At 36.7% G+C, this 60,948-nt stretch overlaps 2 protein-coding genes across 3 annotated transcripts; one reads left to right on the top strand and one right to left on the bottom strand.

Annotated features, from left to right (window-relative positions):
* The first annotated feature begins 6,591 nt into the window (after nt 1–6,591).
* trpa1a (transient receptor potential cation channel, subfamily A, member 1a) lies at nt 6,592–20,987 on the top strand. The gene is made up of 27 exons (XM_051700906.1): nt 6,592–6,693; nt 6,805–6,955; nt 7,104–7,279; nt 7,368–7,475; nt 7,853–7,961; nt 9,841–9,986; nt 10,097–10,233; nt 10,329–10,377; nt 10,466–10,565; nt 10,689–10,789; nt 11,833–12,002; nt 12,154–12,318; nt 13,454–13,568; nt 13,777–13,943; nt 14,040–14,130; nt 14,385–14,444; nt 15,427–15,525; nt 15,603–15,673; nt 15,744–15,897; nt 16,018–16,107; nt 16,802–16,971; nt 17,111–17,240; nt 18,191–18,373; nt 18,472–18,540; nt 19,160–19,264; nt 20,309–20,418; nt 20,591–20,987. The coding sequence occupies exons 1-27, from the start codon at nt 6,592–6,594 to the stop codon at nt 20,778–20,780; spliced, it is 3,318 nt and encodes a 1,105-aa protein (XP_051556866.1). The 3' UTR covers nt 20,781–20,987.
* Nucleotides 20,988–21,128: 141 nt separating this feature from the next.
* LOC127442419 (dnaJ homolog subfamily B member 6-like) lies at nt 21,129–33,465 on the bottom strand. 2 transcript variants are annotated; one of them, XM_051700438.1, is made up of 10 exons: nt 33,326–33,465; nt 26,797–26,897; nt 26,516–26,625; nt 25,801–25,857; nt 25,474–25,587; nt 25,207–25,350; nt 24,720–24,876; nt 24,522–24,592; nt 21,515–21,643; nt 21,129–21,428 (listed from the first exon to the last, which is right to left on the bottom strand). In XM_051700438.1, the coding sequence occupies exons 2-10, from the start codon at nt 26,859–26,861 to the stop codon at nt 21,361–21,363; spliced, it is 915 nt and encodes a 304-aa protein (XP_051556398.1). In that variant the 5' UTR covers nt 26,862–26,897; nt 33,326–33,465; the 3' UTR covers nt 21,129–21,360. The 2 variants fall into 2 exon arrangements, with proteins under 2 accessions (XP_051556398.1, XP_051556399.1); XM_051700439.1 differs by lacking the exons at nt 21,129–21,428; nt 21,515–21,643 and having other exon boundaries at nt 23,797–24,592.
* Nucleotides 33,466–60,948: the final 27,483 nt, after the last annotated feature.

Here is a 60,948-nt window from a genome sequence, read left to right as displayed (position 1 = left end):
TCTAAAATCATGACCACTCACATTAAAATGAAGACTCTGGTCAAATCAGTAACCTTATAAAAGCTGTTTTATTCTACATGGAGAGGGTCCGCACATGGGGGCTGCTATGTTAGAATCACATGACCAGCCAAATACTACTCGCTTAATCTCAGTAACCGTCCTGTTATTTGACACTGTCACTCAGGGATTTAATTAAATCTGGCTGGCTGTGAATAGTGAATTTCTATAATGGCATCAAAAACTGAAAACTATTGAGTTTGAATGATGCTGCATCCAAGCCGCTAGGTGTCAGTGTAAGTCTAAGACAATGTGAACAAAAACTTACTAACTGCACCTTTCATTACCACCCTTTATTTTGATTAAGTCTTATTCATTATGGTGGTCCTTTTCAGTCACTTGTTTCCCTGCAAGGCACAATGTACACTATGCTGTTATGTACTGACTAACTGTACAGTTCTTTGCAGATATTTTATTATACATTTGTATTTATTTTTCCATGTTAATGTCATATTCTTATTTTAAATTTATTTTGGGTATATGTTAATTGAACAAATGAGCAAATATGTGAGAAGGCTCTTTCTTTAGTCAGTGTGTGAATATTACTAGCGCGGGAGGGAGGAAAACAGGGTGGTGGGCCGATAGCACTTATATACACAACACACACTGATTAAAGATAAAATTATTGATTTTATTTGTTCATCCGCGGGGTTTTATTTTAATTAATTTTCACCAGAATGTTATAGTTTGTGCAGGAATTCCTGCATTATGAAGGCCAAACTTTCAGCAATACAATCCAGCACCAAATTCAGAACCTGTTTAAAATACATAACAATATAACTGTTAGTATGTGCCTTACTTTGAACCTTATAACAATGATGATAATTCTCTTCAATTGCCTGGTCCAGTTCTTAATGGCAAAACAGGCCCAACCAAGTAATCAGTAAAGGAAGATGAATGAATTGAAGCTGCTATAGCGAGCAGCCCCCTCTGTTGGTCAAAATAAACAGCACATGGTAGGGTTTGCTGCTCAGGCTTTCTTGCAATGTAATATTTCACTATGAACGCTGTCTTGAATGCTCGGAAAAAATGGGGACATTTCCGGGGAGAGCTCCAGTCGGGGACAGGCCACCAAAAACCGGGACTGTCCCCGGAAAACGGGGACGTCTGGTTACCCTAGTAGTTGTCAACAGAGAGCTGTGCCCCCCCCCCCTCTTTCTCTCTCTCTCTCTCTCTCTTTTTTTCTCTGATACTGGATCTATTAAAACTCGTAAATGTGACAAATTCATTACAAATACAGGATGGCAAATCAAATACTCACAGCAAAGTCAGTTGCAAAATTTTGAGGAGTCATGCTCAGACAGAAGCAGACAGTCATTCAACTCCCCTTCTATTCGTGCATTTATTGTTCTCAATGTCTGATAAAAAATAATATAGGAGAGGCTTGACTAGTCGTCACTTTTTACTCTCAGGGTGGTTTACCTTTGAACGTCAATTTCTGTATAGGCACATACACTATTTTGGGGCATATTGTCACATTGTATGGAATAAGTTGTCACTATGGGAACATGCCATTAAGGGGGCAGTTCACCAAAAATTGAAAATTCTCTCATCATTTACTAACCCTCATGCCATCCCAGATGTTCATGACTTTCTTTCTTCTGCTGAACACAAACAAAGATTTTTAGATGAATATGTCAGTTATGTAGGTCCTCACAATGCAAGTGAATGGGTACCAACATTCAGAAGTTCCAAACACACATAAAGGCAGTATAAAAGTAATCCATACAACTCCAGTGGTTAAATCCATATCTTCAGAAGCACTATGATAAGTGTGGGTGAGAAACAGATCAGTATTTAAGACCTTTTTTACTATAAATTCTCCTCCCTGCCCAGCAGGTGGTGATATGCACAAAGAATGTGAATCAACAAAAACAAAAGAAGAATGTGAAAGTGAAAGTGGAGATTGATAGTAAAAAAGGACTTAAATATTGATCTGTTTCTCACCCACACTTATATTGCTTCTGAAGATATGGATTTCACCACTGAAACCTTATAGAGTTTTATGCTGCATTTATCTGCTTTTAGGATCTCCAAAGTTCTGACCACCATTCACTTGCATTGTATGGACCTACAGAGCTGAAATATTCTTTTAAAAATCTTTGGTTGTGTTCAGCAGAAGAAAGAAACTCATGCACATCTTGAATGGCATGAGGGTGAGTAAATGATGGGAACATTTTCATTTTTGGGTGAAATATCCCATTATGGGTTTTCCAGCACAATTTAAAAAGTAAAAAATAAAATAACAGGAAAGGTAGTATACAAAACATGAAACTTTTGTTTTTGGCAGGCATACATTGTAATTCATAAATTGCATACAATTCCAACATATAAAACACGTGACAACTCCCCCTACCTGACTTTAATTGAAAAAAAATAAAAAAATAAAAAAAAACTTGTCCTATGAACAGGGTTAAACTTAGTTAAAATAAACCTTTATAATACAGTTGACCCATTGCTTGCCCTGAGCCCTGACAACTTCCTTGTGAGAAAAAGTAGTCCCGGTCTCTCCTAACTGAAGAACTGAAATTACTCTTTCTATGAGCCCATGGAAGGAAGAAGTCCATTTGATTTTGTCCTTTCTTCTGTTTAAAGAAAACACCACTGTCACTGAATGTGCAATTAAGGTCATTGTTTCAACTAACTGGGTCACTTTTTGTCCGAAATATTGAATATTGGATTAAACATGGCCAGTCATCTCAGACTTCAAAGTTGTTAGTGACAGGTTGGCACTTGGTACTACTCTAAATTTTACCACAAATGGCACTGGAACAAAATCTTCAGACAGATGATAACTGTTTGTCTGGTCTCAGTGGTCTCAGTCACTCCCTCTTATGAGTGCTCCACTCTCAAACTGTACATCAGGGATGCACCAATTCATTAAAAAAAATATACAAGGACAGCATAATGTCTTGGGTGTTGATTCTGATAAAATATACAGACAAGCTTAATGTAATTGCAACTATGAACCCCCCTGAGGTTGTGAGATTTCACTCAAAGCTCTCACACAAACGAGACTGTGAAAGAATACCAGAGATTAGGCGGAGTAAGTCAACACCATCCAGTCTCTGAAGAGAGAGGAGGAGAGTGTTGTTGGTTAGAGCAAGATGAGTCAGCACTCGATATTATCATTGAAACATATGATGGAAACATCAACTAAATATATGGTACATAAATGCAGCACTGTATATTCACCATGTAAATATGTATGTGCAAAATGTTTTGAAATTTGTTTGTTTGTCTGTCATACAACTATTTATAAAGTTAGGTATGTCATATAGGCTTATATGTACTGCCATAAATCAATATATAAATATTTGTCATTATCTAGATCTGAATAGGCCTATCTGGTTCTTTTGGATCTGGAAATTTTAAGCCCATACTTAGCGCAGATGTTTCCATGTAAAATCCCAATGACACTGTTGTGCTGGTCATGGTAGACTGTTTTTGCCAGCATCGTGCTATTAGATTCTGCATTTTCTCCAGAGCTTTCTTGCGCAGTTTGTTGCTTGGGATTTTCTGTCCTCCTTGGATCTCTATTGATCAAGAACTGATTGCTTGATTACTGGGTGGAGGGTGAGATATTTTTAAATAAAGACATTTTCTGATTCATCAATGTGTTAAAAATATCTAAAATCTGCAATATTTTTTTATTTTTATTTTATTTTTTTTAATTTGTAGGTGTAACAGAAAAAAATACAATAATTTGATATAAATCTCCACTTTTGACCAGCCCCGACCAGTAGGTGGCGATATGCATGAAGAATGCAGATCGCCAAAAGCAAAAGAAGAATTTGAAAGTGGAGATTGATAGTAAAAAAAAGACTTAAATATTGATCTGTTTTTCACTCACACCTATCATGTCACTTCTGAAGATATAGATATAACCACTAGAGTTATATGGATTACTTTTATTCTGACTTTATATGCTTTGTGGAGATTCAAAGCTTTGGTCACCATTCACTTGCATTGCATGGACCTACAGAGCTGAGATATTCTTCTAAAAATATTTGTTTGTGTTCTGCAGAAGAAATAAAGTCACACATCTAGGATAGCATGAGGGTTTGTAAATAATGAAATAATTTTCATTTTTGGGTGAACTATACCTTTAATTTAGTTAAACATTACACAATCAATTTGATGGAATTTTGTTATGAAAATAAAATGAATCTCAAAAATAGACTTTATAACAATATATATATATATATATATATACACTGTATATATCGCAAGCTGCGATGCACTGTGTGTTCTGACACATTTCTATCATGGCCAGCATTACGTTTTTCAGCAGTTTGTGCTACAGTAGCTCTTCTGTGGGATCGGACCAGACAGGCTTGCCTTTGCTCCCCACGCGCATCAATGAGCCTTGGGCGCCCATGACCCTGTCGCCGGTTCACCGGTTGTCCTTCCTTGGACCACTTTTGGTAGGTACTAACCACTGCATACCGGGAACACCCCACAAGACCTGCCGTTTTGGAGATGCTCTGACCCAGTCGTCTAGCCATCACAATTTGTCCCTTGTCAAATTCGCTCAGATCCATACGCTTGGCCATTTTTCCTTCTTCCAACACATGAAATTCAAGAACTGACTGTATATATATATATATATATATATATACAGTCAGTTCTTGAATTTCATATATATTTCAATATATATTGTAACAATATATAACATAACACTCCAAAGCGTCAAGTAACCAGCTATTGAAAAGCTTTATAATGTTTTGTTTTTTTTATCTTCAGCATAATGAAGCATCTAAACTATATTTGTAATGCAAATACAATTACAAATACAAACTGTATTTGTAATGTCTTCAAAAAATGGCTAAAAACACATCTTTTCCATGAGCACTTAACCAGTCACTAAAAAAATAAAAAGGATTCTTGTTGCACTTTAATCTGTTTTGAATGCTATTCTGATGCTAGTGAAACCTTGTAATACGGCACTTTTCACACCACTGTCTCCTTAAGATGATTTGCTTATGTTTTCCTCTTATGTAAGTCGCTTTGGATAAAAGCATCTGCCAAATGAATAAATGTAAATGTAAATGTAAATTTGTATTTGAACTGTGTGTATCATGAGAGGGAAATTGCATCATATGCAATCTGTCTGTTGCTATGTGAGCAACTCTATCAATCCTTTCATTGTGTCTATAATTTATTTTATCTTTGGCAGAATCTTTGGTACTTCTGTTAGACATCCAATATGTGCTTTAAAAATAAAAAGTGTTTTATGGCTTAGTGTACCTAAGTAATGCAAACATATTTATGCAACTAAATATCAAAGGCTCGAATTAGATTAGCCCTGTTATGAACTGTTTGCCTGATCAAACAGTTATAAACCTCATATGATTAGTTAGTTCTGCTCCAAACTAATGATCATGATGATTGTATGTCTAGTCTGAAATTTAACAATACTTTGTAGCAAAAACAAGCACTTCTTAAATTGTACGTAAAACAGATCACACAACATAAGAATATAACAGTGACTATAGGTTTTGTAGTATTAAGCATGCAGGCACTACTATATTGTAAAGCCAGGGATGCTTTAGTCAGTCCCATTGGTTGTAAATAATTCTCTTTATGAGTACATGAGCGGACATGACTCATAAACAAAACTAGGGGATTGCGCTGTATAGTACCCACAGGAAATGATCTTAGACCCAGTATGACCACTCTGATAGTAACATGTAGCCTTTTAACAGTTAAATTCTCGACTGATACTCTCACTTCTCGCAAGTAATGCTGCATTTGTATTGAATTAACTGAAAGTAAGACGGATAAAATAAATGAAATATAATTATTGTAAATTATACAATAGCACAATTATGTAATTTCATACATAAAACATCATAAAGTGACAGCTAGCGAAACGTGATTCTCTGCATCCATAACCCCATATTTTTGCTCATTTCTAAGTGGACTGTAAGTCTCATTAGGTAATGAGGAGCTGGCTGGTTGCTCTCTCTCTCTCTCTCTCTCTCTCTCTCTCTCTCTCTAAGTGAAACATTGTAATCTGATAGCCTGGACACATCTCAAGACACTATAAAAACCCCCTCACTAATAGCAAAAACCCACACACAAGCCAATATTGAGGAGATTCCAAATGGGTAAGAATGGACTTCACTAAAAGCCTAGCCAAGTTCTTTCACTGATCTTTTTATGATGTTGTTGTGTCTTTAAATTACTGTTTTCTTGTTTGCAGCTCTGATGTTCAGTTGTATTTGAGAAAGGCTAATAGGTAACACTTTACAAAAAGATTGTATATGCTAACATTAGTTAACGCAATAGTTACCATGAACTAACAATGAACAATATATTTTTATAGCAGTTATTAATCTTTGAGAATGTTAGTTTAAAAAACTACAATTGTTCATTGTTACTTTAAAGTCCATAAACTAATGTTAATGAACATAACCTTAATTCAAAGTGTTTACAACTAATATATGAAATAACAGATACATGAAATATAATTTTCTGATGTTTTTCTTGGTAATCTAGCAGGATGAATTAAATAAAAAAAGTGCAGAAATGGCGTGCATGACCAAGTGTCAGTCAAAATCCAGACAACAGTCCTATGACAGCGGGATAGATGGAGATGAGAGCAAACAAGTATCCACAAATGTTTTTGAGGTACTCTTTAAATTATGTTTACTGTGTTTACTCATTGGTATTGTAAGATGACAGCTTGTGCAGGTGGACTAATGTTCCTAATAACTGAATTTGAAATTCTCTTGGTTTCAGTGGGCAATGCAAGGAAATACAGTTGCTCTGGAGAAACACTTCAGGCATCTGGACATACGCGACCACATCGGTGCCAGCCCACTGCACTATGCCTCATCCAAAGGACATGTTTGCACCATCAGACTTATCGTGCAGCTCAGTGGACAACAAGGTGATACCAAAAAAGCAGCCAAACTGTTAGCTCTGTTAGCTCAACTAAAGTAGGCTAGAAAAAAAAATCTGAATGTCAACGAATAGGGTTAGGACATTACAGAAAAGAAAGACAGACAGACAAATTTCAAAAAATTTTGTCACTGCAGAGCTCAATGTCAGGGATGAAGATGGGAATACTCCTCTTCATTGGGCTGTACAGTGGGACCAGCCACAGAGCTGCTCTATGTTGCTGACCCTAGGAGCAGATCCTAACATCCTCAACAATAGTCACCAATCACCACTGCATCTTGCAGTAAGCCTGAGCAATAATGTCTTGGTAGAGGTAGGTCAGCCTGCTCACATCTGCTATTCAACTTTCAGCACAAATTTCCAAAGTTGTGTTCAATGTAGATAACGTAATACTCTTACAGCTACTTGTCTCACATAAACAAACTGATGTGAACCTGGAAGGGGACTTGGGGAACACCGCTATTATTTCAGCTGCTTCTTTGGATAACTATGATGCTCTGGACATATTGGTAAGTTAATGTTGGATTCTTAGACAATTCCAAAACTAGAGTCCTTGCATTTTTTAAGGGTTTTGAAACATTAGAGGAACTTGATACATTAAATGTTTGTGTTACAAAGGACAGAACACAATAATAATAAGTTATTTTAATTGTGGAATATTTGGACTATTTTTTCTTCTTCCATATTTGAAATCAATGAGTAAATGAATTTGACAGATTTGTACATTTCTAAGTTTTAATTTAATTTAATTTAACTTAATTATTCTATTTTCTCCATTGTAATATGCGTAGTTATGAAAAATACATTATAAATTAATAAAAGTTATGAAATATATATATAAAAAAATATGACCACACATTTATTGTAACCTCTATTCTCCATGCAGTTTAAGCATGGTGCAAAACTCTGTCGTCAGAACAAGCTTGGACATTTTGCCATTCATGCTGCTGCTTTTTTTGGAGCTAAGAAATCCATGGAGGTAATTCTTCAGAGAGGTGAGACATTGTATCAGTAACCCTACTGTATATTTTCAGGCTTAAACATCACGCTTGAGGCAAGTGCAATCTTATCTGCCTTAGGGTACAATGGTGCCAAAGGCCCCACGGGGCTAAAGGAATATTTCATTTGATTTTCTCCCAAAACATGAAATAGCAACAACAACTACTGCAGAACTTCCCTAAACACCTGTTTTGCCACTATACATGGCAAAATATTCCTGATCAGTGAGATCATTGCATGCAGTATTTAAACTTTGATTTTGAGGTCATTAGATCTAATATTTGATATTTTTAAAAATCTTTCAAATTTATGAAAATCCCTGAAATTGACATTTAATTTGAGACAAAATACTTATTTATCATTTCCAATTTTGTTCAAGGTCAAAAATATTTAATTGTATTTGGGGTAAAAAGTCCCCCGGTTGCACATTGTTTTTCTTAAGTGGGGCAAATAGATTTGTCAGAGTGGGCTCACATTGACTAATCCAATCACAATGGAGATTAATTTGTTTATAGAATACTTGAGATGTTATGAAATGCCAAATATGATTGAAATGAACAGAAAATGGTAAGCCCTTTTCTGTACTGGAATCTGAATGAGCATTATCCAGGGTTGGGAGGGTTACTTTTGAAATGTATTCCACTACAGAATACAGAATACATGCTGTAAAATGTAATTTGTAACATATTCCTTTAGATTACTCAAGGTCAGTAACATATTCTAAATACTTTGGATTACTTCTTCAGCACTGGTAGATTTTTTCACTTGTTTTAACTATAAAAACTCTGCCAGTACAGTAAGACAAAATGCACATGTTAAAAATACATTCTCTGAAAAACATAAATATCTTATGCAGTGTTGTTTCTAAAACAAGATCAATCAAACTGATCTTGTTTTAAGGATTTTTAGATATTTTTACAGGAAAACAATACAAAAATTATTATCAAGAATATGATTTTTGTCCTAATATCAAAGGTCTGACTAGAAAAATAAATTATGATCCAACGTGAATTTTCTTGATAAAAAAATATGTTCGTGCCTGGTAACATGTGCATGTAAAATGACTAGAAATAGCATTTTATCTTAGCGTAAAGCTGACAATTTACACAAGGTTTCTTTCTATTTCTTCTGCTCCAAACTTACTTCAAACTTAATTCTCTGTCTGCTTATATGAATGTAACACATCATAAGAAAGTGTTTCACCGCTGTTCAAATGCACTTTCGATCGCATCATTTATATGTAGAAATGTTTTCCATCTGAAAGGACTAAATATTAAATGAAACAAATGACAATAAAATGCAAAGTAATCTCTTCAGTAATCAAAATACTTTTTGAATGTAACTGTATTCTAATTACCAATGATTTAAATTGTAACTGTAGTGGAATGCAGTTACTTATTTTAGTATTTTAAATATGTAATCCCATTACATGTATTCCGTTACTCCCCAACCCTGCATTATCTCAATATGTTACTCAAAAAAGCAACCTGCTGTCTCAAAAGTATTTGCCAAAGTTGACAAATTTTGCCCTATAACTATTGTCCCTATATTTACACTATATCACTTTAACCCACCTGGCGGCCTTTTACCCCAAGTGACACCTTACCACCTTTAAAAAAAAATTGTTTTAATCAAAACAACCTTACGATATTATTTCTAATCAAACAAAATATGTTTGTCCAATATTAATTAATAAATATATATATATATATATATATATATATATATATATATATATATATATATATATATATATATATATTTTTTTTTTTTTTTTTTTTTCAAATCATGATACACTTTGTGACCAGAAAATGTACATTTTCATTAAGGTGTGCCTTTAGCCCCATTGTACCCTATATTTCTCATGTTCCACAGGGGAAGAATTTGGTCTGTCCATTAAGACCCATATAAACTATGTAGATAAGTCTTGCAGTAGTCCACTTCACCTGGCTGTACGTGGAGGAAACCTTGAAGTCATTAAGCTCTGCATTGCATATGGAGCAAAAATTGATCAGAAACAGGTAATGCAAGATCCTGTCATAGAAATGAATATCAACAGACAATAACTGCTCAATGTTTGTTCCAATCAAGTTATCAGTGTCTAACTGCAGCACATTTTTCCTCTTCACAGTGCGATCGGTCTAATGCTCTCCATTTTGCATGTAGTCAAGGTGCCACTGAAGCTGTTAAAGTAATGATGTCAGCTTACCATAAAGTCTCTGACCTTATCAACATCACTGATGGGGCCAACCAGACACCTCTACACAAGTAAATTAGCTTTACATGTGCTGATTGAACCAAGAGATCAAAACTTCAAACAATCCAACTGTTCTGACCACGCTTTATTTCCTTACCATATTCAGAGCTGCGATATTTGATCATTTTGAACTCTCCGAGTACCTTATATCACAGGTACGACAATTTCAATAGTTTATAAGGGAATATACTGCCTATCTCAACATCGTGGCAGTTATTGTAAACTTCTATATTATTCTTCCAGGGTGCTAACATTGACTTTGTTGACTGCAAAGGCCATTCTCCACTCCTTCTGGCAACAAGTTGTGGAGCATGGAGAACCGTCAATCTACTCCTGTCTCATGGTGATCTTCATAAATGTCCTAGACATAAATCTTATAGTAATGTCAAATTTTATAAACATATTCAACAAGATTGATAACACTTAATAACACAAATAAATCAGTTTGTTGTTTGTTTGTTTTTAGGGGCTGATCTGAAGAAAAAAGATAAATGTGGATGCAACTTCTTGCATCTGGCCATCTTGCAGCCCAGGGGTCTAAAAAACCTACCCACAGAGGTACTGCAGGTAAAATTTACAGGGTTTCAAGATATTGGGCCCATCTTTCAGTGTACTGTATGTGGCTAAAATTTTGTGGGGCCCTTCTTATTAACGTTTTGGCTAGCTTTCTTAAATCCAGTGAAGTCAAATCTTAACTATACGGCATTCAGTGCTTGGGAATTGTGTGCTTTCAACTAAGCAACTAACTCTTCAGGAGTTTAGACTCATAAAGATGTCTTTATATTCCTTCAGATTCGAGTTATACAAATGTAGGTATCTCCAGACCTCCTCACACACGCACTCTTGACTTGCACATCCACTGTTGTTGTTTTTACCTTCATCTCCTGATTTTTACTGGCTATTACATCTTCTTCTAGCACTTCTTCTTGACAGTAATGGCTCAAATGTGAGTGTTGCCACCTTGTGGACCCACTAATTAGTGCAAAAATCTACATGTGCATGCGCGCATTCTGTGCGTTCAAAGATGCGTGGTTAGAAAAATCGGGCTGCGTGCATTCAGTGCTCGAGCACTCTGCTGATGATGAGATTTGCATCACGTGTCCTGTACCAACAGTTTGGGAGGGCCCTCTGCCCCTGTGCACAAAGCGAAGTCCATGAGAGTCTGGTGTGGAAGAACTTGACTGATCTCCACAAAACTGATAATAAATTCAAATGAACACCTCTGGAATGAATTGGATCATTAACTTTGAGACAGGCCCCATAACCCAACAACTGTGCCTGACCTAACTGATGCTCCTTTGTCTGAAATGGAAGATAATCCCCACAGCCATGTAGCAACATCTAGTGGAAAGTCTTCCCAGAAGAGTGAAATCTGTTAGGGTGGACAGACTCCCTATCAATTCACATAGTTTTAAAATGAAGTGCTCAACAAGTACATACTGTATGTGGTGATTGGGTGTCCACAAACTTTTGGCCACATCATGTTTTTCTCACTCCCATGGCTTCTTCTGAGTGATCCTAAAATTAAGTCATTGCTGCCATCTACTGTTAGTGCCATTAAAAAGATTGAACTATTAACTGAGACTGAGGCTGCTTTGGTTTATCTACAGCACCAGAGTGTGAGAGAGCTCCTCAATGATGAGGACATTGAGGGCTGTACTCCCCTTCATTATGCCTGTAGACTGGGAATACCAGAGTCTGTGAAGAACATGCTGGGATTAGAGGTCTCGCTCAACCAGAAGTCCAAACAGAAGAAATCTGCTCTGCATTTTGCAGCTGAGTAAGTCAATTGTTACTGTGTGACGATTAAGAAATGCCAATATGAAAACAGTATTGAACATTCTTAGGTGTGTAAATGTGTTTTCAACAAACTGAATGCAAGTGACTGATATCACATACATTCAAGTGCATCAGTTTCTGTTTCTGCGAAGATATGGGAGGATCAATACCTGCCACAAGCTTTTGGAGATGATAACAGACACCAGACTGTTGAATGAGGGGGATGAGAATGGAATGACCCCGCTGCACCTGGCTTCTCGTGGCGGTCATGTTAAAGTAGTTGAGCTTCTACTCCGCAAAGGGGCTTTGTTTCACAGGTACAAGTGATCAAACACTTCACATAGTCTGTTTTATTATTATTAATATTGGGATACAATGGGCTAAAGGCCCCCCAGGGTAAAAGACAATTTTGATTTAATTTTCTCCCAAACCACTAAACAGCATCAAAAATTACTAGAATACTGTCCTTAACACCTGTTTGTCACATACAATGCAAAATATTCCTGATCCATAAGATCATTGCGTGCAATGTCTAAAGTTAAATTTTGAGGTCATTTGATCTAATATTGAATCATTTTAAAAATGTTGCAAATGTATGTAGCTAATGAAAATCCCTGAGATTTAATTTTAGAAAAAATGCTTATTTATTGTTTTCAGTTTTGTTCAAGGTCATTAAATCAAAAGTTTTTTAATAACTGTCCAATAAGTTAAAGGATAATATTTGGGGTAAAAAAAAAAAAACAAAAAAAACAACAACAACCCTGTTGCAGGGGCTAAAGGCCCACATGAAACATAATGTTTTTGTTAAGTGGGGCAAATAGATTTGTTATGAAAACTGTTCAGAGTGGGCTCACATTGACTGATCCAATCACAATGGAGATTAATTTGTTTATAGAATACTTGAGATGTTATGAAAGCCAAATGTGATTGAAATAATAGAAAATGGTCAACCCTTTTCTGAAGTAGTTATTTTGAATAAGTATTATCTTAATTTGTTACTCAAAAAAGCATCTTGCTGTCTCAAAAGTGTTTGCCTAAGTTGAAAAATGTTGCCCTATAACTTGTCCCTATATTTACAAGATATCACTTTTAACCCCGTCTTTTTAAAAAAGGTGGTGAGGAAGCCTTTTATGAATTTTTATCAAAACAACCATCAATTATTATTTATTTTCATACAAATTATGTCGCTCCACTTTTTGACCAGGAAAAAAAAGCTAAATGTTCTTAAGGTGTACCTTTAGTCCCGTTGTACCCTATTGGAAAGTATATTGGAAAGTAAAAAAGAAAAAAAAAAGTTATAGACCATTACACAGCCATTGTTCACTTTACACACTTCCAACATGATCCTCAAATAAGCAATGTAAAACTTCAAAACCATTGTTACCATGTAATTCATAAGAGACCACATCAAGTAATCAAATCTGGACTGTTTTATTTGTATACTTTGTTTAGTGACTACAAAGGATGGTCTTGTCTGCATCATGCTGCATCTGAAGGATACACACAGACTATGGATACTTTGCTGACATCTAATATCAAATTTCTGGACAAAATGGATGGAGATGGGGTAGAATTGATTCACTAATTTGCTAAAATACTGTTATTACAATTTAGTTATCATTGGTTCAACAGCTGAGTTTGTTTGAAGTTATATGCCAGTTTTTTGGAAATAATTAATAAAAACATGAAAAATTTAATTTTGTACCGATCATCTTGAGATCACTTACAGGGAATACATTATTTATTGCGTTGATATGCATATTGAAATCTGTCAGAACACAGCTTTGCATCTAGCTGCCAGGGCGGGGCATGTGGCAGCAGTTAGACTGCTGTTATACAGAGGGGCCAAGTTCATTCTCAACAAGAGCGATGCCTCATTCTTGCATGAGGCTGTGCATAATGGGAGGAAAGAGGTCGCCAGTGCTGTGATCGAGAGTGATAGGTCAGCATTTCTTTTACATTTTTAATATCTGAAACTCCATATGTTCAATGTTTGTTTCCCCCAGCGTTTTATTTATATCAGCTTTGTTTAACACAGGTGTGAAGAGGCAATGACAACATATAAACCAAATTCAGCAAAACGCTGCATTGTAATGGACATGATAGAGTTCCTTCCAGAGTCCTTTAAAGTGAGATTTGTTTTCTGTTGCTTTAGTACAATAAATAATCTTGTTTCAAACCCATATGTTTTTCTTCTGTGGTACACAAAAAGGAGATGTAGGGCAGAATGTTAGTTTAAACCCCCCAAAAAGACACCCTCAGTCATTATTCACTTTCATTGTTTGTTTGTTTTTTTCGTTCAGTGAAAGTGAATGGTGACTGAGGGTGTCTTTTTGTTTCTCTTTAAGGCTATAACCAACAGAGCATTGTATATTTTCCACAGCATCTTCTGGACACTTGTATAACGGAGTCAGATGAAGATGTAAACAGCTGCAATTACTGTGTAAGTTTTCTTATGTACACTGAAAAAAAAATTGTGGTGAAGTAAATATAGCAGAAAAGATTAAGTACTTTCTACATTAAATAAGTTAAAGCGTGAACTTGAAAATATTATGTAAATTCTACATTTTTACTCAAATATTATTAAATATTATTTATTATTGTTTGTTATCTTTACAATGCGTCATCATGTATCCATCCTAAAGTAGAAAACATGTCATATTTATTCGCTAATTTGAGTAAATGTAACCGGTAAATAAAATAAGTACATTTTACTTAACTTTTCAAAGCTGTTGTTCCCAGCATGCACCAGGCTTGAATAATGTGCTTGCATGGTTTCGCTGATTGCAAGTTTATTTACACCATTTGTATTGTTGTTTTTGTTGTCACGTTTGGTTTTCTTCTTGTTTTGTGAAGACTTTAGTTCATTTTCTACTCAAAATTGCCCATTCATGTTAAAAAAAAAAAAAAAAACATATCTGGTAATTGTTACCATCATCGTGTTTTGTGCACCAAGTGTTGAGCTCTGTGTGTGCAGCTCAAGTTTGTATTCCTTTTGCCAGTAATGCAAGGTGATGTTGTCTAATTAACTATATAGCATGCATGGAACTTTCCTGTGGAATGATTTCATATGTTATGTGGTACATTAACATGTTACTAGTGAAAGTTCAAAGTTCTAGTAAATTGTTCATTAAAATTTTACTACACTTGTTTAAATACCATGCACATCAGATTTGTAAGTAAAAGTTACTAGAATGGTTAAGGTGGTTAATTTACTCTCTTACTGTAATCAATGTTATGTCATGAAATTAAGTATATTTTACTTAATTTTATTTCAATAAAATCTACTTAGAAAAACTGTGTGCAAAAACTTGCAACATTTTTTTTTTTTCAGTGTAATATAGAAGCCTACAGTAACAACTTCTGTTGTATTTGCCAGTGAATTGCCTCCAACATTTAAACCTTGTATGTTCTCCTTAACACAGATCGAGTACAATTTCAGATGGCTTCAGCATCCACTGCAAAACCTTAAAAAAGCAACCACAGAAAGAGACAGTAGCTACAAACCTCTCAGTGCACTAAATGTTGGTAATTTTTTAAAGATATGTTGTGATTGTGTCCATTGTGAATGGCCAAGTTCAAAAAATTTGTTTCATCACAGGCTATGGTACATTTTAATCGTATGAGCTTGCTGACCCATCCAGTCTGCAAGAAATATTTGGAGATGAAATGGTAAATTTTCTATTTCATATCTTTTTGATATGTCTCAAAATCCTGAACTAAAAAAACAGTTGTTTTACAGGAATGCCTATGGCATCAAGGCACATTTGCTTAATATGATGGTGTATGCACTGGGGGTGTTTCCCTTAACTTTCCTTATTGTGAATCTGAAGCCCACACTGAACAATGAAAGAAATGTGACATCAGTCCAAATGGTCTGCACATCCCTGCACAAGGTACTGTGTCAAGACAATAATGAAATTCATAGAAAACTGAGGTTTTATGTATATTGTCGTACTGTATACCTAAAGAAGAAAAAGATGCCACTCCTGATGATTTTCTTTTGATTTACACAGCAATCGTATTTTATCACAACATGCATATTCCTGGTTCTTGCTATGAATATGTATGCAGTTGGCAAAGAAATTCTGCAAATAGTTCAACAGGTTTGTTTACATTGCACTTTAAGGTGCCACCTAATTCTTAAACTCTTAAAATCTCAACAGCCATTAAGGAATATTCCAGGTTTTATGCAGGTTAAGCTCTATCAACAGCATTTGATTACCAAAAGAAAAATCAAATCATTCCTCATTTATTAAAAAATTATAAAATACAATTCACGGTTACAGAAGGCACTTACAATGGAAGTAAATGGGACCAGTTCATAAACATTAAAATACTTTCCCTGTTAACATAATTACAGTGTGATAAAATCAAGAATTTACTGCATTTATCAGATTACAGGTTTTACCAGTTTTACATTGTCATGACAACAAAGTTGTAATATTGACTTTACATAGATACGGTTAGTAAGCAATTTTATCACACTAAAAGCATGCTAACACATCTTCTGGCTATACTTTTGAAACAGTGGGTAATTTAGTGTTTATAGACCGGCCCCTTTCACTCCCGTTGTAAGTGCTTCATTGTAAGCATGATTTTTTTCTTTCTTTTTTAAATAAACGAGGGACGGGTCTAAATTATTTTTCGTGATAATCAACAGTATGCAAAAACAAAACAATGCTGTCAAAAGAGCTTAATTTAACATGGAACTGGGTTTTTTTTTATTTTTATAAAATGAAAGATTTGCATACTTGTGCATGAACCAAATCATTTAAAAATGTGTCTTTCATTTGGAAGAGGATGAATTATTTGCGAGATTTGTCTAACTACATGGACTGGGCTGCTGCCATCTGTGCTCTACTGTTTGTGGTGCCACTGCTGCTGAATCTGAAAAGTACCTGGCACTGGCAGGCTGGAGCACTGGCAGCTCTGGCCTCATGGATGAATCTCCTTCTCTATCTCCAGCGGTATGGAACACATCAATGAGGTTTAATCAATCCACAACAAAAACAGAATTATGTAATAGAAGCATTTCATAACATTTAGGACTTATCATTTGTAAACTGTGGGCTGTCAGAGATTTAACAAATTCTCTCATGTCTTCAGGTTTGAACGGATTGGTATTTACGTGGTCATGTTTCGAGAGATCTCACGGACACTGCTGAGCATCATTGTGTTGTTCTTCTACTTGATATTGGCATTTGCTTTGTCCTTCTATGCCTTGATGATCGAACAGGTGGGTAAATGAGAGTTCAAAAACAATTAATATGAAGATGCGTACAAACAATATATGTGGCCTGCTCCATCACTTTGAGTAACTTTGACCAAGAAACTTATTTTGATCTTTATGCACTAAAGTAAAAGGAAAGTTTCAGCCAATATTTACCAGTAAATAATTTAAATAAAGTGAATGAACTATGGGAAAAATTATAACTATATCTTTAGAAAGCTGAGACTTTCCTTTTTTCTTTAGTGCATAACATTCAAAAATGTGCTTCTGAGTCAAAGTGACTCAAAATGTTGGAGCAGGTCACATATATCATATAATATATAAAATACACTCACTGAGCACTTTATTAAGAACACTATGGTCCTAATAAAGTGCCCGACGTGGTCTCCTGCTGTTGTAGCTCATCCGGTTTTATGTGTTGTGCATTCTGAGATGCTATTCTGCTCACTACAATTGTACAGAATGGTTATCTGAGTTACTGTAGTCTTTCTCTCAGCTCGAACCAGTCTGGCCATTCTCTGTTGACCTCTCTCATCAACAAGGCGTTTCCATCCGCAGAACTGCCACTCACTGGATGTTTTTTTGTTTTTGGCACCATTCTGAGTACTCTAGAGACTGTTGTGCGTGAAAATCCCAGGAAATCAGCAGTTACAGAAATACTCAAACCAGCCTGTCTGGCACCAACAATCATGCCATGATCAAAATCACTGAGATCGAATTTTTTACACATTCTAATGGTTGATGTGAACAATAACTGAAGCTCCTGACCTGTATCTGAATGATTTTATGCACTGCATTGCTGCCATACGATTGGCTGATTAAATAATCACATCAATAAGTAAGTGTACAGGTGTTCATAATAAAGTGCTCAGTGAGTGTAGATTGATGGATTTTTGAATAGACCTACTACCTTGTATAGCCCCAATAAAAGTGGAAAATATGGATGTATTTTACAGCGACATTTTGGAAGGATGTTCCTTTCACTGATGCAGACCTTTGTCATGATGGTAGGAGAAATCAACTACCAAGACAATTTCCTGAAACCCTTTCTGCAAGGAAACCTTCCGTTCCCTTTCTTGACAATGGCAATGTTTGTTTGGTTTGTCTTACTTGTACCTATTCTTCTCATGAACCTACTGGTAAGTCCTACAGAAAACCGGGTCTGAATTAGACATACAAGAACACTCCATATTGCCAGGTTACATACTAAACTCACTTATTTAATTTTTGACTTTAGATTGGTTTGGCTGTTGGTGACATAGCAGAGGTCCAGACAAATGCATGCTTAAAGCGTATTGCAATGCAGGTAATTCCAAAATCTGATACTCTGTCATGATAAGAATAAACTACAGTACTGTGCAAAAGTCTTAGGCACATAAGATGTTTCACAAAAGCATTGGTCTAAGATGGTTATTTATATCTTCAGCTTTAATGTGTCAATAGGGAATATAAATGTTAGACTCCCAAACATTACTTTTGCAAATAGAAAAGATTAGAACAGAAGAACAGGGAGCCCTGCAACAGATGTCATGGTCCCCACAAAGCCCCCCAATGAACATCGTGTCAGTCTGAGATTACATAAAGAGACAGAAGCAACTGAAACAGCCTAAATAGATAGAAGAACTGTGGTGAATTCTCCAAGAAGCTTGGAACATCCTGTCTGCCAACAACCAAGAAAAACTGTGTGCAGGTGTACCTAGGAGAATTGGTGCTGTTTTGAAGGCAAAGGTGGTCACACCAAATATTGATTTAGCTTTTTGTTTACTGGACTTTGTATGACATTAAGTGATAAATGAAAACTATTTATGTCATTATTTTTGAAGACATCCTCAATATGCAACATTTTTCACAAGTGCCTAAAACTTTTGCACAGTACTGTACCTCTCTGTAAAAACAGTGGTGTGCTGAGCTCTGTCACTCCACAGATTGATCTTCACACAAATCTGGAAGAGAGACTTCCCTACTGGTTTATGAAGAGGGTGGACCAGGTCTCCATTAAAGAATACCCAAACAGATGCTTCAGAGGAAAGGTTGACAACCCAACACCATAAATGCTTACAGATTATGTATCAAAGGGCAAGCCAACTCTGATGGGTGATATACTGTAAATCGATAAATGCTTTACACTCACAGTATACTCCGACATTGCCATGCTGTCTTTACCAGAACAAAATAGTTATTATGGACTGTAACAAAAACGGGAGCTCTGTAAAGCATTTTCTGTCAAAGTAAAGCTTATTTTTTCCAACTTGATGAGGACATTTTACAATGCGATACACACATAAATAATTATCTTCTATCACTTCATTATTGAGGAAGGCCCAAGTCCCAAAACGTCTGTGGTTTCCCCAGTGTAAAAAGTATCATTTGTGTGCAGATCGTCGTCTTATTGTAACATACGCTACATCTTTTGATTTACACAGCAATCCTATTTTATCACAACATGCATATTCCTGGTTCTTGCTATGAATATGTATGCAGTTGGCAAAGAGAATCTGCAAATAGTTCAACAGGTTTGTTTACATTGCACTTTAAGGTGCCACCTAATTCTTAAACTTTTAAAATCTCAACAGCCCATTAAGGAATATTCCAGATTTTATGCAGGTTAAGCTCTATCAACAGCATTTGTGGCATAATGTTGATTACCAAAAGAAAAAAGAAAAATCAAATCATCCCTCATTTATTAAAAATAATAAAATTCACAGTTACAGTAAGGCACTTACAATGGCAGTGAATGGGACCAGTTCATAAACATTAAAATACTTTTTCAAAACTGTAGCCACTTTACCTGCTAACATGATTACAGTGTGATAAAATCAGGAATTTACTTATTTGCAGCATTTATCAGATTAAAGGTCTTACCAGTATTACAACTTTGTTGCTATAACTTTACACAGATAAGGTTAGTATTTGTGTGCGGATCATCATCTTTTTGTAACGTACGCTAACTGGATCTATGCACCAACTAAATGTAAAGTAGCAAAAAAGTCGAGAGATCGCAGTGTAAAAATAACTGTTGACACTGACATTTTCCATCAGATCTAAATGTGCAGATTTAATGTGCTTGCGAACAGAAATGGTGGTTTTTCATTGGGAATGATGTGCGAAGGGTCAGGACCCGTCTCAGCCCCACCACCCACCAGTCAACTCCACTGGAACGGGAGCTAACCAAACAGAAATACAGGTAACACCAACCTGTGAAATTGCTTTACAACTTCACAAGAACTGCTTAACTACATTAGCCAAACTTGATTTGTAGTTATGATGGTATGCATTTAAGTTTGAATTCATACAATTTAAGTCCAGCATGAATCCCAAAGGTTCTTCATGTCAGACCATGTGATGTGATTTAACAGGCTGAAGGAGATGTCAGAGGCTATGGAAAAGCAACACAACCTGCTGAAGCTCATAGTGCAGAAGATGGAGATCAGCTCGGAGGCTGAAGACCATGACGGCCCCCCAATCTTTCAGGAGCTGAAGGAGAAACTTCTCACCAGGAGCAAATGGGGTCCACTGCTCAGGGCAGTTACCACCAGAAAGAAATGAGCTTGCAGTCTAAGTGTCATATACATGTGGAAAAGGTTGGCAAGTTTTCAAGATGTCACTTGAAACACTTCTATGAACAACACACCATTACATGATATGGCAAAAATTTCGCAGTATAAACTTGATTCTGTACAACATCAAGGCTACAACCAAATTCCAGGCAACTAATATCCCTTGCTACGTGTTAAACTCTTAAATGTTACCAGTGACATACAGTTTGGTCCTTCTAAACTCTAAACTGCACCAAAGGCAAGAGCTGCTTCGTTACAGAAAAAACACTGTACACTCCGATTCTGTGTTAATGTATTAATAAAATCAGTTTTGATCATGCAAATGACAAATGCTCAGTTCATTAACACTACTCATTGCCTTTTTTATTTAGGTTTGTCACAGTTCAGACAGTAATCATTTATTTGCAATCATTACTGATTAGTAGTGCCAAGGAAATATCGGATACATTTCAGTCAACTCTGCATCCAAATAAAAACAACATAAAAATGCTCGAATGTTTATCCAACCTCAACACCGAAAAACTACAGCTACAATATATCAGCATATCAGTACGAATACAGAGTTAATTTTAGGATTCTTTGGCCTTTTTGGTCTCTTCATTCACAGTCATTCTCTTCCTCTTGATTCCAGCTTGCTCTGTTGGGATACATAACTTTTAAATATCACAAGGGTCATTCTAGAGCTGTTGGAATCTCACACAAAATATGAAACGGGCTCCTGACCTTTGCCTGTGGTTTTATTTTGCTCCTCTCTCTGAGCTGACTGCCTTGCAGAATGTGAGGATGTGGAGGAGTCAGGGAGCTCTCTCCTTTGTCTGTGACCCTCTGGCATGCCTATCTCCTGGGCTCTTCCTAGAGAGAGGGGTGTGGTTTAGTAAGACTGGGAAGAGCACCATTTAAATAAGTGTATTATTATCTGCCTTTAATTTAAAACGGTTTTTCACCCCAATTAAAACGTCTATTATCAGTCAGTTTGATCGTAAATACTCTGCATTATGCATACTATACCTCTGACATCAAGAGATATGCATTTAGAGAGCACTAACAAAATCACAGAGCTTGTTAGTTTGCATTCAGGTAGTACTGCAGCCAACTACGTTTTGCATTGTTGAAGGTACTGATCGAAACATTAGGGCAATGGCTAAGAATTGTTGCTCTACATAATGGAGAGATAAGTCAAGGTACCTGGACTTGATAACAATCTGTGCATAATTAATTATTTATTAAATACTTTGAGACACATTTCTGACATCTAAAACACTGTATCTTCCTTCTCTCTTCAACATTTCAATTTCTATTCATTGGTTTAAGAACCCAGTAACACTTTATAAGACCTTTCATTAATAACATTAGTGAATAACAATATTAATAACATTCATTAACAAACATTACTGCATTCCATATTACTATGTGCATTAAAACTACAGTAGTTAGCAATGTAATATATATTTTTTTATGTACATTACTAATTCTGCAAAGCATTACACAATGTCTGTGTCAAAATGACAACAATGTCATAATGATGACTTAATGAAAGTTGCTATGAAGTGTTACCCACTTGCTGATATCACAGATTAACAGAATTTACTCAATTTGAGAAAAAGATTACTGAAATGCCATGTAAATGCTGATTCACATGCTCTCGGTTTGACATCGAGTCATAGGGGTACACTTCTGTTACAATGTAATTTTTGCTTACATATAAATGAAATTCTCTCTCAGCTCATACTCTTAATTATAAAGGAACCTTCTAGGCAATCCTTCTAGGTACACTTCGAAAATATTAATTTTACCACTAGTTTTTCATCAAAATGGTCACATTTTTGCTTTTGAAAAGAATTCAGTCTATTCCATCAAGTAATGTCTTGAAATTGCATATATTATGTTGCATATATATTTTTGTTACATTTTTGTTTATTTGCATAATTTATACTATTTACAAGTATTTATTTACATTGGTATGTAGAACACGGTACTGTCTATTTAAGAATGGTGGCATCAGCCAGTGAGCGCATATATATAACGAGAGAAGACGTGTGTGGTTTCTTAAGCACATCCATGTGTGATTAGAATTAAATGTTTCTTTTGTTGTTTTTAAATCAACAACTGACTGTAAACGAGACATTATTAAACGACAAATGGATCCATTGATCTCGACTTTGGACACAGAATGAGTTAAACCAAACTATAACTCTCAAGATGCAGTGAAAGGACCTCTGTGCTAATAACTTCTCCACTATACTACTCAATCACTGGTGAGCAAAATCTGAACATTTACTAGCCAGTTGCTAATCATTAGATATTTTTAGTCACACACCGTGAGATTTGTTTGCACATGCAAGTGATTTACTTTCATTATAGAGGGTTGCCACAGAGTAAAAGATCGATCTTGAGATTTGAGAATCGATATCGTTCAAACCAAATCATGATGCATCGGAAAATCTATATTTTTACCCAGCCCTAGTAGGTAACACATTACAATTAGGTTCCACTTGTTAACAACATTAGTTATCAGGAAATAACAATGAACAATACTTTTAAAACATTTATTAATTTTCATTAATGTTAAATTTAACATATACAAATAAATGTTTTAAATCAAAAGTTGTTTTTGTTAACATTAGTTAATGTTCTAACGATGAACAATTGTATTTTAATTAATTAACAATAACAAAGATTAATAAATGCTGTAAACAATATATTGTTTATTGTTTGTTCATGATACCTAATGCATTAACTAATGTTAACGAATGGAACTTTATTGTAAAGTGTTACCATAAAGTAGTTCCTTGTCTTAACCAAACACATTATTTTGTTATTTTTTCCTACACAACTACAAAAATGCCTGCATTATTTATTAGGCCAATGTTTTCTACAAAGGTAAGAGCATTGTTAGTTTAAGCAAACATGCAGCAGCGCACTCACTAATGAATGGATTTGGAAAAAACAACAAAAGAAAAACAAAGTCACACACTGTAAAAGCAAAACTACACAGACTGTAAAGCTGCCACATCCCCAAAAAGGATGAAACTCTTTTATTTAGGTTCATTTTTTTTTTTTTTTTTTTACAAAGTACACAAAGTTCCTTGAATGTTCATATATCAGTTGTATGATCAACTCTGATTCTCATCAGGTTATTTAGTAATAACATTACGACTATAAACAACATTTGTTGTCTTGCATGCAACAATGAGGGGAAAAAAAGTTAATACAAATTGCATATCAGTACAATGGATCACTCTACCAGCATTTACAAAGATTATGTTTAACAAACAAATTAGACAAGTTGCCATTAGATTTGAACAGTAAGTTATGTATTCCAATTCCACACTCAGTAATGAAAGTCATGCACAAAGCACAATTCTCTTATTCCTTTAAGCCCAAAAGCACTATTCAAAAGGCAATGTGCATTCATGAGGACACTGCAACACAGCAAAGTGCTTGCGGAAAGAAAAACTCATCTAACATTATGGTCCCAAATAAAAGTAAACATTCACGCACACTGCGCAAAATACTGACAGTCCCGTTTATAAATATATTAGCAAAAACTGTTCTTGACGATCTACAAATAATAAAAAAGGAAAACAAACAAACCAACAAACAAGCAGAAAAACTAAATGTACAGACATCTGAACAACAGTACTAACATTGTTTTGTTTTTTAGCTCAAATTTGTGCTGAAAGGGCTCCATTATCTTACTTGTGTTCCAATCGCAGGAGCTGTTCCTTACCATTTATGGTTAGAGATTTTAACTGTCCATCTTCTTCCACTTCTACTCGTTCCTGTCCATTCTCTATGATTCTACAGAAACAAAAAAATAGCACATTCATGAATTACAGGAGGGATTAACCAGGAATTTTAAATTTGTCTTTTATGCTGCACATATATCTCAAATCTAAAAAATGTGGACTTTGTAGAAGGTGTCTACCTTTTTGTAGTGATTTTCCTGCCATTGATGAATTTAGTGGAGGATGACACAGAGCGAAAGTTGCCCATGCCTCCTCCGCCGCCTCCCCCTCCACCTATTGAGGTTGATGAGAACGAGGTAAAGCCACCTCCTCCCATATGCCCAAAGGGGCTGAAACCTATAGTAAAAAAAAACACCGATGATGAAACACTTTAGTCATTATATCCAAAGGGTACTAGCCATTCGTATTGGTGAACAGAAGTCTGCACAAAATATAATGGAAATGTGTTTAATACTATCAAAAAACAAAAAGTGCAATTTCAGGCACCAGTCAAAGCTAGGCTAATCCATGAGCTATCCTGATGCATTTACAGCAATGGCTGTAAATATATGTGGCCTGATGCCTAGAATATACACTCTTATGGTTTTGGTCTTAATTTGAAGTGGTTACTTTTGCATATGCACTTTTAAGTTTCAAAGATAATCAAACATGTTTGTAGCATCTGACCTGCATCAAAAGATGAAAATCCCGCCCCAAAAGGTGGGAAGCCACCAAAGCCCCCGAAAAACGACCCGCCTGTCCGGCTCCTGCTCATGCCCCGCTGATGCCTCCGACCACCACCAAAGAAGTCATCACCAAATGGATCTCCCCCTAAAAGTCCAAGGAGGACTTTTTAGAGCTGTTTGCATGCATGCTTTATTCAGTAATGTATTGAAACTATAACCAGATAAATTCTAAAGCCATGAATAAAAATGGACACACATTCACACTCACCAAAGAATTCTGCAAATGGATCATGTCCACCAAAGAATTCCCTGAAGACATCATCTGGATTGCGGAATGTGAATCCTCCAAAGTGGTCACCATTATAATGACCACCTCCTCCTCCTGCCCAAATGGAGATGAAAGGTGTCAACTTTGAGCGTAGTGGACAAGGGACCAACATAAAACGGTCGCTTTGTAATCCTCACAACTGACAAAATTGTTAATGTTCAGTATTGTAATATTAAATAATAGCAATGAGGAAAGTATACATATAAAATTCTAATTTAAATTTAACCGAACACCATGATTTTAAAATACACTGAAGCATGCAACTACCTCCACCTCCTGCTAAGCCTTCTTTGCCATATCGATCATATATGTTCCTTTTGTTTGCTGAAAAGATGAAATAGAAAAGAAAAAAAGAAATGAGCAACTACATTTACTCCATAAAAGTAAATCAGAAAACAAAAATACAGTTGAAGTTATTAGTTTACATACAACTTAGCCAAATACATTTAAACTCAGTTTTCACAATTCCTGACATTTAATCGTAGAAAACATTCCCTGTCTTAGGTCAGTTAGGATCACTACTTTATTTTAAGAATGTAAAATGTCAGAATAATAGTAGAAAGAATGATTTATTTCAGCTTTTATTTCTTTCATCACATTCCCAGTGGGTCAGAAGTTTACATACACTTAGTATTTGGTATCATTGCCTTTAAATTGTTTAACTTGGGTCAAACGTTTTGGGTAGCCTTCCACAAGCTTTTCAAAATAAATTGCTGGAATTTTGGCCCATTCCTCCAGACTGAACCGAGTCAGGTTTGTAGGCCTCCTTCGTACATTTGTGATCCGATCACAAAACGTTTTGGACCCCATTTATACTGTACGTAGCGCTGACTACTTGTGATCGGATCACCCGAAATGCACCTTAATACCAGGTCTAAACAGGGTCATTGTAACCACAGGCAGAGTAGTAATGATATTAAAAGAGTGAAGTTGCTGAGTTCATAGTTAAATAAGTTTTAATCTTGTGAATGTTAAGACATACCATCTGAAAGGACTTCATAAGCCTCTGAAAGTTCTTTAAACTTATGTTCTGCCGCCTCCTTATTATCTGGGTTCTTATCTGGATGCCACCTGAGAGCTAGTTTCCTGTAACTACAGGAGACAGGCACCATGGTGCATTGAGATATTAATGAGTCTAGAAAAACAGAATAACAATTAAAATAACTGAAAAAGACATTAATTACAGTGCTACTGTTTATTGGAACTGTTGATTTGCATATGTTACAGAGGTATAAAGAGAAGAATTTTATTTATAGAGTTTACGCTTTTTTTATGTCATCTGGAGATGCTGTTTTCTGCACTCCTAGAATTTGATAATAGTCCACCATGACTTCAGAGGACCACCAACTTCAATCACAGGCAAGCTAAAGGGAGAAAAATAAAACAAGAAATCAGCGCATATCAGCAAGGAATTAAAGCCAAAATGAAACCACATTGGCAACAAATTTTACTTCCATAATGTGACGTAATATTCAACGTTTAAAAAAAATGCAAGGCAAGACTTGATTTTATCCCTCAGGCATTAACTGAATTGTGAAAGGTGGACTCTATATGACAGGTGATTGGAGGGTAGGGGTTGAAAAATGTGGCCTTTCTTATGTCAGCAAAAAAGGAATGAAATTTCAGAGGTGGAGCAAGACTTTGGAATGACATTGAATTGCTCACAATAAGACCAGAAACATGAATTAAGAAAATAGTGCCACCTGTCTATTTACTGTACATTGACAGAGATCACATGTGTGACATGGTGACATTAGAAAGAGAAAGGGTAACTGCAATACAGGTGAGGGTAACCAATCCACTCTGCAAATTCTGACAATCCCCATTCGCACTGTCCATTATAGTAAACGTTAGAAACTTGTCTCACACTACTACCAGTCAAATGTTTAGACACACTTGACTGATTTTGTTTTTAATTATTTAAAGGCTTATGCATATATGCTATCAAAGCATTGCATTTATATGTACACTTTATCTACATGTAAATAACATCTAAACACATTAGCAATAATAATCAGGACTCGACACGAGGGCAGTCAACTGGGCAGATAAACTAAGTTTGAATTTTTACCTTAAATATTTTCAAACTTCGAATAATATTCAAATTTCAAAGTCAGCTAATTTTTTTTAATTGACATTGTTTCCTTAGTTCACAAGAGGGCGCATTAAATACATAAACCATACAGCGCCGTTATATTACTGTAAATATCACATTATAACTAATGTGCATAAAATAAATAAATATGTTTTATTCGGTCCATATTTTCAAATGTTACGGGGGGGCCGACACACACTTCAATAGTTACACTTACTGATGCCACAGTATACTACCCCCGACTCAAACTTCAAAATATCAAATCAAATCACTTTGTCACACAGCCATATACACAAGTGCAATGGTGTGTGAAATTCTTGGGTGCAGTTCCGATCAACACAGCAGTCGTGACAGTGATGAGACATACACCAATTTACAATAACATCAAATTAACACAACACAATTTAAACATCTGATATACACATAATTACACTCAACAATATACAAATAATAACATACACTGTACAGTATACAATACGCATTATATAGATACACATTATTCAATAAAAATAAAAAATAAAATATAAAAAAGTATATATAGTATATTTAGAATGTACAGTATTGTACTGTATTGACATTCAGCTGTCGGTTGATAGTCAGTTATTAAGAGAGACATAATATAATAATAATATAATTTATGACAGTCCGGTGTGAGATATAAGAGTAAGGGTAATAAAGTGCAGTGCTGATGTATTTGATCGTGGGAGATCAAGAGTTCAGAAGTCTGATTGCTTGGGGGAAGAAGCTATCATGAAGTCGGCTGGTGCGGGTCCTGATGCTGCGATACCGCCTACCTGATGGTAGCAGTGAGAACAGCCCATGGCTTGGGTGGCTGGAGTCTCTGATGATCCTCCGAGCTTTTTTCACACACCACCTTGTATATATTTCCTGGAGGGAGAGAAGCTCACCTCCGATGATGTGTCTGGCAGTTCGCACCACCCTTTGCAGTGCTTTGCGGTTGTGGGCGGTGCTATTGCCGTACCAGGCGGAGATGCAGCCAGTCAGGATGCTCTCTACAGTGCAGGTGTAGAACCGTGTGAGGATGTGGCGGTTCATTCCAAACTTCCTCAGCCGTCTCAGGAAGAAGAGGTGCTGATGAGCCTTCTTCACAACGACTTCAGTGTGGATGGACCATGTGAGTTCCTCAATGATGTGGACACCCAGGAACTTGAAGCTGCTGACTCTCTCCACTGGTGCTCCATTGACGGTGATGGGACTGTGTTCTCTGTCTTTTCTCCTGAATTCAAACCACAAGCTCCTTTGTCTTACTGACGTTGAGGGAGAGGTTGTGCTCCTGACACCAGTGTGTCAGAGTGTGCACCTCCTCTCTGTAGGCTGTTTCATCATTGTCAGTGATCAGATCTACCACCGTCGTGTCATCAGCAAACTTAATGATGGCATTGGAGCTATGTGTTGCCACACAGTCGTGTGTGTACAAGGAATACAGTAGTGGGCTGAGAACACAGCCCTGCGGGGCTCCAGTGTTGAGGGTCAGTGATGAGGAGATGTTGCTGCCTATTCTAACCACCTGGCGTCTGCTTGACAGGAAGTCCAGGATCCAGCTGCACAGCGCGCTGTTTAAGCCCAGAGCCCGGAGTTTCTCATCTAGCTTGGAGGGCACTATGGTGTTGAATGCTGAGCTGTAGTCTACAAACAGCATTCTCACATAAGTGTTCTTTTTTTCCAGGTGGGAGAGAGCAGTGTGTAGTGTAGATGCAATGGCATCATCAGTGGAGCGGTTGTTGCGGTAAGCAAACTGCAATGGGTCCAGTGATGGAGGCAGCACAGAGCAGATATAGTCTCTGATTAGTCTCTCAAAGCATTTGCTGATGATGGGGGTCAGAGCAACAGGACGGCAGTCATTTAAACAAGTTATTTTTGATTGTTTTGGAACAGGCACAATGGTGGATGTTTTAAAGCATGTGGGGACTACAGACAAAGAGAGGGAAAGGTTGAAAATGTCTGTAAAAACACCAGCCAGCTGGTTTGCGCACGCTCTGATGACGCGGCCCGGAATGCCGTCTGGGCCCGCGGCTTTGCGGATATTCACCCGTCGGAAGGATCGGGTTTCATCCGCTACAGAGACGGAGAGTGAACTAACCTCTGTAGCTTCAGCTGCGAGAGCTCTCTCCGCGAGGGCGGTGTTATTTCCCTCAAAACGAGCATAAAAATATTTAACTCATCCGGGAAAGAGGCAGCAGTGTTCATGGCGGAGTTTTTATTCCCTTTAAAGTCCGTGATGATGTTAATTCCCTGCCACATGCTTCTAGAGTTGGTGGTGTTAAACTGTCCTTCAATCTTGCTCCTGTAGTGGCGTTTTGCGGTTCTGATAGTTTTTCGGAGGGCATAACTGGCTTGTTTATGCTCCTCCGCGTTCCCGGAATTAAAAGCGGAGGTCCGCACATTAAGTGCCGCGCGAACATCGCTATTAATCCAAGGTTTCTGATTCGGATAGATCCGTACAGTTCTGGTCGGAACCACGTCCTCTACGCACGTTCTGATGAAGCACATTACGCTATCAGCGTAAAGCTCGATGTCGTCATCAGAGGCAGACCGGAACATCTCCCAGTCCGTGTGATCAAAACAGTCTTGTAGCGTAGAGTCTGATTGGTCCGACCAGCACTGGATCGGACATTGCTTTTTATTCATTACAGTGTATGCAGGGTAGCAATATTCCCAGATAGTAATGGTATTCGGCTGAACTCGGTGGTAAAGCGGCTCAGACTATGAGCCCAGGCCAGGGGCTGTTCAAACAGATGAAACACAACAGATGGAACCAAACACGAGGATCGAGACAGACACACATTTCCAAGTTGAACTCCTTTCCTGACAAAGTGTTTAAAAAAACTCATTGCTTAATCTGAGAAATGCTTATAAAGAGAGCAAGATGTACCTCCACCAACTGTAAGGGGCTGTTCACACTGGATGCTTTTGCAACCATCCATTTGTTTTTCTATGTAAATGTGGGCTAGACGAATGTCTTTGTTTTTGTTTATTCAGCGTCTCGTGCAGGAGCGCCGTTTTTTTTAGATGCTGTGTCTAATTAAAAATAAATTTAAAAAGCATCTTGACACACCTGCTTTCTGTTAAACTGTATTTGTTGCGCTGTGTCTAGCCTTTTTTTACTGCAAGAATGTGATTGATCTGAAGTCATCGTCAGTGCTTGGCACAAATCCAAAATTCAAATACACAGTTTTAGCATTCAAATAGGCATTTTTCTTCTTAAATTCGACAAATATTAGAAATTCGAATTTTAATTTGACAGTCCTACTCGACATTAATGCTAGTCTGTGACGAGTGGATTTTTGAAGGGGCAAGTGAAAAATAATTTTACTTGCCCGACCGGACAAGTAGCCTGATTAAAAAGTCAATAACGAAAAAGTAACCGGCTATATTTGTGATATAGCCTAGGCCTGTGTCACTTATTACAAAGTTAATATGCTTATTCTGCTGTTGAAAATAATCCAGAGCGTGTAATTTTATAATTTGCTAGCGATCTAGTAATGACTGACAGGTGGCTTATGTGTGTGCGTTGAACATGCGCATGTGCTCCGAGAATGCACGTGGCAATGCGGATTTGCACCTGACGTCAAATACATTTCAAAATTCCGCCAAAATACCCATCTTGGTGAGGTATTCATGTAAATACAGTGACTTACGTATGTCAAAAACATACGTAAAGGAAAAGGCGGATTTGTAACAAAATGTTCCACTTGTATGTGTAAATGTAACTTAATAGACCTGCTGCTGTCTAGTGTGTCGTTAATATTAATCAAACAACCATAACAAGAACATGAGAAAACACTCACCGCCATTGACTGGGTAACTTTAGTAGCTTTTAAAAGTATTCATGTATTATAATCATACAGTAAATACCAGTTAGGATTTATGTCGCATTTCACTCTGAATGTTTATTGAATACTTTATAATGCTGTTAAAAAGCAGTTTTCTCAATTTGTATTTATTTGTTCTATTATTATTAATTATTCATTGTTCATTATTCTTTTTTTATTATTATTATTGACTGTTTACTAGTCTTAAATAATTACTTAAGAACTTGAAACAATTCTTACATAAATAAAAAATTACTTCATGTTATTATTTGTTGTGATATTAAAGTTGATATCAAAAACAGTCAAATTTCAATACCGACTACCGAGCACCTCGGCTGTAAATAATGGCGATGGAGGCTTTTTTTTTATTTGACTACTGTAAGTAACACAATATTACTACCACCATATGACAATAGCCTCCTTCCCTACCCGGCGCAGTTTATATTCATTTCGCCGAGAATCAAGTTGATTGCATACTATTAGGTTGGGCATCTGTCGTAATTTTAGAAAACATACAACAGAAACTTTGACATGTTACTTTAACATGTAACTATTACTTAAATTTACTTGGACATGTGAATGACCAATTTTCTTGGCTGATGGACAAGCACATGAGGCTAAAAGCTGATGTAACATTTTCAGTGCTAATATATTTTCTTTTATCCCAGATAATATGCAGAGACAACTATAAGTATGCCATTCATAGATTCATTTTCTCGAAAACTGTAAATACTGTGCCTCTGTGGTGCTATAAAATCTCCTGTTTGATTTGAACGACCCGTTTAGGCCCGCCCCAACGACGTAACTCAACCAATGGCGTCAGATGGGGGCGTGCCCAACTGAAAAACTGCAGCCCGGAGGGACGTATTCAGAAAGCTGTTTTGAAAACATTGTTTATTATCGCAATTCCATTCGGTGGCGCTAGGGTCGCAGAAATTACACACTTCAGCTTTAATGTCGAGCCCTGATAATGCTGCTAAAAATACTTTTAATTGTACAAATGCATGTGGTTATGATAACTGGTGACAGAAATGTCTGTCTGATCCTGTGCAAATAGCGAATCGCTCATTCTGCGATACAATGTATGTTTTGTGACCAATACAGATCCTACGGTCAGTTTTCCCGACAGTAGTGCTTGATACTACCAGGCTGTTTTCACCAAAACATCAGCACGAGATGCCTCCATTTTGTCTTTAACGGCCCAGAACCCACCAGATCAGGCTCACAGTGTCTCATTGTGTGGCAAACACCGGCTAGGACACTAAATGAACGGAAGAGTTTGCTTTCTCGAAGCAAACTTAAACTCTCATAGAGTGTTGGTAAGGATGCTTGTAAACAAAAGAGGGAGAGTTACCTTGGATTTCACATACCTGTTATAACTGCACTCACTGAATGTGTGAACGCTTCATTTCTAATTAAACTTCATTAACAAAACTATGGATTACATTTAACAAGAAAAACACATACGGTACATCATTTGTCAATATAAGCTGTGACAACGTTAATGTATACGTGTGGCCATCGTTTTTTCGTTATATTGGTGCAATAGTAAAATAAATATACTAAATACACGTATTGTATTACAGTCATGCTATGTCAACAAGCTAACTAACCATCAATAATACTATTACAACTGCCAATTTAATAAGATCCGCATGACTCATTAAATGGTTGTCCTGTTAACATTTTACCTGCACTTACACGACACCAAAAACAGCGATATGGTGTGTTGTTATTCATATTTCCAGATGAGCTAACTAGCTAGCAACAAGGCTATCAGCTGGCGAGCAGGCATATTTTTATTTATCTCGTGAAACAAACCGTTTCCAGTAACCCTTCACAGCAGATTTAATAATTCACCTACCTTGTGTTTCAACTGCCAGAGCCAACTGCTCTGTCTTTGGTGCACTTTTGTCAGGATGAGACGCTGTATCGAGCTGATGTGACAACAAGCAGCGAAGAATCCGGAAATAACAAGAATCTTCTAGTGTTTGACGTCACATCCTGCTCTAAGCAATAGGTATTCGCGCGTTGCCTCCAATTAATCGGGTGAAATAAATGCTTCTGCGGAAGATTCCTCACCTTAACGCTTGGCGGCTGCGTTATTAGGTCGTAAAATAGTAATCGAAGTGCGTTTTCGCCCACTGCATGAAAATACGGGTTTTAGGGGCCGTTCACGCCGAACATGATTTTGCGTCTGTCTGTGCTGTTTTTTTAGTTGTTTCCGTAGGTAAACATGTCTCACTGTTTTTTCAGCGTCTCGCGCAGGAGCCCCGCGGTTTTTTTTTAACGCGATGTAAAGTTAAAAATATCGTCAACTGGAAAAACAGGACTAGAGATACCCGTGTTGGTGTTCTACCCTTTGTTTAGCGCAACAGCTTGTTTTGTGTGAACGGCCCCCCACGAGAGCAATTGATTTCATAAAGTTACAATTACAGACCCGCAGCAGCTTTATTATATTTAAGTTTTTAATTCATATGTTGCTTCTTGGTTTCGCAACGCGTTGAGGCCCTCTGATGGCTCATTGTAGCATTACGTTTGGCAGGTGCATAGGGTTCAAGCGATTACTTACTGCCCCAAGAAGCAATATCTGCAACGTTTGATATTTTGTTGATGTAACTCCGTTGTAAAATGATGCTGAGATAACGTTATTCTTCACACTGTCAATAAGAACAAAACCGATTTCAAGTATTGTAATGATTAGGAGAAGATGCCTCATTAAAGGGATAGTTCACCCAAAAATGAAAATGATGTCTTCATATACTCACCCTCATGTGTATGTATATATTTTTTTCTTCTGCAGAACACAAACAAATATTTTTAAAAGGATATCTCAGCTCTGTAGGTCCGTATATAATGGTGACCAGACCTTTCAAGCTCCAATAATCACATAAAGGCAGCATAAAATAATCCGTACGACTCCAGTGGTTAAATCTATATGTACTTTATTCAGAAGCGATATGATGGGTGTGGGTGAGAAACAGATCAATATTTAGGTTTTTACTAAATAAATCTGTACTAATATGTACTATAAATCTCCACTTTCACTTTCACATTCTGAAAGTGAAAGTGGAGATTTATAGTAAAAAAAGAAAAAAAGGGTTGAAATATTGATCTGTTTCTCACCCAAATTGATTGCATCGCTTCAGAAGACACATTAAACAAGTCGTATGGATTACTTTTATGCTGCCTTAATGTGATTTTTTGGAGCTTCAAAGTTCTGGTCACCATTCACTTGCATTGAAAGGACCAACAGAGCTGAGATATTCTGCTAAAAAATTTTGTTTGTGTTCATCAGAAGAAAGAAAGTCATACACATCTGGGATGGCATGAAAGTGAGTAAATGAGAGAATAAAATGTTTTGGATGAACTATCCCTTTAAAGTTACACACTGATTTTCAGACTTTGGAGCACATTTACATCAAAGTAATGGGATCTAACTACCCACCATACAGCCATGATGGACATGGATGCAGTCTCACTTCCTGATGAAAAAAATGCAGGGGTGTAGCTAAAATCAGGCTCGGCTGGTGACATTTTTTTGTTTCAGTAGTGACATGAAAATGTTGGAAAGCACTTTTAAAGTTTAATTATTTAAAAATTAAACCCTCAATAAAATCTAAATATTTTCCTTTCACTTTTCACTAAATAAATAAATAATAATAATAATAATAAAAACAACACTGAAACAAATAAAACATAATTAAGAATAATTTTCATACATTGAAATTTTGGGGTTTGGGACAGCCACTTCCTAATAAAAATATATTTAGCTTGTAATTATCTAAATTTATTAACATTTTTGTTTGAAAAATATTCAATATTTTTTGTCTTTTAATGGTTATTTTTATTGTGGGTCCACAGTTTGTATTAATTTGGTAAAATGGCCCATATATATTCTTCTAGTGATTATTCTATGTTTATAAGAACACTGGTGTTATGTGATATTTGCGTACGCATGGTTTCAGTAGCTGGGGTGGGAGAAATGGTTATCTGTCCCAGGGAATCTTTCCCCAATTTAATTATTATTCTTAATGGGATATATTTCAGCCACGTTGGCTGGCTTTCCAACTAATTTATATAAATTATGATTTGCAGACTATTAAGATGGTTTGTGGAGGTGCAGAGAATGGCATTTGTACTATGTAACATTGCAGACTCAATTTTATAAAATGAAGGGTTCCTCAGATAGAAATAGGTGCTGGTCTTATAGTTCTCTCACTGACATTCATCTGTTTCTTATTAAGCTAAGCCTGTTAGCAGTGCAACACCAAGTGCTCTTTCCAGACCCATTGTTTAAAAAGTCCAGATGCAGCAAGCTTGTCAGTGTCAATGCAATCTCAAACTGGGAAGCTCCTCTTGGCGTTAGACTTGGTATGAAGTTCCAGAGAGATACTGTTTGATTACTCATTCCATTCCGTTAATCATTCCATTAAGTTCAATATAATATTCCATAAGACAACAATCGGTTTCTATTTTGCATCAGTAGCTAAGAAGGGAACAAACAATTTAGCCTAAATGACCATGTAGTTGTCATATTGGTGCTAAGAATTTATTTTATATTTTCATCCTGATATTTTGGCATGATTAGCCATGGGAAACCCTTTTCAAGGGGTGTGGAGCAAACAGAGAAACATAACTCCAGTCCCTTTTATGTCTGTCTGTGCCCTGTTTTAAGTTCTTGTACCTGTTACTAAAACTGACCATTCATCTATAAATGAATGAGAGGGTGAAATAGAGAAAGTGCTGCTTCATGTTAGCTACACATCCAGGTATTGTGGTATTAAAGCATGACACCCTGCTGTGCAGGATGCTGACGGCTGGTCTTACATGATTGCCCTATAATTGTATTGTGTATTGGGTGTGTAACAGTTTGATTTTGAGGATTAGTTTGAAAGGAAGATATACTTGTCAAACCATGAAATAGATTTTACTTTTGTTATTTTGTATTACACTAGAAATGAGTTCTATGAGCATTAAGACTGACACATAAATTCGTTTCTTTTAGTATTTGGGGCAACCTAGCTTAATGCAATGTTTTTCTCTGCATAATTATATTAATTAATATAAAAAAACATACATTTTTAAGTTATCTCAACAAGTTCAATACAGGGAAGTTATCCTAATGCTACATTTTAAGTTGTGATTACTCATTTTTAAAATCATTTTTTACAGTGATGTAATTCAGGCAGTTACAATATAGAGAAGTTTGTCAAGTTTAGCCTGTTGAGACAGTACTGAAAGGAAGCTTTAATGGGATAGTTCACCCAAAAATGAAAATTCTATAATCATTTACTTACCCTCATGTTGTTCCAAATCCGTACAATTTTCTTTATTCTATTGAGAACAAAAGAAGATGTTAGTTGTGTCTAACATCTCCTGTTATGTTCAATGGAAGAAATAAAGTCATACAGGTTTAGACCCAACACTGATAATAAGCAAATGATGGCATCATTTTCATTTTTGGGTGAACTACCCTGCTCAACCTGTTTAAATCACAGCCATAGTACACTCCACCATTTCTCTCACTTTATCCACGTCTTCTCTCTCTGTCCCATTTATCCCTTTAGGATGGTAATGTCTAATTTTATCCCTGGTTACTGAATAATGGTTCATGAGAAAGCAGAATCAGAGTCAGGTTGAGTAATCGATTGTGGCGCTCTTGGAGCTATGAATAGAAGAGGGCTAAGTGCTTCATCAGAGGGTTGACGGATGGAGAGGCCTTTCTCTGCTCCCGTGAAAAAGACCAATCACTGTGAACAAGGCTCAGTGCAGATCTGTGATCTTTCACTGTGTAACCATATATAGAGTAAAACCAAGCGATAGCAAGCGTGAAGTTAGAAGTGTATTGCTTGAGGAGAGATATTGGCACATCAAAGATTACTTTCGAAAAAGCAATTTTGATCTAATCTTTCAAAAGTGTTAATTGCAGGGTATAGGCAGGGTGACCGTTGAGTTCATTGGCTGTCAAGTTATTTGCACCTTGACACCTGCACTACCTCACATCACCACTTGAGGGCGTCACAATACTTCTGGCAGACAACAAAATCACGGTTGTAAATCAGTGCACACCTAAGATATTCTGGTCTCGTTTTTCTGCTCTTTCTCATAGTCATTGTGCCCCAGGAAAACTATGTTTCTGTGGCTCCTTTACTAATTGATACTAGTTGTAAATGTCTCAGGTTATTTGAGAAAAACAAGAAACCTGTCATCATCTGCCGCATCTGAATATAAGTACTTCCATACTATATAAAGGCAGTATGTCATGGTTTCTGAATCTTCAGTATTCATAAAACAATAGACAAGAAATACCCAGATGATATACTACATCCAGTGAGATTCCAAAGTGCACATCCACTAGACCCTTAACTATCCCATAATTCCACTAGAGCTGAGGAGACGTCACATTCAAAACACTGAATTTATAGTAAAGTTATAGTTGTTCCTTGTGATTAAATTGTTCTTGTTTAAAAAAGTAGATTCGATTTTCACACCTGTTGATACTACTACATATAGTTGGGTCACGGGACAATGGCCACAGTCCCGAATGAAGTATGTCCAGAAATGTATTCATATTAATCACCTGCATACCTAAAGAAGTTATTTTTAATGGCCAGAAAGTACATTCTTCATCAAATGCAGTACATATATGCAGTATGCGGATTTGGACACAGCTAACATCACAATGAAGTTACATTATTTAGCTCTTGAAATAGGATGAATATAAGCCTAGTCAACTTAGTTCAATTAAAGGAATATTCTGGGTTCAGTACAATTTAAGCTGATTCGACAGCATTTTTGGTATGATGTTGATTACCACAAACATTCATTTTGACTTGCCCCTCCTTTTCTTTAAAAAAAGCAAGATCTGGGTTCCAGTGAGGCACTTACAAAGGAAGTGAATGGGGCCAATCCGTAAACATTAAAATACTCACTTTTTCAAAAATATTGTCCCAAGCAAACAATATGCATTTTAACATGATTTTAGTCTGATGAAATCACTTACTAACCTTTTCTGTGTAAAGCTATAGCCAATTTTACAACTTTGTTGCCATGACGATATAATGTAAACAAACCCAAAAAACCTTAAATGACTGTAAAAATGATGATTTAAACAACTTTACAGCTCAAATAATATATGATGTTTAACAGAAGAATTAATGTTGGTGCTTTTATAAAATTATAAGCTTCACATTTCTGCATTTAAACATTCCAAAAATTGGCTCCATTCACTTCCATTATAGGGCCTCACTGTAACTTCTTTTTTTTTTTTTTAAGAAAAAGGACGGACGAGTCGAAATAATTTTTTGTGGTAATCAGTATTATGCCACAAATGCTGTCGATTGACCTTAACTTGTACTGAACCAGGAATATTCCTTTAAGAGTCATATTCAATCTCAGTTTCACATGCATTTGCATGAAAAATGATTATTGTCATTTAAAAGATTATACAAATCAAAGTGTTGTCTTTTTTCATTATCTACTAAATAATATAAACTTTATGAATGATTGTCTTTGTCCTTATTCATGATAATTTCCATTCTCTTAGACTTAAGCAGTCGAGATAGAAGAGGAGATTATAAGAGATGAGTGTGAGACAGTCTGCTAGCAAATAGAAAACCTACATACAGTACATATTAAATTAAATGTCCAGTCACATTCACATCGCATGGGCATCCCATCTCTGAGTGTCCAATCAATCTTTGCTTTGCACTGAGGAGGACTAATCAGACTGAATGACTGTTCCATTTTTATTCTAAAGAGGAAAATGGAATGGAAAAGATTCAGTTTAATTTAGTTCAAAAAATACTCTACATTTATATCTTTACATTTCAATTTGACACAAACGTATGTCTAAAGCAGAGTACTAATTACTTCTTTGTGCCCCAACACAACATTGTACAATTTGTGTGCACAAACCATGTCTTTTTGTCTATTTGTGTCATTGTACAATGGCCATGCATCAAAATAATGGTGAATGAGAATTCAGAAAAAGGCTGCAGCTGTGACTGAATGAAATAGATTAATCAACTATACACAAGATCCTGTGGTGTTCCACTGGAATCCCTTTTTCTTTAACTTGACAAGTCACTACAGGCATGCTCCTTCTTACGAGAGCTTACAAGGCAACAACAGACACAAACCTCACAGTTCTCTCCATTATTCATTTAAAATCGCAGTCAATAGTTCTACTTTGTTTCATCTGCTTGTTACCCTATAAGCAGAGGGACAGTTAAAATTTATGGTGTCAGTAAAATCATCAAAGAGCACAAACAGTTACCTGGATTTTGTACACAATTAGGGATTTCCTCATTTTGACAATCCTCTCTCCGGACTTTGGGCCGCTCAATGTAGCGGGCCTCCTCTTTTGGATAAAGGTGCATTATTGATGGCTGTCTCACTCTGTGTTGCCATTGCTTTGAGAGGGATACAGAGGCACTTAGGAAATTGAACTAGATGCAAACTTCATTGCACCAAACCTTTTAGTGATGTCATTAATTAAACTGCACAGTGAATATGGAGTGTGTTTGGCAGGAGACTGTGACAGCCATCGGCTGCTGGACTGACTGCTTTAAACCAAAGTACTTAGATGAACATTCACAAACACGCAGAGCGATGTCATCCAACAAATACACTGCTGAGAGTATTGGGAGAAGAAATTTTTAGTTGCCTGTGAGATTTACTATTATTTTGAAGTCATGGAGAATAACCCCAAATTTGAATTCCAAGTTGAATCTACAATGTGCTATTATAAATACTTAACAATCTTGCCAACCATAATCTGCATCTGAGTGCATTATAACTTGTTTTATATTACTCAGACCTGCCCATAACAAAGAAATATCTCATTTTTTTTTCTAGACAGAAATGAGAGGAAATGGAGACCTTTCCTTAAGTCTACTACAGTCTCAGACAAGACAGAGAAACAAACTGTAGATATCTACAGTGTCTCTGTGAGATTTCAGTATTAAGATCTCAATGTCACAAACTATGCTCAGGTTTGTCAAAAGACCAAGTATGCAATCAAAAGTCGGTATGAACCAACACGGTCTGGACCAGTCGTAATAATAGTTCAACATGGCAAAATCAAGGTTGGCTCGTACAAAAAAACGACTTTTACTCACATAGAGAAAAATAAATGAACCAACAAAAGAGGTTATAATGATTTTATCCAAGTTTAACCTTAACCCAAACCTAACCATAAATTGTAACCCCTTACACAAACCCTAAAGCTAACCATTATTTTAATAAGATAATAACTTTTTTGAACCATGAAAGAAAGAAAATAATGGGGTTTTGTATTGCATAAATAAATTACTAAAAATTGAGTAACCAAATTTATTTACAGACATTTCCATACTTAAAATAAAGTTTTGGATAAGAGACTATATCTCAAATTTGATGCCTGTATATGGTTTTGATTTTAAATTCTGTTTGTGGATAGGTTGGTCTCTATGGGAATAAAAGTCGTACTATATCTTATGATTTCCCCATCTCGTACGAATTATTACGAGCTGTCATGAGACTCTATTTTATTTCTCTTATGAAATTTTAGGAGTTGTTAAGTCGACACTTAAATGAAACATAACTGTGAACTCCATTAGATCACCTGAGCTATCACAGAGCAACCTCTGACCAATAACTTTTTCCTCTGTGTTTGACGTAACACTTCCAAAATTCCATTTATTCTGTGCATTTATATTGACTTGGCCAAGTCATCAGAGGCAAATCTCTTGAAGGGTTTGTCTATTTACACACACACACAAAATAGGTCTTTGGCTGAACTCGATTCAATCATGGACAGTGGTTCAACGTGTTGAAATAAGATTTCTTGATTTAAAATTAGTATGTAATCTCAACACAAACACTTTGTGTAGAAAGAACCTAGTTGAATTGGGTAAACCCAACATAATTATACATGTCAGTGTCACTCAAATAAATCTCTTTTATTTTGTTATGTACTAACTAGTGAAAGTGAATGTTAGCATGCTAAATACATGCTGTTTGGAAGCACTTAACAATGTAGTTTAAGTTTAATAACTTCACTATGGTTAGCACAGCATTTGCTCAACGAAGTGAGCAATCAATTTCATGTGCGTCATCTACCTGTCCTCAACATTAGCTCAAGCTCAACTCTTTACCGTAATGATAACCCCAAAAACTCCAACATAACAGAAACTTTTCTAAATCTCAACATAACAAAACATTAAACACTAACAAGTATCCCCCTTTATATTCATTTTGCACAAAAACACATAAAATAATACTTAATTTTAAAATGTTCTCTTACTATCGAGTCCCATGTAAAGCATGCTGGGAAATGGAAATTCGCTGCCCAGTTTCAGTTAATGCTACATAAACACCACAAAAAGTAGTCGTCCCAACTCAAATGGATTATGTACACTTCCATTTACAAATTTAAACAGATAGAACGCAATTAAATCAAGTTGTAACAAAATGTTCTAGAATTGTGTTGCTTCAGTTCGTTTTAATTAAGTAAATTGAACAAGCAGCAAAAATCCTTTTTTTTAGTGCATGTTCCTCTGAAGGAGTTCATGTTATTTGTATAGCTTTGATTGATGCTTGAGCTCTTTTAGACGTTCTCTGTTTGCCATAAAAACATTTACGGTATCAGTGCCACTCTGAGTTTCATGGGAAAGGTGATTTTACTCCTGCCCCGGGTGTCACTAAAGGTGCTGGTTAGTTTACAGCCCCATGGCAGGTACCTGTGGAAAGTGTGCTGTCCTCCGCCCTCACATTCACTTGTTTCTCTATATCGTCAGTCTGACAGCAGAACTGACACCCTCATAAAAGCCCTGAGCTTGTGAATTGGCACTGGTGAGCTTGAGAGAGCTCCATTCTGTAACTCCTTCAATCCCTCCTCTCTCTCTACCTCCCCTTTCTCTCTGACCTTTCTTCAGACTCTGAATGCCTCATTTGATCTGACCGATGTTTGTTTATGGTCTGCGCAAATACAAATTAAGCACCCCCCACCCCCCACCCCTTTCACCAAAGATGTGAAAGAGCAGGAAAAGGATGTGCTCTGTTTGGTTTGCATGGTGCTCCATTCATTTGTAAATGTCTGTGGATTGGAGAGGCTTGTCCAGGAGCTGTGACAGTTCAGTGAAAGGAATTATCAACAAAGAAGAGATCAAACTAATAAGCAACTTCAGAAGGACTAATTGCATGAGGAATGCATTTGGCCAGATGAGGTGTGAGAAGGTACGTGCATGTGTTTGAATTCAACTCCATCCATCAAGTTGCCCCTGTGAATAAAAAGGGGGAAAAAAAAGGTTCTTTGTGGAAAACGGCAGTCTTTCAACATTATAATCATTTTCAAAAGTACACACTGCAATGTTGATGTAAAAACAGTAGATCATTTTTTAAATTATTGCTTAGGGCAAGTAATTGTCAACTGTGTAATGCTGAATGCAGACCACCTACACCTGTGTCAATGACAAACACAGCTCATTTCATGTATCTTTGTCACCCGCTCCATCACTGATTCCAGACATACCATAAAGCAACGTGATTTTAAGCCCAGAAAGCACATCAAGAACTGAAATCCACGGGACTGCTGCATTTATCCATTTAGTACCAAGCCTCCACCCAAGAAACTGTCTAGGCATCTGTTGACGAAGAATGACCAATTTTTGGTTGGTTTGTCAAGAGATTTCAGAACAAGAAGGAAAAGCACAGGCTGGCAGGATCACAATAGGCCTGATAAAAGTGTGGAGTGGAGACGCAGCTGTTCAAATAACAAGCATGTTACATCTAGGCTACGATGAGTCATATAAGCCCCTTATGGGATATGAACAGGTTCTGCCTCCCAGGATTTGCCTGTTGCAGTTGAATAGATGAAAAAGGGCAAATACCTTAAACAGTTTCTTAAAGCCTCTGTGAAAAGCCTACTTGAGAGAGGAGAGGGTGGTCGGCTGTGTTTTAAGTGTGATGGGAAAGATCCACAAGCCTTCACTGTCAGTCCACATGCATGTGAATTAACTTGTCAAAGGATAAACAGAGAGATGTAATTGGTGACAGACAAGCCACCAAGAAAGGAATTCTGCGTTAAATGAGCAGAGCAATTTTCTAACCGTTTTTTGACAGGGCTAAATCTGATAAAATGTTCAATAACAAAAAGCTTTCATTTTTAATGGATAATACTTCCAAGATGGAACTGTATGTGTATGTCAAAACAATCTGGAATGCTGTTAATGGGATGTTACATGCATTTAGGCTTGTTTGTCAAGATATGAGTTTGAAAAGTTCATTCAACATTTAAAAGACATTTTAAATTCATTAAAGCAAACTATGTTCTAATTATTGACATGCATAAGTTGGACAGTTTAAACAGGGGGTATTTTGGCTCTTCCTTTGTAGAGAATTTCAATTTTTTAGCTCACATAAACTTTTAAGAACACACTAAAAAGAAAGAAAGAGAAGCAAAACTACTGTAAAGAATGACACGCAAACTTCTCTAATTCTACAAATGGTAAGACACTAAACATCCATGGATCAAGCTTAGAGCAGGGCCAATTCAAATCCACTAGTGACTCCAATAGACATATTTGGCTGGCAAAACGATTCAATCAACATCAACTGAAACATTTGTAACTCATTAGAAAATAAAGTTTCTATGGTGACTGATTGAACTTTTGACTGAATGGGAGTGCTAGACGAGTTTGTTTGAATCCGGCTGGGTGACCCTCTGTTTGCTGTGCAGCTTTACATTCCCACAAACCTTCCCATGCGCCATCCTCTACTTTGATACAGACGCATAGCAACCGTGGGGACTGGCATTTTAGTGACAGAGACACAAGAAAGGCCAACACCAGATGCAAGAATCTGCTACTGACTAGAAGCATTTTAATTTCTATTTCTTTCTCACTCTCTCCACTACATTTCTGTCTCAGTTTTTACCAGGGCATTCTTTATAATAAAGTGTTAGCTTTTCAAATGTTCAATTATTCTAAACAGTATTGCAGACTTTATCAAATTTTACTCAGTAAGCACTCTTAACCACAATAATCAATCTCTGAAACTGCCATCAATAGTTGCACACGTTTAATTTAGTTAAAGATCTATTGATTTTATCTCGGTGCATAAAATACTGTGGTCATAAAAGTTTTATTTGCTATTAATAGTTGTTTCAAAATCTATTAACACTAATTCATGAGATGTTAACTTGTCGTTAAAGCCAGATCAATTCTTTCTTGTCTTGCATGAGGCCAAGAAACCATTAAAACACGACTGGCTGTAACTTCGTCATAAATCATATTTACTGCTGCTTGTGACCTGGTTTCTTTTGCCTTCATTGATGACAAATAGTTATTGGCATGACAGAGAATTGTTTTTATTGTCAGATATTTTTATTAATCTATGGTTGTGCTCAAGGTTATGCTTGCTTGCCCAGTGGTGTAGGGAATTCAGTTCATAGATGCATTTAAGCCTCACATGGCGTTTAACTGTCCTATTAGTAGCCATATTGTGACTACCAGCACCCGCTTTTTGCTAGAGATGTTTCTGTTTGCTAGATATTCCAGATATATAAAGTAATGTAAATACCCTTGTTAGCACAGCAAAGGGTTTCTTTAAAATTGGTATGAGCTTAAATATACATGCACCCCTCTATATGAAAACAGCCTGGGGAGACTTGTACATAAAGAAGTTAACCTGCTGATGACAGATAGCAGATCTAAGGAGAGAGATCCCTAATCCTCACATTCTTTTTATCTCTCTGTTCACATTACTATTGTCATTAGCACACTGTACAAATTTACAAACGATCTCAAAGAAATACTATGCAAATCAAAATCTGATTATCCAGAGTATCAGGGCTAGTTGTCACATGAGAAGTGGTCACAAATGTGTTTTCTCCAGAAGTGTTTTTAGATGTTGGTATCAAAAACAAATCATTTAGTGAGCTATATTCTTCAAACTAAAATTCTATTAATATTTGTTTCTATAGCTGTTGGATAAACATTTGAACACAATAAAACCTAGCTAGCATGCATTCAGCCAAGGGTCAACTATCTAATCAAAGTAGATTTGAACCAAAAGGTTACATTGTATGCTCAGGACAAGGGTATTTTTCATAAATGTAAAGTCAGGCAAGTTTTTTTGGGACATGTTGTCATATGGGTTTTAAATTATAAAAAATTAATGCAACTTATAAATGACAATATTTGTTGACCAAAACAATGGTTTGATAATTTTGTATGGCAGGTTCCATTCATAACAAAATGCCATGCTACTGGGGATATGTTGTAACCAAAGGTCAACATGCACTCACTGAGCACTTTATTATAAACACTTTGGTCCTAATAAAGTGCCCGATGTGGTCTTCTGCTGTTGTAGCTCATCCGCCTCAAGGTTCGACGTTCAGAGTTGTGCTTTCTGAGATGCTATTCTGCTCACTACAGAGTGGTTATCTGAGTTACAGTAGCATTTCTGTCAGCTTGAATCAGTCTTGCCATTCTCTGTTGACCTCTCTCATCAACAAGGTATTTCCGTCCACAGAACTGCTGCTCACTGGATGTTTTTTTGTTTTTGGCACCATTCTGAGTAAACTCAAGAGACTGTTGTGTGAGAAAATCCCAGGAGATCAGCAGTTACAGAAATACTCAAACCAGCCCATCTGGCATCAACAATTATGCCACGGTCGAAATCACTGAGATCAAATTTCTTCCCCATTCTGATGGTTGATGTGAACATTAACTGAAGCTCCTGACCTGTATCTGCATGATTTAATGCATTGCACTGCTGCCACATGATTGGCTGATTAGATAAATGCATGAATGTGTAGGTGTACAGGTGTCCCTAATAAAGTGCTTTGTCAGTGTATGTTCAAGGAAGTGCATTTTTTTCCTGGGCGATTGCAGTGGAAATGTTCAATACCTTTTTTTGTTCTCAAGACTTTAATGTATGTGTCTACACTTGAGTCGACTTTCAAAAATATACCAACCATGAAAAATTTTCACTGGAGTAAAAGTGAGACAGCTAGCCCCAGGTCTCCCCTAAAAATAATATCTACATCGAGATTTGCAAAATAAATAATTTAAAGGTTTATAATGACTACATTAAAAAATTTACCTCAGCTTTACCCTGTTTTTGAAGATACCGCCATCCTTGCTATAAAATTCTTATCATTGATAGGCTGTTAGGTTTTATTACTTTTACTTATCTGAGTTTGCTGCCCATCCACAAGGTGATCAAACCCCCCCCCCCCCCCCAAAAAAAAAGCCATCTGAAATGGCCCTGTGACATGGGTGCAGCTAAACTAAGAGCAAGTGCTATGAGACACTTCAAATGAGTGATGGATCAAGCCAAGTGACTGAGGGACTGGAGCAGGGTATTGTGGCTAATTATCAAGATCCATAAAAAGTTAAATATAACATCTGTCAAAGAGATATTAATCAGATTGCACTATTACTGTCTCTTATTCTTGAGGACAGAATAGCATAAAAATAAAATCGATCCTGGTGAATCAATCACTTGAGAAATGTGTAGCAAAATAAGTAGCAAGCTAGTAAAATAACACATTAAATTAAAATGCTCCACAATGCACAAAAGGACCCAGGAAATATTGTTAAACACAAAAGAATATGTTATGCAGAGTGTTAGGGACTGTCAGCATCAATCATCATGGTGACTGAGGGTGTCAGTCCTTAACATTCTATCTAACATCTCCTCTGATGTTCAACAGAAGAAAGTAAGCCATATGGGTTTGGAACGACATAAGGTTGAGATGACAAAATTTTCAATTTTGGGTGAACTATCCCTTTAAGGTCTGAGCATCAGATCTTTTGTGATATAATGGACAGCAAGGCCAGGACTTGGGCCAAAGTTAAGCCTCCATTTCTGTTCCATATGATATGGCATATGACACTAATGGACAGAAAATTACATAATTGAATTCACAGTTTGTTTCATGATGACACTGTGACAGGTCCAAGAGTGATATATGTACCACAAGAGAATAAAACAGATGATATGTAAGGAAAAAACATGTGCAATTTAAATGAGATGGATGCTGGTGATTGTATGAAATTGAGCAGACCAGGTTGAAGGAGTTCAAATGAATAGATGTGACGCGACTTCTGTGAATTAAATACAAATCATAAATTTTAATAGTAGACTTTGGTTTTACTTCATTTACTAAGTGCTGCATTACCTCATGCTCTCGTCCTCACAATTGATTATCGATAAATCTCATCACGCTCTAAATGATGGAGGGCTCCACATATCACCAAAATATGACAGCACTTATTAGCCTTTGAGAAGTTATTGATCGGACAGGTTTGATTAATATTTTATGGGCTTCTGTAGACTTGGTGCCCAGAATACAGTTGCGAGAACTAGGTGCCAGTCGTTAGGCACTGTTATTCCTATAAATACACACCAGAGCCTTAGTGACCATTCTCAATCTTAATCAGGATGACAACACTTACAACAAAGTGTTAACTGCACTTCTCAGATATAAATGACACAAAATATTCACAAGCAACAGTACACAAAAAGTAGCTGATATATACACTTTCGGTTACTTATCAACAGAGACAGAATAATACAAGCAACAAGCCACGAGAAACCATGTGTTATAGTGATTTTTCAACAGTGTATTCACTGTAACATGGGAAAATCACTGTAACACAATGAAAACCCTAATAAGTTAGCAGAAAATTTGAGACAATCGGTTATATACATTTTTTAAGTTAATAAACTTCCAAGTTTAAATTAATAGAACTTTACAGATTTTGACTTTGTACTACACATGCATTTTAGTTGCTCTTAACTTGAAAAATTGAGTAAGCTGACTCATACATTTTAATGGCACATAACTTTTTCATTGAACTCTTTAGCTAAACTTAAAATAACCATGCAAGCTCAACTTAAATAATTCAAGTAGATGGAATCTAACAAGCTAGTACAGTGAATGCTAACATGCTAAATGCATGCTATTTGGAAACACTATGCTATGGTCACAATAATGGTAACCCCCAAAAACTTTAACATAACAGAAACTCTTCTAAATAACATAAAAAACATGAAACAGTAACAAATATCCCCCTTTACATTCATCTTGCACAGAGACACATTATAAAACACTTAATTTTAAGATTTATTCTCCCTGTTGAGTGCCATGGAAAGCATGCTGGGAAATAGAAATCCCCTGCCCAGTTTCAGTTAAATTTAAGTTCCAGTAAATTTAAAGAGACAAGTTCATTAAACTAAAAAAAAATAAAACAATTCAGCTTACTTAAAGGGATAGTTCACCCAAAAATGAAAATGATCTGATAATTTACTCACCCTCATGCCATCTGAGATTTGAATTTCTTTCTTCTGCAAAACACTTTTGAAAATTTGAAAATTTGAAGATAAAGATCCAGGCTCAGAAGTTCCTTAGAATGGGAGTGGATGGGGATTAGATAGTTGTAGGTCCAAAAAGCACAGATAGTCCGCATAAAAGTAATCCATCCTATCTCCAGCAGTGACATTAATGTCTTCTAAAGCGAATCGACCACTTTGTGTGTGAAAAAGAACGATATTTAAGCACTTTTTAACTACAAAAGATTGCTTCCAGTCAGGTGTTGATGAAGGGCCGAATTTTCCTGAGTGCTCCTGTGACGCAAGCGCGTTGGCACGTTCCTTCAACTCATTGGTTGTGTGTCTGTCACGCGTCAGTTCACGTGCCATCGCACTTTTTTTACGATTCTGGCAGAGTTCTGCCGTATATCTGGGAAAAAACTGCAAACCGAATTCTTTCAAGAACTGGACCAATTCACTCAACGCTTCCTTGATATTTTCAAGGCCAAAGGCAAAGACATTGGCTCTAAGTTTAAGAAGATCCTGCAACAGATTGAAACCGATGTAAGCTTCTCAGACACCAATTCATTTGTGTTTTTTTTCTATAAAGCAACTGTTGCATTTGCTGTTGTTGTTTGCTCTGGGTTGTGTTTGTGCTATGATTGCTATTAATTTTATTAATATAATTTAATTCTATTAAAAATAATGCTATTATTATTTAATTTAATTTTCTTTCAGAATTGAACAGAAATCAGACATCAATGGAAAACAAACAACAGTTCTCCATTGCCTTTCACTCCTCCTCGGAGAAGACCCCACAGATTTTACAAGACTGTAGCACTCATTTTTGTAAGTAGTTCTGTCTGTGATGTTCTGATTATTAAATGTAATGCGAATATTTCTTGAACCAATGTTGAGATCTGGCAAGAAGAGAAGGAAGGAAAGACAGGACACAGAAACAAAGTAAAAAAGAAAGTTAAGAGTTAGAAAAAAGTAGAAATGAAAAAAGAAATGAGAAAAGAAGGAAACAGACAGAACACAAAGAAATAAGATTAAGATAAAAGACAGAACAGAGTTAGAAAGAAAGAGAGAAAGAAATTAGATAAGAGAGAAGGAAATAAGGAAGTCTAAGAGAAAAATAATGGAAAGGAGGTAATAATGGGCTGGTTTGAGTATTTCTGTAACTGCTGATCTCCTGAGATTTTCATGCACAACAGTCTCTAAAGTTTACTCAGAATGGTGTCAAAAACAAAAAACATCAAGTGAGCGGCAGTTCTGCAGACGAAAACGCCTTGTGATGAGAGAGGTTAACAGAGAATGGCCAGACTGGTTTGAGCTGACAGAAAGGCTTTGGTAACTCAGATAACCACTCTGTACAACTGTGGTGAGAAAAATAGCATCTCAGAATGCACAACATGTCGAACCTTGAGGCAAATTGGCTACAACAGCAGAAGACCACGTTGGGTTCCACTTCTGTCAGCCAAGAACAGAAAACTGAGGCTGCAGTGGGCCTACCATTTGTGTACCTCAGCAGAAATCCAGATTCATCAGACCAGGCCATGTTTTTCCAATATCCAGTTTTGGTGAGCCTGTGCTCACTGCAGCCTCCGCTTTCTGTTCTTGGCTGACAAAAGTGGAACCCGATGTGGTCTTCTACTGTTGTAGTCCATCTGCCTCAAGGTTCGACATGTTGTGCATTCTGAGATGATATTCTGCTCACTACAATTGTACAGAGTGGTTATCTGAGTTACCATAGCCTTTCTGTCAGCTCGAATAATTATAATTATATTTCACACATTATACATTTGCACATATACAGTGAAATTGTATATGTTTAACAATTAAAATTAAGGGTTTTTTCACATATCCCAGCTAAGCTGGGGTCAGAGTGCAGGGTCAGCCATGATATGACACCCCTGGAGCAGATAGGGTCAAGGGCCTTGCTCAAGGGCCCAACAGTGGCATCTTGGCAGGGGCTTGAACCCCTGACCTTCTGATAAGTAACCCAGAGCCTTAACTGCTGAGCCACCACTGCCCCAATAAGTCTGGCCATTCTCTGTTGATTTCTCTCATCAACAAGGCATTTCCATCCGCAGAACTGCCGCTCATTGGATGCTTTTCGTTTTTAGCATCATTCTGAGAAAACTCTAGAGAATGTTGTGCATGAAAATCCCAGGAGATCAGCAGTTACAGAAACACTCAAACCAGCCTGTCTGGCACCAACAATCTTGAAAGGTTCAAAATTACTGAGATGATTTTTCCCCCATTCTGATGGTTGATGTGAATATTAACTGAAGCTCCTGACCTGTATATGCCTGATTTTATGCATTGCACTGCTGCCACACGATTGGCTGATTAGTTAATTGTATGAGTAAGTAGGTGTACAGGTCTTCCTAATAAAGTGGACGGTAAGTGTATAACAAAGAAAAGGGCTCTTAAGATATGTGATGCGACTAATTTTAATTGTTAATTGTTGTCATATGCCACTCCTGTTTTTAGGATTGTGATGGCGATGAAGAGATGTCCCGCATTTCCATTGGCATACTGACAGTGAGTCCTGAAGACTCTTGCACCTTTCCTTACTCACTGCACCTTGACTCCACATATACTGCAATAATTTTGGAAGGTACCATCACAGTGGATAACCTAGAAAATCTTCCCCAAGTCATGTGCCTGCTCTTTGGCCTGACCTATGCAATGAATTTGGAGTATCCGCAAGAATTTATGAACATCTTTTGTTTTTTTCAAAGGGAGATTTTTGTGTTGCCAGCCAAGTTTTGAATTACAAAACAGGACAGAAACAAGACATTGGACTTTCTTCCTTTTTTTTATTTTTATTTCCTGAGTACAGTATATGCACTTTCTTACAGTTTTAATTAAGTTGTTGATTTGACAGCATGCCTTAAAAGTAATAACTTTAACTAACATTGTTTTATGGAACAAATAAATGGTCTAGTGTTGTCCCAACAATCTGTTGTCTGTCTTTGTATTAACAACTTACAGTTTTGAGAACCTTGCAATCAGTTTCCACATTTTTCTAGCAATGTGAACAAGTTGACTAGTTAAGAAAACTTGTTTGTTTGAGTTTGGTGTACTTGGCTTCACTTAAATCTCTAAGTTGGCTAAACTAAGTTCAGCTTGTCAAATTGAGTTACCAATACTCAAGTTTTCTGGTTACCTTTACAAATAAACAAGTTACCTATACAAAGTTGTAGTAAGCTTTATAAACTTAAATGATTAACTAATTTGCTTGCTCATTTTGAGGCATTCAGTTTCCACAGGTTTTCTAAGTAAACTGAACTTATTAGTTTTGGACCTACAAATATCTAATCACCATCCACTCCCATTCTAATGACCTGCTGAGCCTGGATCTTTTTCTACCAATCTTCAAAAGTGTTTTGCAGATGAAGGAAAGACATACACATCTCAGATGGTATGAGGGTGAGTAAATTATCAGAGAATTTTTGGATGAACAATCCCTTAAAAAGATGTTAGTTTCCTGAACTCAAAAAGAAAAAGTAAAAAAAATGCTGTTCAAATATTTATTTGAACTAATTTGTATGATTTAATTTTCCCTACTCAAAACAATAAATTCTTTTGAGCATTAGGGTTTACAATGCACAGACTCGAGTGGCATATTCCTTTTAATGGTGGCAACAGCACTATGATAATAGATAATCAGTGAATTACATTTATTGATTATCGGAATAAACAATTCTTCCGTCAAGTAATTCATTATCATAACTGTCGGCTGTTTACATTTGCCAAGTAAAGTTGCAACTTGGTGCATTAATATGGACCGTGTGCTCACAGGTGTGCATTTAAACTCATTTTACAATGGCTTCGTACGTGGTTAATTCAGTCAGAATTTAGTCATGACAATCCATTTCATAATGATAATTTTGATTAACTCCCTAAAATAATCAAAGGCCTAAAGAATGATACTAGTAATGTCTTAGCTGAGTAAGTGTATTTTGTAAGTGCTCTAATAAATAGTTTATGAAAATCAGTGTAACCATTGTAATTTTAAATGTACCTGATTTTCTTAAGCTGTGGGTGCTAAACATTAGGGGTGTAACGGTACATGTATTCATTCCGAACCGTCACGGTACTGACGTCACAGTTCGGTGCATGCAGTCAGACGAAGAATACATCAGTCACAGGCGATCCACACTCCAATCCAGAAGGGGGTGCGCGCAGTAATGCAACGCTTTTTGATAACCGCCACAACAGGAAAAAGAGCAGAAGAAGACACCATCTATGCACCAACCCAAAACAAGAATGGCGAGTTCAGATGACACGCAAGAGCTCGAAGACCTGCCTACTTGTTTTAAATCAGTGTGGGAAAGTTTCAGGTTCCCAGTGAACTATGGCAGCAGTGGAGAGCGAGTGGTAGATAGGATGAGGACGGTGTGTCGGCGTTGTAAGGCAGCTGTACGGAGTGAAAATACGTCCAACATGCTAACACATATCAGACGACATCACCCAGATGTGCCAATCACCGGAGCTAGGCAGAAAAAGAGGACAAGAGTGCAAAAACTTATCCCTGCAGCTTTTAACCAGCCTCTAGATGTGAGAGCAGACAGGGCCAAAGTCATTACCCAGGCAATTGGCATATACACAAACAACATATAGTTTAAGTGGAACAAATTGTAACACTCCTTCTCCTAATGCACAAGTTTTATTTTTCATTATTCTATTTATTTTGTACTTTTATAACAAAAGAGATGCTTTTCAGTTTTGCAGCTGATTGTGCCTTATCAACCCTACAAAAAAATATGACCTATGCAGGAGTGCATTCTGTTTACTGCTTAGTGCTTAATACACTAAAGGAGGCTGTACTGTACCAACTACCTCAGGGGGGACTAAATGGCACTAGGTGGAACAAACTGTAATTTGCACTACTGTCTGTTCAAAATAAATGAAAAGAAACCTAGCATTTGGGATTTGTTGCTTTTTCCTGTTGTACAGAACTCGTATCGAACCGTGACCCCAAAACCGAGGTACATACCGAACCGTGACTTCTGTGTACCGTTACACCCCTACTAAACATTCACTGACATGTGGAGGTGAGAGGTCATGCAGTTTAGAGCATTTTTTCTAGCACTCTGATCCATGGAAATGTGGCTGGGAAAAAGATTATGAAATAGAAATAAATCTTATTAGTGATCAGTAAGCAAGAATTAGGACTAATTCCTGTACACATTTCCATAAAATCCTTAAAAAAAAATAAAACAATTCAGTAGTTCAGTTCATGGGCTACACGCTGTTCCTTTTAACAGGTTATTGTCCAGTGAGGAATCTCATTCTTGAACTATTGCTAAGGTCATATCCAAATAAATCTATTTAACAAACTATATATATATGTTGATAGAACAAACAATATATTGAGGCCAGTCAAGGCAAGATCACAAAGTCCTGCCGAAAATGTAATGTTAAAGGAAAATTTTAAAGCAGATGTAGAGTCAAATAGCCCTATGTGTTCAAAACAATGTTTTTAAAGCTTGGCCCACAACACTTTAGCCAAGACATCATGAGCATGTTGCAGTTATTACTGCATCTGTGAATGGGGCCTTCTGGTCTAATCACGTTTTAAGTAGCTTTGTGCAAAATGTGATCCCAGCTAAGCATTTCACTTTAACAATTCTCCATTGTAACATGTTTTAATGTTATGCTTGGTCCCTTTTCTAAATGGCCGAGACAAATTGTGCAAATAATATAAAACATTAAAGAGTTTAGTCAATAGTGTTTGAAAGGTATACCACAACATTGTGGCAAATTATGTTGCTTTATCACGGTTCTCTATGTTATCCATAAAAAAACTAGGAAAAATAAAATTATTTTGAATAATTCATAAATCACTTTTGTGGGGCAGACTCATCAATATACTGTAGCTCTTAAATGCATTCTTAATTGTTTACTACATTCATGTTTTGTAGCCCTGATGTCACGTCTCTGAAAATTGCAACCTTGTTTAACCATCAATGACCTGAGATGCCCTTTTTTAAAAGGATATGACCCACATTGTTTGCTCCATAATATTAGCATCTAAATTGCACCTGCTGCTGCAGCACATTAGACCACAATACCATATATCAAGAAAAAGGTTTTTAATGTGCAAGGCACATTAAACTACCATCCCTCACACTGTTAAGATGTTTATCAGGAACGTTGTGGAATCAAACATCCCTGACAAGTGTTGAAACATGCACAATCAGTTTTTCTCATGTTTTCCTTGTGTACCCATAGAATTAATTACACATACTTTGAAAATTTTGCATTGCTGTTGTTTTTGTTGGCTTAGCATTGCAAACAGTAAGCAGCTCACTACCACATGGAATTATTCCAGTTTTTTTGCTGCTAGCCCAAGTTATTTATGTCATTATTGGGTAAAATGCTGAGGCAGACAGCTCAGTGTGCAAACATTACTACCTTACCTAACAACCCTATATGGGAGGAAAATGACACTAACAGAAGTACTGTGTTTCTACATTATTTTGTACTGTACTGTACATGTATTTTGTTACTGATTTCAATACACATGTAGATGCATCTTTAAAAAGTTATGATGCCTTCTGGGATAATGTACTGTGTTATGGTAGTACCAATGAAAACCAAACAAAACGTATTGTAAGACTGGCTGGTCTGCATTAATGTCAGTCATGGTGGAGAAAACCATTTGTCCCTTGGCTTCTTTACTCACCCTCTTGTTTACTTTAGGTAGGTATAGTTTTAATGTGATTTCTAAGGTTCCACTTCTGGCGTCTGCCCCAGATAAACTAAGGCAAGACTCAACATGGCTCCATATTGTGTTGGGTGACTCTGTGACAGATCTCTAAATTTTAAGACGAACGGATGCATTAGGTGCCAGGTGCAGTTAAATCTCAAAGGGTTTTATTTCATGTCAACCAATGAATAATGAACTTGAAACTATTTACAAATACTGGCTGACAATATGACTAGCAAAGTTCAAGAGATTTATCATCAATGTTTCTGGCCAAAGATCCATCCGTACCAATGTCACATGCCATTTGACTGTTTAATTAACAAAACTATTGCTTATACAGCAACCATACGAGGCAGATAATGTTAAAACAAACTAGGGCTACATATACTGTTCTTAGATACAGATCAGTATGATATAGTTTGTTATCAACTTCTACTGAATTCATTATTGGGGTAAAAAAGCAAAATCATCACACCGTAACAGCTTAATGCATTGGTTTAACCTCACACGGGAGAATTTCTAGCATTCCTCCTTTAGTTGTAATCTTCTTTCCTTGTTGCCTGTAATTAGACTGAAAACACAGTATTAATCTGGAGAGGTCAGGAGATCTGATGAATTATTTTCTTCACCAAAAGTAAAGAACAAACACCATAAGTTTATTTTAACACTAATCATGCACATGCATCCTTGTAATGCAAACATAATGGATAACACCACTTTAGATAGGTTCCCTAATAAATTAAGAATAATGGCCTCATGTTGTCACACTTTTCTGAAGGATGAGGTAGCAATCAGAGAGTAAAATCAAGACTTATATGAACAAATGTAAATATATGAGAGTGTTTGACATTTACATTTTACATTTACTCATTTAAGCTTTTATCCAAGTGACTTACAAATGAGAAATACTACAACAGAAGCAATTCATCCTCGGGAGACAGCAACATAAGAAGTGCTGCAAGTTTCATAAATGCTCAAAGTACAAATATATGAGCTTGTACAGGGATGTAGCAATAAAACTATAACAAATCAGGAGAACATAATAAATCAATTTACTTTAATATTTGCATTTATTTGCCTTAGGACCGTCACAATTTGATGCAGCTATCCCGAGAGTAGCAATGATTCAGGGCAGGCATGATTGAGCATTCAGCACTCATTATCTTAGGCCTTATCGATCCTGTCTGTCTTTGCCACCTCACAGGATCATTCCCCTCACCTTGTGGAATTACCCATCACTTTCTGCTGGTTGCCATAGCGACAGACAATTGATCCACTCCACACCCTGAAGTACTGATTGGTAAAAATTGCAGCTGATGGAGAGTCTACCCTCCTTTAAAAGAAACAGACCACTGTATTTGATTGCACATTCATTTTTATCTGCTTATTTAAATACCATGGAGGCTGTAGAAAAAACTCCAAATAACATAATTAACAAAAATAATTAATAAAATTACACGAGCAAGAGTGCTGTTGTACTGAATATCCATAAGTATCAAAAGCTGTGCTGAGATTACAACAGCATAATTGAGTGTGATATTGTTTTTATGCAACAGCTCTATAAACAAGAAGTTAATATCAAGCAACATACATTTTAGACTACGGATGGGCGATATGGCCAAAAATATCATCACATATTAAAAAAAGAATTAATATCATTCGATATCGATATTTATCACGATATACATTTCATACCATTAATGTAGGAAAAGCATTCCACATGTTTGTTAGAACTCAAGAATGAATGTAAACATACAGTAACTAGTTTGTTTACAAGTAAACCCCAGGGTAAGCTACCTTTAAAGTATAAACAGTTTAGGATTTAATCCTACATAAGGTGTGTGTGACCTTTTCGATAAAATTTCAGCTGACATTTGACTCCACAAACTTTGTGACGCTCCACACTCCAGCTCAGTAGGTGGCAGTAACGCATCATAAGCTGGATTGCCATCCGGCAATAAACATCACACAAAGAAGAAACACTTTCTTACCTGTGACTACGCTATGGATCATGAAAAAAAAATGCTTAACTATATAGTGCATAAATAAACAGCAATGATGTTTATGTCGGAGTTGCTGTTGTGTTCAGTCGCTAGCTGTGTTGCATTGTCAGTGCTGTCTTGTTTGGTACACAAAGATATCCTATTATCCGGATAGCTAGCTAGTGGCTACCAAGTCTCATTACTGGTTTTCATGACAGCAGGGCTATGTAATGTGAATACTTCCTAACCAGCTGATTTCTTGACTGTGCTTCAGTTAGCTAGTTGTGTGTATATCTTTGCCAAACTGCTTGCGTTTTTAGCGAGATGTACCTGATCCAATCGTCTAGATGTAGAACATGAGTTCTATCAAATAATTTTTGTTCGACAAAATATGGCCAGCTATTTGGTCTATTTTTGCTCTACTAATGAAAATAGTTTCAAATGAAGGCAAAGCAGGATCAACATCCTTCCTGGAATGCTTTAAACACAGACAAGTGGAGTGATACAAACAGTGAAGAGTATCTGTGCTGTTCTACTCAATATCAGCACTCGTGGAATGCTGCTTGTCCATTTAGAGTAGAGGACTGGAACTAACTGTTGAATAATAGAAGTTACTGAACAGCTGGACAAAAGTCACTGAAATAAAACTTCTCTATAACCTTACAACACGCATTGAGACTGATTCGAGTGAGCACAGTTCTGTGTTCTCCATTTCATATACCAAGAGAATGTCTGAAAGCTGCTGTACAGTATGCACTGGACATGAAGGACACTGTGGTCAAGTTTATTTATTAAAAGGTCCTGATGATTATTGCAGGAAGGGAGTGACAGCATATGCCATGGAACAAAATCTACGTTCATTGTAGAGTGAAAAACGATGACATTCGCAGTAGAGAGGCCTACTGTTTCTTGAGGTTTTCATGCAGTCCACATTCTAAGTATAGATTGCTCGGTGTCTCACCAACTAATTAGAGAGTATTGGACACATTTGACGAAGAGGCCACTATAGGCTGCCAAACAGTGTTCTCAATTACTGAGACATGTGAATATGGTAACTGCTTTCCTGTATAAAATTCAACTCTAGGAACTTCAGGCCTGAGGGGTGGGAGAGGAAATTCTCACATAGCACCTCAATCCTATTAGTCTTTGATTGTGTTCTTCATTCAGTAAAACCAAGATAGGATGGAAAAAGGAGGATGCATCAAGAATGAAGTCTTCCTCAAGTAGAAACATTGAAAAATCTTGGCATGACACTGATGTGATAATGATTTAACAATGAGATAATATTTTATTTGTATCATGCCAAGCATACAAACACACACAGAAAGTGACATTTTTTAACTTCTAAACTCCGCTTAACATTAAACACACTATCCATGGTGTATAGCACATTTTAGTCTTGCGTCTTTCATGGAAAACATATAAAGTAAAATATGAGTTCTCAAAACACAGGAGGTAAAGGTGCTGTAAGCGATTTTTATTTTATTTTATTTATTATTTTTTTTTATATGAAATGGTATGCAAAAATGTTTCCTACTCCCTGAAAGATATCACTGAAATAAGTTTTATGACATATCTCATCAGTCTCTGTGACAACTCTAGACTCTGTAAACAGCAAACAAAAATGTGTCCATGGGCCGCGGTCTCTGATGCTTTCTGCCTGTCAATCATCTAATAGTGTTGTAATTGCAGTGAATTATTGAGGCATAATACCATATTCTGAGCACCATGTAAATGAGAGGATAATGTAGCAGTTTCAGGTCCTTTCTTTGTCCTCACCTTATGCCACTAAGTGACACAAGAGATGCTGGTAGAAAGATGAGTGAATTAGAGGGCTTTATTGGCATCAGAGTGTTCATTAGTGGTGAGACCAGCATTGGCAGGGAGAAGAGTGAGTCTGTGTGCCAGGTGAATAAATGAATTGATATGCTGATTCACCAACAGATCTTCTGTTTCAATGCTTTACAAACATACTTGCATTCTTTGGGAACAATTTTAAGACAATTCAGTAGTTATTCTCACTTAAAGTTACAGGGCATCCGGAAAGTATGCACAGCACTTCACTTTTTCCACATTTTGTTATGTTACATCCTTATTCCAAAATGGATTAAATTCATTATTTTCCTCAAAATTCTACAAACAATACCCCATAATGACAACGTGAAAGAAGTTTGTATGAAGTCTTTGCAAATTTATTAAAAATTAAAAAAAAAAAAAATCACATGTACATAAGTAATCACAGCCTTTGCCACGACACTCAAAATTGAGCTCAGGTGCATCCTGTTTCCACTGATCATCCTTGAGATGTTTCTACAACTTGATTGGAGTCCACCTGTGGTAAATTCAGTTGATTGGACATGATTTGGAAAGGCACACACCTGTCTATATAAGGTCCCACAGTTAACAGTGCATGTCAGAGCACAAACCAAGTCATGAAGTCCAAGGAATTGTCTGTAGACCTCCGAGACAGGATTGTATCGAGGCACAGATCTGGGGAAGGGTACAGAAAAATGTCTGCAGCATTGAAGGTCCCAATGAGCACAGTGGTCTCCATCATCCGTAAATGGAAGAAGTTTGGAACCACCAGGACTCTTCCTAGAGCAGACAGAAGCCACTCCTCAGTAAAAGGCACATGACAGCCCGCCTGGAGTTTGCCAAAAGGCACCTGAAGGACTGTCAGGCCATGAGAAACAAAGATTGAACATTTTGGCCTGAATAGCAAGCATCATGTCTGGAGGAAACCAGGCACCGCTCATCACCTGGCCAATACCATCCCTACAGTGAAGCATGGTGGTGGCAGCATCATGCTGTGGGGATGTGTTTCAGCAGCAGGAACTGGGAGACTAGTCAGGATCGAGGGAAAGATGAATGCAGCAATGCACAGAGACATCCTTGATGAAAACCTGCTCCAGAGCGCTCTGGACCTCAGACTGGAGCAAAGGTTCATCTTCCAACAGGACAACGACCCTAAGCACACAGCCAAGATAACAAAGAAGTGGCTCCGGGACAACTCTGTGAATGTCCGTGAGTGGCCCAGCCAGAGCCCAGACTTGAACCCGATTGAACATCTCTGGAGAGATCTGAAAATGGCTGCGGATGGAAATGGAATGCTCCCCATCCAACCTGATGGAGCTTGAGAGGTCCTGCAAAGAAGAATGGGAGAAACTGCCCAAAAATAGGTGTTCCAAGCTTGTAGCATAATACTCAAAAAGACTTGAGGCTGTAATTGGTGCGAAAGGTGCTTCAACAAAGTATTGAGCAAAGGCTGTGAATACTTTCAAGATTTCAAACAAACTTCTTTCATGTTGTCATTATGGGGTATTGTTTGTAGAATTTTGAAGAAAATAATTAATTTAATCCATTTTGGAATAAGGCTGTAACATAACAAAATGTGGAAAAAGTGAAGCGCTGTGAATACTTTCCGGATGCACTGTATACTTAATGGACACCGCATAATGTTGCGTTTACTTA

Source organism: Myxocyprinus asiaticus, chromosome 6, assembly GCF_019703515.2.
Source record: "Myxocyprinus asiaticus isolate MX2 ecotype Aquarium Trade chromosome 6, UBuf_Myxa_2, whole genome shotgun sequence".
NCBI lineage: Eukaryota > Metazoa > Chordata > Actinopteri > Cypriniformes > Catostomidae > Myxocyprinus > Myxocyprinus asiaticus.
This window is presented reverse-complemented; position numbering and strand designations above follow the sequence as displayed.

Bases quoted from the DNA above. Each gene is read 5' to 3' on its own strand.
- LOC127442419 (XM_051700438.1), bottom strand. From the start codon at position 26,861: ATGGTGGACTATTATCAAATTCTAGGAGTGCAGAAAACAGCATCTCCA. The intron at 21,644-24,521 runs GTAAGGAACAGC...CCCTCTCTCTAG, and splicing joins AAAATCTCTAACCATAAATG to GAAGAGCCCAGGAGATAGGC. The intron at 21,429-21,514 runs GTCAGGAGCCCG...GTATCCCAACAG, and splicing joins AAATAAAACCACAGGCAAAG to AGCAAGCTGGAATCAAGAGG.
- trpa1a (XM_051700906.1), top strand. From the start codon at position 6,592: ATGGCGTGCATGACCAAGTGTCAGTCAAAATCCAGACAACAGTCCTAT. The intron at 6,956-7,103 runs GTGATACCAAAA...TTGTCACTGCAG, and splicing joins GCAGCTCAGTGGACAACAAG to AGCTCAATGTCAGGGATGAA. The intron at 10,790-11,832 runs GTAAAATTTACA...GTTTATCTACAG, and splicing joins TACCCACAGAGGTACTGCAG to CACCAGAGTGTGAGAGAGCT.